The sequence below is a fragment of the Panthera uncia genome, chromosome X (assembly GCF_023721935.1).
Source record: "Panthera uncia isolate 11264 chromosome X, Puncia_PCG_1.0, whole genome shotgun sequence".
Lineage (NCBI taxonomy): Eukaryota > Metazoa > Chordata > Mammalia > Carnivora > Felidae > Panthera > Panthera uncia.
The window spans coordinates 28,775,572-28,847,660 of NC_064817.1; the positions used below are offsets into that span (position 1 = coordinate 28,775,572).

General features: G+C 37.5%; 1 protein-coding gene across 1 annotated transcript; it reads right to left on the reverse strand.

The window, feature by feature from the left end:
* Positions 1–11,580: 11,580 nt before the first annotated feature.
* TMEM47 (transmembrane protein 47) lies at positions 11,581–42,261 on the reverse strand. The gene is made up of 3 exons (XM_049643662.1): positions 41,945–42,261; positions 25,404–25,544; positions 11,581–14,963 (listed from the first exon to the last, which is right to left on the reverse strand). The coding sequence occupies exons 1-3, from the start codon at positions 42,168–42,170 to the stop codon at positions 14,785–14,787; spliced, it is 546 nt and encodes a 181-aa protein (XP_049499619.1). The 5' UTR covers positions 42,171–42,261; the 3' UTR covers positions 11,581–14,784.
* Between the last annotated feature and the right edge of the window lie 29,828 nt (positions 42,262–72,089).

The window sequence follows — 72,089 nt, forward strand, 5'->3', positions numbered from 1 at the left end:
TTTTAAAAAGTTGGGAAATTATGACTCTGTGTTATATATAAACTCATATCATAGTTGCAATATTTTATCTATCACCAAGCATCTCATAATGCAGCTGTAATGTAAGAGAAGACACCTGGATTTAGAGTCAGAAGACTACATTGAAATAAAAGACTAAAATTTACTAGCTGAGTAACCTTGAAAATTAATTAGGCTTCAATTTCTTCCACTGAAAATTGTAGATGGTAATTCTTTTTTTATGGGAAGTTGTAATGGTAATTTGAGGTTGAATCATATAAAATTGGTGATATTTGATCATTTTTATCTACAAAAATGATAATTTCATTTGGATCAACCTAGTAGTAAGAGTTACACATTTATTGAATCTTCTGTCTTATAGGCACTTTGCTGTGTTTGACATGTTATAGTAGATTATAATAACTTCATTTTTTTACCCCTCGCTCTATTCGGGCCCTTTACAATAATCCATTTTTAGTGTCCTCCCATCACTAGTGGGCTGATCTACCCTGTCGCTTGAGTCTGGGCTCAACAACTTGACTTATTTTTGTCAATGGAATGTTAGCATGGGTGAGTGAATGCAGAGGTTTGAAGTGAACTTCAGCAGTGGGGCTTGTCGTCTCTTGCCATGTGAATATGTCCAGGATAGACCACTAGAGAATAAGACACATCTAGACAGAGTTAAGGACTTCCAGTCATTCCAGCCTAGGCCATCCTAGATCAACTGACATACAGCCCACTCCCACACCTGTTCAGGAGACCAGGCATGATTAGTATAGCCAACCTCTAGCCAACCTCCAGCTATAAACTTTCAGTTATAAACCCCAGAAGATTTATATCAGTACACCTATTGTTGTGGCAATAACTAACAGATACAAATGATTCATTTTATTCACACAACAAATCTTTAGGCACTATTATCATCCTCAGTGGACAAAAGAAAACACTGTGACCCAGAGAAAAGTTCAGTAAACTGCCCAGGCTCAGAACACTGAACACAGTAAATAACAGAGGAGAGGTTTGAAATTAGGGAGTCTGGCTTCAGAAGCCATATCCTAACCAGTATACTGAATGGCTTTGTTCTTGTGAAGATGAAATGAGATTAGTTTTTTTCAAAGTGCTTTGTCAATGTTAAAGCACACTAAAAATATAAGTCATTATTATGAAGCTGCAACTCCTTTTCAAAGATGCTGTAAAATTTCAACTAAGTTTTTTCTTTGTCTCATAAAAAAAGAAACCCCAGGCAAGCACAAGATGATTTAAAATGCACTGTTCTTTCATATGCCAGTTACACAGGGAAAACTGATAAATGGTGAAATTTAGCATGCCACCTTCCTTCCGAATCGGTGATAGACCGCTGCTATTTGCTAGGCAACTACCAAGTAAACAGAAAAAAAAAGGTATGGTTTTCTTGGCAAGTGTCATTAAAAATAGATTAAGTTTACAGTAAATGCAATCTGTAGCATAGATCATACAAAAAACCTGAAGGGGAAATGAAGGCATTAATAACATATTTCTTAATTTTATGAAGCGTTACACACATCAGTCCACTGAACCAAAATAACCTAGGGAAATAACAGTGAAACAGGCATTTATTCCTCAGCTTCGAGGAGGCATGCAAATACAAATGGTGCAAAACAAGAAGCTGATTATTCCTGGAAATTAGAATAAACATAAAAAAGAAAAGTCTGGAGATGCTAATAGGCATTAAGTTTATGAGGTGTGACTTTATTTACATGGAAGATTCTCTATGGGCATGAGTTTTTAAAATTCCATTTGATTTTTCATTTCTATATATGTCAACCCCAAATTATTATTTTCTTCAAAAAATACAACTAGAATGTTATACTGGGTGAAATGAATAGTGGGGAGAACTGAAGAGAAATAGGAAGAGGGACATCTTGATTTGGGAGGCTTTTGTCTGCAAGAGTCTTTTTTTTTAATAAAACACAGAAATGACACTTTTAAAAAGAAGGAAAGAAAAAAGTGAACTTGGAAGAACAGAGAAGAAAAAAGGAAAAAGAACCAAAAAAATAGATTAAACATAACAGCAAAAGAGAGTTCTCCAGAAAGCATAACTAAGACTTAAATGATTTATACAAAGCCTATTGCTTTATCAACGTCTCCAAAAAAATCCTAGGCTTGATTTAGCCATTTCCTATTTTAACCATTTGTTTCTCTGATAATTGTCACCTATTTTTCTCTGTCCTCTGAAATAGGAAAGAGGAAAGAGGGAGAACACTCAGAAGAGTTTTGCTCTTGAGTGTCCTTCTCTGGTGTTGTTTTCAACACAAACTATTCAGTCATTCATTCATTCACTTCTACATTAACTAACAAACATCTACTGAGAGAAATGATAAGTCCTCATTAAGGGACAGACATATACAAAGTAGGCTGAGAGAAAGCTGACCCTGCTTAATATGGATTTGGATAGCACTTTTTCCCCCTAATCCCTACACCTTCGTGACCTCCCATTTCAAGTGAAGTTCTGAGTCTCCTCATAATATACTTGATCAGATGATGTCACTTTGTATAATTCCTGCTGAATTTTACCTTATTGTCATTGCTTCAGTGTCCTGGCCTGTCAATAATTTTCAATCCTGACAGTTTAAACATACAATGCTATATGCCAATTTTTATGTATTCTTAAAAGTCATTGACAAAATTTCCCACAGGCCAGATGACTAAAGAAGAAAAAAAGACTGAAAAAATTGGCACTCTATTACATGGCTGCTAGGCATATAAATTGATACTACTGCTTTGGAAAACTGCTTGATTATTAAGTTGAACATGTGAATCCTTAATAACCCATCAATTATATTCCAAATTATAAATACACAACAGAAGTGTGTGCACAGTTTATCAAGGGATCTGGACAAGAATAATCATACCGTCAATATTTGTAATAGTCCACCCTGAGAGCAAACTATATGTCCAGCCACAATAGACTGGATAAATAAATTGTGGCATCTTCATATAAAGGAATACTATAAGGCAGTGAGACGGGCAAGCTCACTGTACGTGCAAGATGGATAAATATCAAGGACGTATGTCGAACGAACTAAGACAGAAACAAAACAACTACTGTGTATGCCCATTTTCCTGAATTCAAAAAGCAGACTGAATAAAACTGTAATGTATCAGATGAATAGTTATGTAGTCAAGCTATTTAAAAAAAAAAGGAAACAAGGAAATGATTATCTCTAGGGTGAGGGAAAGTGGGAGGAAAGTGATGAGAGAAGCATGACAATTTCTGGCTTTTGATCTTGGTTATGGTTATATGGATGTTCACTCCGTGATAAATTACTGAGCTCTGCATATGTATTTGTACACTTTTGCATGTGTTTTCTTTCACAATAAAAACAGATTTTAAAACAACCAAACAATATTAATTAGAACATCATGTATGGAAGCACCCTTTACATGATTATCTTCTGTTTTATCTAAATTCCTTTAGCCTAAGCTACCATTAAACATTGTGCTTTTTTTTAAAATCGTTGCTTATAGAGACCATATCTTTCAAATAAACTACTTAAAGTCTTATCTAATACTTTCACCATTATTATTTTGTGAATAAGTGACATATTAGCTTGGAATTGCTAGGCTGGAAATATATCTTAGAAGATAGATAGATAAGTCTTCTAAAATTAAAGACACTGAAAAATAATAACTAGGATATATGACAACTCTTCTTAAATCTCCAATATTTTAATCATAAGTAAGAGCTAATTCTGAGGTGAAAGTCTTTTAATCACTTACAAATAAGTAATAACCATATTTCCTTAATCCTAAAACATATTTCCTCACACCTATGAAATCAGAGTGCATCTTATAATCAACTGCATCCTCAGTCTTTGTCAGCCTCGATCAAAATTAAGGTCTTCCAGAGAGAATTTTCATTTGCTTTTGCCAGCCAACTTGAGGCACTAACCCATCTGAGACCATTTTAAATTAAATTCTCTGCTTGAGGTTTCTTGGACCACACTGAAAGTGTGAATTCAGATCTCAAACTTGCGCGAGTAGTGAGCAGTTGTTCAAATTTGCCACCCAGTGATGAGGTTGAAATGTTATGGTTCTTTTGCTGTACCTTTCTCTGTGGCCATTCTATTGAAATGTTTAGTTTTATACCGAAGCTATAGCCTTTGGTGACCCAGTTTTAGTTGGAGAACTCCTGTTAGACCACCCTTCCACCCATTCCTGGTTTTTCCTTATTGGTACCTACAATCTTACAATCAGTGATGTCTTAGATTATACAAGATACAGGTCACAAGTAGAGATTTGCTTTGTTTTCCGCAAGAAAATATTTAGCCTACGACTGGACAGGAAAACTCAGACTGATTCTTACATATATCATTTTGTTTAACCATGTATTCATTTTGGTCAAAATCTTGCTATATACTCTATATTGTAAAGTATTAGGTTGTAAAGAAATCAGTGAACTTACTTTGAGAACTGCAAATATTCCACAATATACTGCAGAATTATTGTTTCTATGTGAAATGCTTTGTGTTCCCTACTTGAATCAAAAGACCTGTGAATTCTCAGATTATACCTTTAGTAATGTCCCATTGCCTTGTACAATATTGGGCCGATACTAAAAACACAATAAAACTTACCGAATATTTGAAGGACTAAAAACAAATATGCAGTTTGCGCCAAAGAAAACTTCTGTAAATAGGGTCATCTGTGTGTATGTGCACCCAAATGCAAAGGAAAGGTCAACATCTGGGCACAGAAGCAAACAGAGCTTCTTTGTTGGTCTTCATTATGAAAATATTTTGGCCTTGCCAGGATTAGATATTATTGAAGAGCGCTTGGGAGGGTATTGAGAATCCTATCTACAATGCTTGCTCCAACAGATTCAATTCACAGCATTAGCAGGTAATAAAAGAAGCCTCTGGACCATGTAAGGGATTGCCCAGGCATAGCTAGGTGTACTGGCCATTTTATGTATTAATGCCAATCTCAAATAAATCACTTTTCTGGTCTGCTGTGGGAGGAAAGGATATTTCTGTCAGTAAGTGAATGGAGGATTACTGACTTGCTGACCTTTCCTGACTGTGATAAAAGACGACTTCTTTCCTTTCAGCAATACTTTAAAAATTGAAATTGCTCTTTTAAATGTACGATGTGAGAATGAAGGAGGGAGCCCAGTATTATTCCATAAATAGATGGTGGCAGAGCGCACCCCTTGGGAAAGGAAGAAATTCTCATTAGGGCTATTTTTCTGAGAGTTGTCAGTATGCATGCGTTTGCATTTAAAGACTGGAAAAAGGAGGAAGCAAGTCCTGACCTGATGTATTTTTAAGACTCTATTCTTATTCCTGCAGCATTTAAATATAGTTTGTAAAATACAGCACTCCTAACTGCCTTGTGCTATGTTTGTTATGTGGATTCTTATGTCATTCTCCTGATGAAGGAGTCAGGAATGTAAAATGATTTTGCCTTGCATTATTAGATCCAAATAAAAATGGAAAATAACAAGGCATGCATTTTCCCTTGACCCAGGAAATGGGACAGTTGCCTGGTATTTCAAAAACAAATGGCTTTTGCTGTTCAGACCACAGGAAAAAAGACTGTGCTAAAGGATTGGACTTTTTGTTAAATGTGTTTGAGGATCTTTCGAAGGCTTGAGAAATTTAAACAAATGAGAAAATGATGATGTAGAGTATTTTGTGATATCAGATACTAAAACAACTAACATAGCCCACAGAAAGTCCTGCCATATCCCTGAAGTCTTCTATGAATTTAGCCTTAAGGGTCCCCTTTTGCATTAGTACCCTTTGTCAGTACCATTCTTTTGTCTCATGTTCTGCATGCATGTGGCTTCTCCAGATAATTTGAAGATACTGTTCATAGAAAGAAGGGATCATGTCTTAGACTGGTGAATGCTTCTGGTTCTGACTCAGTTCGTCTTAAGGGCATGAGGCCATCTGCTGTCATCCAGAGTCATAGAAAAAAATGTCCATCACAGCTGAAATTTACATCAATCAATAGAACTTAATTTTGAAATAAAATAGGGGAAAAAAAACTCTCGCAGTAGATAACTTAGTCCCTGAACGACAGCTGTGAAGATGAGAGATAATTTGCCTATAGTATTTTGCACCAAGAACTAAAATATCCTAGTATGCCATTTAAACACCTAAATATTTTGTATCTCATTGCATGAAGGAACAAGCCTCCTCTTGAAGGTGTTAGTTAGTATCTATATCATAGTGCATCTGATATTGAAATACATATTTCATCAGTGGATTTTCATGAACAAGAATATTCTTCTTCTTAAAATACACACACAGAGACAGGGATTTGCATTTAGGAGGACACAATAGCAAGAATGAGGGAGGTTTTACTCTCCATCCCTTGTTTAATCCTAGGTTGAGTTGGGAACACCAACGTGAGAGAGACTAGTCTTTGACCTTGGGTTTAGTTGTCTGTGCTTGTATATAACTGCTTTTTCATGTGTAGCCAAAGGGTGATCCAAGAATAACTGTAACCATTAAGATGACTTGCTTACGCAGCAATTAATGGGTTTGCTGAAACATGCTTGATTCTACTTGAGCTTGATTTACCTGAGCCCACAGCAGCACTATAGTGAAGGTAATGGAAACCTTGGTTGATGTTATTGTGTGTGCGGTATTACTCTGAAATCCTCAAGATAAGCCATAAGTGCAAAGAAATAGGCAAAGTCAGCAAGACTGACATTCTTGGAGAACACATGTGAATCTGGAGTTGTGAGGCGCAACAGCCCTTATGGGATAATGCTGATTACCAATACATTCTGGATGTAAGATGGAGGAGAAATTACCATGAGTGGCTTCAGAGATTCCAGGGCAGCTTTCATGCCATCTGATAATTATCGGTCTTTCGCTCTCAGCATATGACTTTGATCCTGGAAAAAATATATACTGAGAAGAGAGAGTTCACATTAAAATATTTTCCCTGAGCTACATCGTACTGTGAATAAGACATTGTACTGTGAATGAGACAACTGGAAGCAAATTTTGACAGGGAAATAGTGTTGGGCACCCTGGGTTGGGATGGGAAGTGCGTAAAGAAATCTTCATGTACTTCCCAATTCTTCTTTGGACATTTAGCACAACTCGAATATTGAACCCTCTAATAAAGGGTGCTTTGTCTAATAGAAGTTCTATTGTTTCCAACTAAAACTGATTTAATCAAAACAGGAAATTATTGGAAGGGCACAGGAGTATTTCATGGAACACAAGTCAGCTTGATCTCACTAGGAACTGGTACTCCTTCATATCTCTGGGTCTTACATGGTCCTTTTTGACTGTTTCTCTCTGTGTATCTATTTTGTTCCTTTATTCTCTGTAGTTTTTCTTTGCACCCCTGCACACACCCCGAAACCCCATGGCTTATGCATTTTATTACTAGCTACATGCAGAGACCAATTCCAAATTAATGGGCAAGAGAAACAGAGGAGTCTAGCTTAAGGCAGGAACCATCTCTGCTGTAATTACCTCTGACCAGGGGGCCAGGGTCATGTGGTGCAAATATGGCTGCCTCCCAAGTCCACTATTGGTCTCAGAAAAATCATTATGGGTGGAGCATAGATTCCAAAGCTAATCAATTACACCAAACTGTCAGGCTTCTACTCTCATATCTACACAGACTTATACCACACAGTTATGACTAAATGGTAAAACTTGGAAGATCAAACTGTTTGATCTCCTTTTCCTATAGATAATTTTCCCCAATACTTACTCTGACTATAACTTTGTATTTCCATTAAATTGTAAATCTAAAAATGTACCACTTCCCAAATAGATAATATGCAAACCATTCTAAGCATCTAAATGCATGAAATTTGTACATGTTTATACTAAGAAATCAAAACCAGGCTTAGTTTAGGAAAACAGCATGTTTTCCTAGCATATTACACATGTTTTTACCATCCAAACAGCACAATAGTCAAAGAAATCTGAGGCCAAACAGTGCTTTTGGTTTGAATGGGCATGAGAAGTCTTAATTGTTGCCTCAACTTCTAGAGCATTTCTAATTCAAAAATGTTATGCAATCACTGGCAGCAAGAGGTTGCTGTGTTTAGGATCATACTTGAGCTTCCTAAAGCTCAAATACCTGGCTAACTATATGCTAATGACTTTTGATACACATAGGGGAAAAAATAATTTTATACATGCCTGAAAAAAATGGGAGAAAGTAACTCACAGTATTCTATATTTTGAAAATTGGCTAGAAGGATATGTGCTAAATATTAAGGTTTGCACAGAAATATTCTGAGAATAGATTTCCCAAAATTCTGCTTCATTAAGCAGCATTTAAAACTATCAAGGTCTTCAGAAAATGTAACTGGAAATTTTATGTGAAATACATAAGGATTTCTATATTATGTCAAATTTATGCCAAAGTTGTTCCAACAGTGAACAGCATTCACAGTTGAATGAGAAACATAATTTTCATGATCATGAATGTTAAAAGTTTTATCATTTAGGGAAGCAAAATTTCCCACCCCAAAATGTGTCTTTTGGCATGTGGATTACTTTAGGCCCATTGTTTTTAAGAAATAGAAGGCTCAAGTTGTTTTCTTCTTTGACTCCCCCATAGCTGCCTAAAAGGATTTAGAGGATATGCTTCAGGAGAGAGCTGTCCCCATACATAACTACAGTATAATATGAACTAGGTGTGGTGGACAGGGAGGAACATAGCAAGTCCTGTTTGATCAGACTGTCCCATTGTTTCTGGATGGCTCAGCAAATATTTGTTTACCAAACATTTACTTTCTCATCTTCCTGTGAATTTCCTTCCTTCCCTTTGTATCCCCAGACCCCTACCCACTTTTCCTTAGCTCTCGACGGCATATAAGCCTCAATTGCCTGACTGCCTCTGGTGTCATAGTCTTTTAGAGTCCCCATATGTACGTAATGAAATTTGATTTTCTCCTGTTTATCTGTCTCATGTCAATTTAATTCTTAAGACCAGGCGGGGCGGTGGGGGTGGGGGTGGGGGAAACAAACCTTGAATGGTAGAGGAAAATTTTCCTTCCCAACAATTGCAATTTCTCACTTTGCTTCTTTCAGATACATCACTATGCAAATACTTAACACACTTGTAATAGCTAGATAATGTTTAAGAAGAATCACCTAAATATTAAAAATTGGAAAACTTGTTCTTGATGTCAGGAGTTGCCACACTACCAGTGAGCAGTGATATGGCCACAAAGGGGGACTTACTTTCCAAAAACACTTTGATATAGAAGTTTGTCTAGGAGAGGTTGCCAAGCATGAGCGCATTATGTCTTTTCAGTTAACATATGGTACCAAAGACCAGCAAAGTAGTGTTTCTTCTCCATTTAACCCTTAACAATTTAACTCCCCATTCATAATAATCTTAAGTCTGTTCAGACTTGAAACAGTATCTTTGAACTCTTCTTGTGAACCACATTTTCATAAAAAAAAATTAAATAGGCTGTGTGATATTTCTTATTTTACCTTTATAATGATAAATTCAAAGCAACCAAGGGGCACTCTTAAGTACCATCATCACATCTATGTAATGTGTAATTATATACGATATATAATTAGTATATATATGTTTAGATACTATTTTCTTCATTAATTCTTGTCACATGCAGAAATGGAAGTATTCAAGGTTTTTGCTGGTTTGATGACATGATTTTCCACGTACCTGTTCCAAGTTTCTTTTATAATCATTATTCCTATGAAGTCATTCAACTTGGAAATCATTGCTTGCCAAAACTGAGTTTCTCTGGTGAACCACTCAACACGGCTTTAGTTTTATAAAGAACACCATTCTTTGTGTGCTGTTAATCTTGGCTTAGAAACACCACATATTATTCTTCCCACTTGAACAGTTCAGCTCCTGTTCTCTTAGTTATACTTTGGAACCATTAGACTTACTGCTGGAATATAAATGTATGAGTCACCCAGCTGGTGACTCTTTGAAAACAGATTTTCCAAGTATAGATATATGGACTCTCTCTTCATAGCAACATTCAGTTGTTCAAAATCTGAGGACTTCCCAGTCTGAAGACCTGCCTCATGCAAGAAAAATTGTTGGCATTTTGTTAGGTGGCATTTTGTTACTTAGTGTGATTTTAACTTTGGCATTAAGTAGCTATGATACCATGTTCCAATAGTTGACATAGATGTTAAATTATTCAATAAGTTAGAGCTTCCTGTGAAAATGCTAAGCACATAATTCTAATTTTTATTTGCTCTTTTAATCTCATTTACGAATGCACTCCTGAAAAGCTGTTAGCAGAAGGTCATGAGAATTTGGTAAACCAGAAATCCAGGTATTTGGTGGATCATTCTACAGAATAGAAAATAATTTCACTACCAATTTATTTTCTAACCTGAATGACTTGAAAACCTTCAAAATGGGACACCGTGTTGACATAGGATGGGCCTGATTTAATAAAAGAAACTGCTAACAGGCTATATGGCCATTATGGCAAAGCAAATTGAAATTACTTTCCTGTTTCATGTACACAATGAAATCCCTGAAGGCAAAGGATATTCCCTTGTTAAATCAGAATGAAGTTATGTCTCCATGTCTTCCAAATTCAGAGAAAGTGGGTCATGGATAATTACCAGGCAGGACATGTTTGTAAACATGTTTTGCTCAGGAGAATTCTGTATACAAATGAAAATAATTTATATTGAAATTTTAATCCATCAAATAAATGATGCTACTCCATCAAATTAGAATAAGGCCATTGAAAGGAAAATTTCCAAGATGACAGAAAATTTGTGAAAATGTTAGAATTTATAGTTGTTAAATATGTGTAGTTTTGGAAGTTTGATATTAAATATAGCATAGGCTCGCAGATGATTTACAATATTTTTTGGCAGGAAAAAATACTGAGAGCCTTTCAAAATTTAAGGGTTCATATGACACATGAAAGGATATCCTAACAAAAATATGTAATTCATGTTCAAACTGATTTTATCAACACAAGAAAGTTTATTCAATTATATGTGGTTCTATTTCTATCCTCAAGAAAAATTTCTGGCAATCATACAAGTGAATTTTATCACTTAAATTTCTTTCCAAGCACACTCACCATTTATATGTAAAGCTGATGCAAAATTTTGACTTTATGAACTCCTTCACATACACATGTGCATGTGCACTGAAAATTCAAAGTGCTTCTCTAATTAAAAATTAGAAATAGTGCAGGAAAGGCTGTTTTAACATACCTTGCAAATGCTGAAAATGAAACAAAACCCAAAATAGAATTATCAACCCCTTGCTACTCCTGTTTCTAATTGTGTCAGTAGAGGTGGAAAAAGGATAGCCTACTCTGTTATCTCCTCCCAGTGCATTTCAAAACAAAGTTTCAAGTCAACATTCTTTCTTTTATTGTTCATATAACTCACCTGCAGAGGACAGAAAAGAATCTTGGGAGAGAATATGAAAACAGAACTAGTTTTAAAAAGTCTTACATAAATAAACATGTCATATTATGTTCTGTTTTTGAAAAAGTATATATTGTAAAGGAAAATGTGAACTGAAGACATGTAATTTAGGAACCTGTTAATAGGTCTACACAGTAGAGAAGACACAGGTCACACCACATCGGTGAAACCACTTTTATTTTTATTTTTTCCACATAGATAACTTCATGTCAGCTACAAAAACCATGAAATGAAGAACCATTCGTGAAACTGCAAACTCAAAACCACTGGAGTGATAAACAGGTTTCCCCCAGAGGACTGTTAGAAAAAATAACCAGAATACCATGGATTCATATTTAAGTAGTAAACATGTCATATATTTAAAAATAATAAATATAGAACAGCAGTAGAGAAACTATAGCATCAACAGCATGAAGTATAATTTTATTAAGACAGATGAAATTTCTAGGCACAGTTTTAGGCATTAAAGAGGACACAGAGGCATAGGTTAGTGTGCGCTGCTCTGTACAAAAATACAGTCTGAATAAATTACATTGCTAGCCATACAATTAGACGTCACTTACCAGTCAGTTCATTGCATGTTTAATAATATACAGGTACATGCTAATCCATATATATCATTTATATTTCAAACACATAGGTCTCTCTATATTTGTCTTTTAAAATTTACATGTTGAACTTACAAAAAGCTAAATAGTTGTGCAAGAAATCCAAATAACTAGCCCTGCTGAGTACTTTATGCTCTATGTGTGTATGTGTATATATCTAAGATAAACAATGGATTTGTAGTTAACAGTTTTGCTTGTAAGAAAACATCAAACAAACCTAAAGCTGCAACGACATAATGTAGGTGAAAATTCACTTGTGTTTATTCTGATAGACAAAACAGTATTTTGGATGATCAACACCTTTCATGTTGTACTGAGACTGTTAGCAATGAAATACTTTCAAATATTAGTGACGGTAGAAATATAGCATAGGGCTCTTCACTGGGAAGGGGGAAAAAGTCATGTAAGAAATCTACTTTTCAGTGAACTGCAAATACGTGTGCCTTAAGCCTATAACGTATTCTGTCATTTTCCAGCCTGTCATATTGACAGACAATGAAAACTTGCTAAGACTGGAGATGTGATATTGGTCTAACAGCACACTGCATCCTCTACTAGGACCAAGAAAAGTGCCTCATTGATGTCAGCACCAAAGTACTATTCTTCCATTATTCAGGAATAAAGAGACTCTCTCACAATAGAGAGGGTGTAGGAGACGAAATCCCCATTTGACAAATACCGTATTTCTCATGCTGCCCTGACAATACGCAATTAACTGCAAGACTGTCTGGCCCAGATTTTACTATTTCTCAAGAAAATTGCTTCAAAAGATTCTATAATACTAATATCTTTCTGCAAAATTTCTACCCATAGTTTCTCATGATTCTATAGAGAATCATATACTTTAATAAAGGTTTCTCTCTAGGATGCATTTAATTCCTTTTGTCTGTCATTGCTAAAATAAGATTAAGCCTGCTTCTTGATATTTACTTTGTGATTCTATAGAAAAGTCACAAGATAAGGTTTTTTTTTTAAGCATTTGAATAATAAAATAGTTTTTTTTTTTCTGTTGTTTTGGCAACAGTTCTTAAGACAAAGTGAAGGCAGAACTCTGCTTTGGGAGGTAAAGCAAATTATTAAATACTATTGATGTGGTCCTGCTCTTAACGGATTTTGCAATACAATAGAACATAAGTACGTTTTAAATGATTTTTCCAATGCTTCCTTCTGCAAAAGGGCCAAAACCAGAACATACTGTTTTAGTGTTTTTGTTAACAAAAATAACTATTTATAACTTTCATATTAGAACTGTATATTTGATATAAAAATATGTTTACAATTAAACTATCCAAATTTGTATATTCAACAGGATTAACACAAGTTTGCAGGGTGAGATTAGTTGCAAACTCATTCCCTATTACTGATATTTCCTTCCATTTGAACAGCCAACAAATGATTCCTTTGACATAAATCCATCATAATTGTGTACACAAATCAGTTAGCCCATTAGTTAACTCCAGAGGACCAGGTGATAACCAGATGAATTCTACTCCTCTACTGAGACATTTAGACATTTATAGAAATCTATCGCTATTCTTTTATTTTTTTAATAAAGACATTTAAAGTACTTGAAAAAAGCAGCCTTCTATTTTACTGAATTTTTAACAAAACGATCATTCTAATTGCTACTCTCTTTTGAACTACAGTGCTTACAGAAGAATCATGAATTTTCAGAGTAACACCATTTCAGTTTTTCTTCTTATACAATTCTATTAAAACTTTCCAGTGAAACAGTAGAGAACATAGAGCAAAAGCTTTAAGGTATATGTACTTTTGTACAGTAAGTAAGTGTGAATACCAATCTAAGCCTCTTAACGTGTACAAGGTTAGTGTTCAAATCACTTCACTAGAGCAAATATTACTTTTACGTGTAATAGGCAAATGCATGTATAGGGCCAGGGAACAACTTATTACCATTTATACTAATGGTTCACCTTTATAAAAATATTTAAGCTTGTTACATACGCACAATTATTTGCTGTCATGTTTGGTAAATGACATAAAGGGTACTTAGGACAAAAGCAACTCATGCATATTTCTTTCTAGTTGCCCCAGGGAAAGTAAAGACTCCCAATTTTCCTCATTCTAGATATGGCTGAGGCACAATTTCTAACCACATAATGAAAAGCACGTGTCTCCAAGTCTTGACTCCCTTCCCCGGGAGCTGCTGATTGCCAAAGCATTGCCTCCCATTAAAATAGAGTATTCTTAAAGGTGGAAGTTGTACCATTAACCAATTACATTCAGAACTCCCATTAAGTGCTGAAGGGCAGTTCACTTTTCAAAATCTCATTCAAGCAAATAACCAATGGCCAATGTAGTCATTGGGCAGGGTAAGCAGGTGATAAAGGACTCCAACAGTGGAATCCTTGTCAGAGCAAAGAACTTCTAAATGTTGCTTATGCCAGCTGTTCCCCTGCAGGCAATAGGAGATTCAGGCATTTCTCATTTCAACTAGCTTCTCACAATGGTTGCTGTCATACAGACCCTTCACTTGTCAAGAAAAATGACATGAACATATTGCAAGTTTGCAGCATTTGCCTATGTCTAATCAGCTCTCTTAATTTGTGCAGGTCCCTAAAATGAATGTAAAAGCTGGTTACGGTGTTGATAGCCAAAAGGCAAAAGATATTAAATCAACTGAGCAAACTGCTTGATGCTCCACAAGTGTTTTAGAAAATAGTGAGTTAGAAAAGATACAGACGTAATCCTTTTGTTGGATGGTTGGTTGTTTTGAAAATCTGAGAGTGTCGGTTCTAGTAGTAGTCTTCATAGTTCTTAGGGTTCAGGCAATAAAGGATGGCACCCCCAAACGAAAATATAGTTGCACCCCAGGCCAGGCCATAACCCCAATTGAACTCATGGTAAATTTTCAAGCTCACAGTTTCAATGAACTTGATTGGGTAAAGGACCAGGCTGCAAACCTGTAAAACAACTGAAAGGAAAGCAAATCAAAATTAGAAAAATGTTATTTGTAGAAAATAAAATGATATAACATATAAATATATATATGAGAATTACTTTCTAATCAAACATAAAAGCCAAAAAATTTGAAACACTGCTTATTTCCAGATGGCACACCTCAAAACATTAACAATTTTTTAACACTGTTTCACAATATAGTAGCAATTACTCTTAATAATTAGTACCTCAGTATAATGGTATTTGATGAAATAATTAGTGCAATATAATTATTTGAGCATACAAAGTAGTGATTCACACTTTACAAACATACATGTATAATTATCACTGTTATGGCATACAGTGGTCCCATACACTAAACTGTTCCACTATACAAAACCTGTAAATAGCTCCCCAAGAACAGTGACCCCAAATGCCAGCTAAAATGCCTGTGATTTATTTAAACTCTTGAGGAGTTGAGGAATTTGAACTCATTTGTACTGATGAAACTGGTCAACCTGTGATTCAAGACATGCTATTTCTTGCTGCTGATTCTCAATACCATGTAACTCAGCTGACCATTCCAGCAACTCCTACTGTGGATGTCTTTACTTATATTCCTCTGTTCAAAAACTATTTCCATCCTTTTCCTCTAATCTTTAAAAAGGGGCTCATTTTTCAAGAAGTGACATTTAATAATACGTTTGCATGAGATAGATGACATTTATATATTCATTATTTTTTTTTTCCAACGTTTTTTTTTTGTTTTTTTTTTGTTGTTTTTTTTTTTTTTTGGGACAGAGAGAGACAGAGCATGAACGGGGGAGGGGCAGAGAGAGAGGGAGACACAGAACCGGAAACAGGCTCCAGGCTCCGAGCCATCAGCCCACAGCCTGACGCGGGGCTCGAACTCACGGACCGCGAGATCGTGACCTGGCTGAAGTCGGACGCTTAACCGACTGCGCCACCCAGGCGCCCCTATTCATTCTTCACCTACTTTCAAAACAGAATGAAATCAATGAAGGCCTGGGAGATGATGGTACTGAAAACATAAACTAATGATGGCTACTACAGTAGAGCACAAAACTTAGCTCTTAGTTCTTAGCTAAATCTTAATTCTTAGTTGGCTGTCAGTCAGGGCTAAAGAGAAACTGTGATGAGTCATAACTAATAAAATAAAACAAACCAAATAATCCGGAAAGGCAAGGGTGTTTTTTAATATATCTAAAATTAAAGTGGTATTTATCCTGTGGCTATTTCTATATGGGAGACATGGGATTACACAAGAGATGATATCTTTCACTCAAAATCATAACTTCATGTGGGATCAAATATTATATAATTTCTATTGTATTTAAATCAACTTAACTATCATTTATGGGATGTGTCTGCCTCATTCTCTACCATATGACAGCTTCCACCCTCAAGTTACAATCTTTAAAAAAATCTGGGGTACTATGTGACAGGGCTTGGCAAACTACCAAATCTGGTTTGCTGTTTCTGAAAAAAACTTTTACCGGAACACAGCCAGGCTCATTCATTTATGTATTGTCCGCACTACAATAGCAGAGTTGAGTGGCTGCAATAGAAACCATGTGGCTCACAAAGCCCAAAGTACTTACTATCTTGCCCTTTATAAAACAAAGTTTGCCACCCTGCTACATAAAATAAATGTTTGGTTAAAATGATTATTATTTGAGTCACCTTAAAGATGCTGTAAATTCCAAAAGTACAACAAAAATGTGAACAATTGAGACAAGAATAAAATTTGATATAGTAAAAAAGATACACTTTATTAAATTTTTTAAAAAGCAATAGGATGGATAGTGTGTTTAATTAAGCTGGACTTCTGCGTTTTAAAGTCTATGCTCATCAGTTCTCAGTACCTATAAAAGATCTTTATTACCAATATGATTAATGTTCCTAGCAAGTCATTAATGGTCCTCTATTTCTAGTATAAAGCTGATGAACTCCAGAAAACCCCTGAGAGCATGATTCCACACAATCATTACTTTCTCTAAGGCTCTGACTAGGGGTCAAGTAACCTTTCTGGAGCTGGGTATAAGAATTTGAAACATTTTTGCCATGTAACTCAACACTGCTCCAGATCGGCAGTGGCCTACCACACTTCCACACCATGGAGAGTGGATGGACAAGTAGATCCGTATAAAAGGAGAATCTCTTGACATCCAAAATGGAAACCACACCTTGTTTATAGTTTAAAAATCTCAGAAAAGATTTTAAGTCCATGTTAGGACAACTGACAACCAATTATATAACCCACACTTCCTCTACTTACAGCCAGTAAGTGCTAAATATGTGTAAATATGTGCTAATTTTAAAAAATTCAGCAGGCTCTGTGTCTTTGTGAGGGAAAGAGTGCTTTCATGTTTTAAATGTCTTAAAAAGAACAAGAAGTCAATTCCTATCAACCATGAACTACAGAAAACAAATTCCAAAGTTACTAAGTTTTTTAAAAAAGGCATTTCTCCTCAGGTTTCTCTACTCTGGTTGCTAGTCAAAGGATGCCTGATCCTACCAGGATGTGACTGAAATATAAGTGAATTAGGAATAGTAATTCATTTACTCATTCAACAAATTCATTCATTCAATAAGAATGTTTGAATGTTTCTAAAGTGATACAGTTTAAGGCACTGAAAACAAAAGTTGCTACCCCCATTAGTTAAATAAGTACAGGATATGGCAGACATGATAATACAAGAAAGCAAAAAAACAAGATCGAGGGATACAGGCTGCTCTTTCAGATCAAAAGCTGAAGAAAGCCTCTTTAGGGAGGAGTCATTTGAACACAGTCCTGAATGAAGTTAGGGGTGCAGGCCACTATAGTGAGGAGTGAGCAATCCGGGTGGATGGCACAGGTAGCATAAAACCCGTGACGCAGGTGCATGCTGGTTGTAGTGGAGCATCAGTAAGGATGCTGTGGTCACAGGACAGAGAACACGGTGGCGACTGGTAGGAGAGGAGACGGAAAAGAGAGCCAGAGGCCCATTCAGGAATGGCCCTGTGAACTATGGGCAGGGGTATAGATTTTATTCTAAGTGTGATGGACAGCTGCTAAAGGAGTTTGAACTCAGAAGCAATAACTGATCTGAATTCTACTCTAGAAGGGCTCTATGGGTTCTTTTGTGACACAGCCAGTCTCTAGGGTGAGTTGTTTACCTAGACTGCTTTTAATATTCATTTCAATGTGTTTTATTTAGCAAGTATTTGGCCTCCATGGTATAATACAATGATATAATTTCCCTCCAGTGGAAAAGTGGAAATACAACTGCATTAGGCTCCAATGGCATATTCTCCTGAGCAGCTTTCTTAGAGATAAAACTTTATTGTGTTGTAGCCAGATGAAAATTACCCTAAGATGTTTTATGCCTCTGAATTATTTTTCTCTCTTTAGAATCACTGAAATGCATGTAATAGCAAAATTGAGAAAAAAAAACATATTTAAGCCTGCATTTGTAAATAACTTTCTCCATCTAATAAAAATACACATACACAGGTAAAAATGCCTCCTTGCCTTTTGTAGATGCTGTGGGAAAAAAAAAGAACACAAAAACAAAAAAAAACCTGAAGAGTTCAGGACTCAAGAAAATATCATCATACTGATATTTCTACTTTACCACCAATCAATGAAACATAATAGGCATTGTATGTGGTATTCTCTATGCTCTATGTCAGACGCAACATGAGTAAAGTTGTGGAGCATTTTAGAATTTGAAGGGAATGTGAAGTTCATTTTATACCTCTCTCCACTTGTTTGAAAAGAGGCAACAAAACTACTAAGCATGAAATTGGTGGCTAGAAGCATGACAAGAACTTAGAGGTACTAATTTTGTCTTATGTCTAGTTTTAAGGGGATATTTTTTAGTGTTTCAATATTGAAACAGAAAACATTCAGTATTGAAATATTCAACATTTTCTTATAATGGGATATTTCAACAAACATTTATCGGATGTTCAGTGTGTGTGTAGTAGGTGAAAGGGGTAAGACAGATAGGACATGGCCCTTGACCAGTCATATTTCATGCTCTATGGTGGAAACAGACACACAGGTAATTACAAACGAATGTATTCAACACTAATAGTAGAGGCATGTTCACTTATCCATTCATTCCACATTTACTGAACTCAATATTCCAGACACCATTTTTGCCTGGAGAAAGAAGGGAAAGCTTCTGAGAGGAAGCACCATTTGAACTGGATGGGACTTGGTCAGCAGACAAAGATGAAAAGACCTCTAGGAAAAAGCAGCAGCTTGTACAAAGCTTAGCAGTATAAGAGGATGTACCTATAGAAACGTCACAGGGTTGGAATAAAGGCTACATTCACATAGAAATGTTTGGTTCAGACTCTAAAAGGCTTAGTGTGTCATAAAAATAATAGATTGGATTCTATAGGGAGACATCTCAGAGATTATTTTTATTTTTTTCTAATAAAATATTTTTAAATTTTTTTTTCAATGTTTATTTTTGAGAGAGAGAGAGACAGAGAGAGAGAGAGAGAGAGAGTGAGTGGGGGAGGGGCAGAGAGAGAGAGGGAGACACAGAATGGGAAACAGGCTCCAGACTGAACTGTCAGCACAGAGCCTGATGTGGGGCTCAAACTCATGAACTGTGAGATCATGACCTGAGCTGAAGTCGGATGCTTAACCAACTGAGCCACCCAGGCACCCCTCTAATAAAGTATTTTTTAAATGTTTGTTTATTTCTGAGAAAGAGAGTCGGGGAGGGGCAGGGTGGGAAGAGGACAACAGAGAGCCCATGACAGGCTTGAACTCAAGAACCATGAGATCCTGACCTAAGCCTAAGTCATACACTTAAATGACTGAGCCATCCAGGCGCCCCTCAGAGGTTAATTGTAGATGCTGTCAGCACCCTACCCATAGACTTTCATCTTCATCACCCCAGTGCATGTCAGCCTGACTTCCAGCTGTGAGCACCACCTGCCCTTCTTGGCTTCACTTTTCCTCTGGCCACTAAAGCTACTTTGCCTGATTGTAGCCTGGTGCTCTGAGAAATTAATACTGCTGTCTCCCCAGCATCACCTTGGCCCTTACCAATGACTCTCAGAATATCGTTTCTAAATACCCCAGTTCCCTAGTCCTTCCAATGAAATAACTCTGAGGTGTGTGTTGTAAAATTGGTTTCCAGAATTTTTCCAAGAGAAGCTCCAGCTGTGTACGGCAACAACTGGTTTGATAATGTACTCTTTACTGGCTCCCTTCCCTTTGCTGTCTCACCTTCTGTTCCCTTCTTTTACCTCCCAGATTAAGTGTTTGTACTGTCTTCTTGTCTTAGGTTCTGCCTCTGGGGAAGCCAAAGGGAGAAGCAACAAGGCCAGATTTGTATTTGAGAACTACACCTCATGCGTTTGTGTGCAAGATAGACTATAAACTGAAGAAGACTGGAGAAGGAAGGCACTTAGGAGGCTGGTCAACGCATGGACACAGGTCAGAGAATGGGAAGAAAAGACGATAAAAGATAAACTCAGTAACTGGATTCTAGGAAAGGGAAATGAAGGAAAGTCATGTACACATTTTAAGTCGGATATTAAAATTTGAAAAATAAAGTAGGGTAAGTTCAAATTTGGGAACTGAGATGTTCTACATGAGGAAGAGTTATACCCTCAACTAAGGCAGCAATTGTGGTACATAAAAGAAACTATAGAATTAGAAGATAATTTAGAGACAGAATTGATAGGACTTACCAGCCAAGTCCCTAAATGCCGAACTTACAAAAAGAAAATGGCATTTTGGAGAATGAAACATTTGCCCATAAAGGGTTAATATGAAGTCTTCTCCTTTTCCTTTTGAAATTTCATCTGTAACTACTGAGAGTTGTAGTACATATGAAATTAATTACTGCACTGATACTATAAAATGTTCTAGCCAGAGAATAGTTTCATACTGATAAAGATCTGTGAGTAGAATTCCTTTTTAGTTTGAAATCTAAACTGGACACTGATTTTTCTGCCAAAATCTAGACTGAAAATACTTTCAGCCACCTCATACGTGTGACAGGATGGTGAGGAGGGCTGCAAAACACAAGCCTCTCATCAGATATAGCTCAGAGGTGGAAAGCAGTTACAGGACCCTGGGGAGGGGGGAAATCACTATTCTGTATAAACACTTAATTGCAGAAGGCTTTTTGCACATAAAACAGAAAGGAAATATCATTAATAAAATTAGTGGGGATTCCGTTATTTAAAATCTGAATTATAAGACTGAGAATTCGCAATTTGTACTAAAGGCCTTTGAAAAAATGGAAACAATCATCCTAAGTCCCCCTGGGGAATAAAAAAGATCTGCAAAACCAGACAATAAAAGAGGAGGACTCAGAATGAGGCAACTCCTTTAATTTCACTAAGTGTTTAGTGAGAACTAGATGCCAGTTATCATAATCCCATCATATCTCACTGATCATAGAAAGTTACACAATAAGAAACGGGCTACAGTCATCTGTATTGGAAACTTGCACACTTTCATGATGTGCTCTGATTGAGTCATGTTGCACTGATCAAGTTGTGGACTTTATGACATCTCCCATTGCTTACTCCCTTGGGTGTTGCCCCCCAAGAGATGGAGTAACAGGAATAACAGGATGGACTCCAACTGCAGTGCACAGTTGGCAGCTGCATTCAAAATTCAAGGCTGATTCTGCACTTCTTTTTCTATGTGTTATATGTAACCAAGTAAAGATGACTTGTGAACCCCCATGTGGACTTTCAACTGAGATAGATGCCCTGAACTGAAACCCTGGCTCTGCAACTTATCTATTGGATAACTCTGGGGAATTACTTGACCTTTCTGAACGTATTTCTTCATTGATAACATGGGGAAAAGAAATACCTCATCTTATAAGAGAGAGAGTATATACTGAATGTCTAGCAGTGCAACACATGGTAGGTGCTCAATTCATTAGTATTGCCAGCATTGTTATTACAAATATCTTATTCTGAAGTCTAGACTTCTAGGACCAGTGAGGGAGTTGTGGAACATGGGACAATGTTTTATTTTATTTTTTAATGTTTATTTATTTATTTTGAGAGCAGGGGGGAGGGGCAGAGAGAGAAAGAGAGGGAGAGAAATAATGCCAAGCAGGCTCTGAGAAGTCAGCACAGAGCCTGACAATGAGAGCCTGAGCAGAAATCAAGAGTCGGACACTTAACCAACTGAGCTACCCAGGCACCCCAGGACACTGTTTGAGATGGGCTCAGTGATGACTATCTCTCCGCAATTCTAGCAACTATCCAGGCAGGTAACGAGCCCACCCTAAATTAAGGACTTCAGAGAAAAAGGGACGATGAAAAACCTTTATGAGATTTAATCATCAGCTTTTAGTAAATACCCTTGGAGTACATAATCTAACACCAAAGTAGTACAGTTACATACTATAGGTGCTCAACATATATTTGTTAAATAAATGAATGAAAACATGAATAAAAGAAAAAATAATTTTTATAATTATTACTTTTTCGACCTCTTTTTGGTCTGAGCTTTGTGCTCACATAAATTTTACTGCTTCATAAACTGCAGAGAGAGAAATGGTTTAAGAAAAATTGGATTATAGTTAGCTTGTTTACATGCCTGTTTTCCCTGTCAAATTATAAGCCACACACCTTAGTCATCTTTCCATCATTGATTCAACTATCTATTGACCACCTCGTTGTACCAGGCAGAGCACACAGTACTGAATGAATTATATACTCCTGTGTAGAGATGTTTCCAAGTGGTAGTGCTATGCTTGTTTTGAGTTTATGTATTGCATGTTTCAGCAGAAGCAAAGATTATTTCTTTGCTGAGACAGATAACAAGATCTGTGTGTGGACACCAAGATAAGGCTTGGTATTATTTGGGGAAAAAAAAAAACATTTTGAGAAAAGAGGAGAAACACAGACCATTTTCAAGCAGACCAAGATGAGCAAAAAGGTAAAAGGGCCCCAAATAAATATTTACAAACAATCACTAAACGGAATTACAAGTGAGACAAGCCAACCAATAGAGTAAGTATGTTTACTATGAGGCAAGCAAAATCAACAGCCATGATTTTAACTAGCATTGTTTCAAGTAGGCAGAGTTCCCAAATTTGTTAATCTTCTACCCAAATCAATAATGGATTATTATGTGTAATGAGTATCTTTTCCAAAATCAGCTACTGGCAACTCTTTAATGGTTTCTCAGATGGCAGAGAGAAACCTTTTGTGACATGTTTCAAATCACCAGTAAGTTTTACCTTGCTTATGTCCAAAGTGAACACAAAACTAATGGTTATTTCAAAAAAGCTTCCATAAGCAGTGTCAAAAGAGAATGAGTAAAATTATACCTTAGCACATGTACATTTTTAAAATGTAGCAGTATGATGCTCACTTGAGCTCTCAGTGGGTAGAATATAAATATATGAATATTGCTGTAGGGATTCCTTTCATTATTTTATAATTTACTACTACTTGTAGTAGCTAGAGCTAAATAAAAATCTTTATTTTGACCAAGCCCAGTACCTAATAACTTATATTCATCTATAGTATACTTTCTGTTAAAACCAGTACTTATTTTCACATTTTCATAAATTTTGCTATACTTGGGAAACATACAGAGCTTCTTTAGAAAGAACTAGGAGGAAAAAAAAAAGAAAGAACTAGAAACTCCTAATTATTTTTCTAAGCATGTTTATAATAGGTGCTATAAACAATTGGATTTCTATGTAGATTCTGCATATGCTAGTAGGTGGTAAGTTAAAGTCTAAATGAGACAGTAACTAGGTAGCACAATAATATTCCATATTTATAAGAGAATGTCTAAAGTACCTCTATACCTTCCTAAAATCAGAAATATCTGAGTATTCTAAGAATTATTCAAAACATAATTCCAGTTTTAAAGAATGGTATATCATTTCAGAACAATTTATCAAGAAATTCTATTATGATTAATTATCTAATCACTATGTTAATAAATCCTAGCTGCAAAGACAAACTTATACTAAAATTAAAATATCTAAAGTTATTTCATTCTAAAAATAGAAATAGCCATGAGAAATCCATGAACCAAGAAATAAACTAAAGAATAGTGATGGAATCTTTAGGAGAATTTTCAGGTTTACCAAATGATTCACAATACAGTTCTTTATTACACAGGAGATCAACAAAATAATCATAGTATGGTCACTGCCTATGACTTCAGAATATTTTTTTCAGAATATTTTTTGTAATAGTGTTTTCTACTCTTATTAGAAAGTATCTGTGGTGATACTTAGCTAGTTTTATGGGTCTCTTAATACAGTGTACACTCTGTAATAGGTACCTAATAAACAGCTGAATGAACAAATCATTAGCGAATGAGCCATGTTTAAAATTCAGTAGCCTCCCAGCCCCGGCTCTGCTGGTAACTACTATGTAATCTTGAGCAAGTCACTTAAGAGATTTGAATTAGCAGTTTTTCCAGATTGCTTCAGGCCTTTGGACCTTTATTTTTATGACACCTACATTATGATCAGTCTTTGTGGGTATAAAAAATGAACACAAACAGCAGGGGGCAGCAGAATACTTCTGATCTTACATTTTTAGATCAAACTACCCTTCAAATACTGAGAAATTTCATCTGTTCCCATCTTTAAACAGCCTTTAAAAAAAAAAATCCATCTAATAGCCTAGATGGTTCTGTCAGTGTCTTCATTATTGACAGTCACGGGGGCTTATTTTGCAGTCTTCAAATCAGATGTGACTGACAGGGTAAACTGAAGGCACCACAGGAATATTTCAGTTTGAATCGAAGAGAACAATATATTCAAAGCTATTCTTACAAATGAAAATTAAAACACATAACAATGTGCTGGACTTTTAATCTTCTAAACCTCCTTTCTAAATAGTTCCTTGATTTCAGCAAAACTTCCATCTTACCTTGGTTGATATTTTTATCCAAGCTGTGCTTCACAGAATGATGGTTGTTAAGTTAATGAATATGGCATTGACCTCATACAACTGAATTATCTGATGGTTCGAGTTCTACATTATCATTTTTCATTACAGCCGTGTTTATTTCCAAATAGATTTATACCTTTAAGGCTATCCATATTGGAATGTTTTTCAGTTTCATGTCAGAAAACAATAATGTTGCCTTAAGATCACCAAGGGGGCGGTAAAAGGAGTGGAAAAAAACTGAATGTGAAGACTGTTCGTAAACACATCTGCTGCAATTCGTAAGGCAACAGCCCTGTCAAGAACTATTACTTATTCATGTTTTAGTTAGAAGTTTAGAAATTGCCACTATGCTCTGTGAAATGCTTATTTAACACACTGAAAACTAATAATATGATAAACCCTTAGCCAATTTACCTTAAAATATAACAAATGTCTCTCAATTTGTATGTAATGCAGCAACCACATACTGCTTTTGCATGAGAAGACAGGATGTTAGAAAGGTTCATGAAACTTTAATATCAGTTTGAAAGTAATATATATTTACCTGCTGCAAAGAGCATGACAGCAACAGGTCTGTAGAAGCGCCTTCGAGATCCCACGCAGATAGAAATCAAACCCACCAGGAATGCAATAAGAATGATGGCAGCACCGCCTAAGAGTAAAGCCAGGGTAGCAATCTGCCAATCTGGAAAGAAAAGAAGATACTGCTTTTAAGCAGTCAGTCCTCAAAGAATCAACACAACTATGTTCACCTTGCTGCATCTAAATACATGTGATCTTACTGTGTGCTAAGCGTCCTTTGGGAATTGAAATTTTTTTACAACAAAAATTACTATAAATGTCCTTCTTCAGAAAAGTCTATTATGCTAAGCTCAGCAGTGTTTTTAGAGCAGGGGTTTGCCATGCTTTCCAGACTCTATTAAGCCTTCATGGTAAATTTGGTATCCTTTCCATAACCTATTTTGATTACTGTTTTTTTCTATTGAGCTAAAGTTCACAAATCTTAAATATGAAAGTAGAGAATGTGATGAAATTTTAGATATATTCATATACTCATATAACCACCATCCAGATTAAGGTCTAGAACATTTCCATCACCGTGGTTCCTTCATGCCTCTCCCTCCTCCCCACTCAGTATCACCCTCCCACCCAGGCTAGTAATGGACAGTTATACCTCGGATTTATCTGTGCCTATTATGTAAATGGCATGAACTCTTTTGTGTCTGGCTTTTAAGTGTGTGATGTTTATTTTTTTAATGTTTATTTATTTATTTTGAGAGACAGCTGTGCTAGGGGCATAAGCGGGAGAGGGGCAGAGAGAAAGGGGGAGAGAATGAGAGAGAGAGAGAGAGAGAGAGAGAGAGAGAGAGAGAATCCCAAGCAGGCTCTGTGCTGTTAGTGGGGGGAGCTAACCTCTGGTAGGGCTCAATCTCAGGAACCATGCATGAGATCACGACCTGAACCGAAATCAAGAGTTGGATGCTCAACCGAATGAGCCACGCAAGTGTCCCTGGGATATTTGTTTTGTTTCTGGCTTACATGTCTCTGATATCCACCCATGTTGTAATACATTCTTTCACTCTTTTTTTTCTGTCCTTTTTTGTAAAGCCTGCCCTTTCTGTACAAAAACAACAAAAAACAAAAACAAAAAACAAACAAAAATCCCCACACACACCAAGTTTATATTTGCCTTCTCTTCCTCCCTTTCTCTAAAACAACTCCCCCAGCAAATTGGCAGCAGGAGAATTTGTCGGCTGTTTTTTCTGCCTCTCTTTCATTTCATTCTAATCTTACTGTGGTATTTACTGCAAGGATGGTTTGTGAAATTAAGTATTCCCAGGGAGCCAGAAGGTACTCTAAATAGCTGACATGCCCTCTTCTTCACTCATGCATGGAAACAGCAAGCATATATTGACCACTTACTATGTACAGGTCTCTGTACATGGATACTTTGTCTCCCATGTGCTGAGTGAAAAGTAAACCTTACTTAAATGCATGTGTCATTGCTTATAAAGATGTAAAAATAGCCTGACAGAAAATTGGCCCATTTCCCCTTCCACAGAAGAGTAGAATGTTCTCTAAGAAGAAGCAAAGTGAATATATGAAAGCACTACCCAGCTTAGGAAGCATCACAAAAAAATGATACTGTCCATAACATTCTTCAGCGGGGGTCCTTTGGAAGTCCCAGGCTGCCTCTTCTGGCCTTCACTTTAATATATGTGCAGAAAATGAAAACAAACTTTAATCCATAGTTAAGTTGCAATGTAGTCTATATAAAGTCAAGAATTCATGACATTTTGATGCTGCACTCTGAAATTATCCCTCGAGAAAGCTTCCAAAGTGCACACTTTACCACTGTAGGATAAGGGACGAGTGGAGGAACCTACAATTCCCTAGGATTTTCTCCTTTTATTTATACTTGTATTTCTCCACCTCAAGAGTCCTCTTCCACATCCTTTCCTTTTAATAAATTCTGGATTTATAACCAGCACTGAATTAGAACTCACCATGTATTCAGGAAACAAACAAACAAGGGGAAAAGAGAAAAAAAAAAATCCACACTTCTTAAAATATAAAGGTGAATCACAAGAAACTGGAGAGTATTTTTCAGCCATCTACTTGTAACAAAGGCATATAACTTCAAACAAAAGTATATCTGGCTTTCAACTAGAGTTTAAAAGGATAGCCATACTATGGCTTTTTTGTTCCATAACAGCATGTAGCTTTGAATTTAAAAAGCCAAAAGAATAAAAAATTTTTTAAAAAAAATTAAAAAGCCAAAAGAATAATCCTTACATTTGGAAGTCTCCAAATTTCTTTGAAAAAGTTTATACATAGGACAATTATTTTACACTTTAACATAATAGAAATTGTTCTGAAAACGTTTAAGTTGAAACTTCTGAAAAAGTAAAATTTTCATTATATCAAAGTGTTTGGGGCACAAAAAAAAATCCATCCGTTCATCCATCAGATTCTTTAAAAGGGCCTATGCTGAATATTTTCTAGTTGGACCATTATTTTCATAAAATGATCATTACTTTTAGCAACTTTCTCCAAATTACTTTAAGAACTTTTAAAGAGTTAATTTTAAGTCAAGATACAACTATTCACTCATTTAAAAAGTACCTTAAAAGATTGCTTTTTTCTGATAAGCTCTTTCACACAGCCCAATACATATGTATAAAATACCATCCATTTGACTGCTTCCACTTTTCACTCAAGATAAAAAAGGAATTGATCTTGATCACTTTCCTCTACTTTAAATATCCTCAAAGAATAGCTAAAATACAGGCATTTGCATTTTGTGAAAACAAACTAAGACAGAAAAAAATAGGCAAACTTTCCCTATAAAGGGCCAGACAGTATTTTCAGCTTTGCAGGTCAGGGTCTCTTACAACTATTCAACCTCTGCTGCGTGGTGTGAAAACAGCCAAAGATGATATGTAAATGGATGAGCATGGCTGTGTCCCAATAAAACTTTATCTACAAAAACAGGTGGTGGGCTTGCTTTGACCCTTCAGCTAAATTTTGCAGACCCATGGTCTGTACTTGACATATCATTTATAAATGTTGCAGGTTTTTCTAGGTAAAGGTCTTTCAGACAATAATAATTTCATTATGAAGTCAATTTGATAAGTGACTAATACAGGAGTGCAAAGTGATGCCTATGCAATTTAGCAAGAGAAAAATACAAAAAAAACCGTAGTCACAAAATGTCGAATATCCTGAAAATGGTAATACTTTATTTCATATGGGAAACCAATAAAATGCATCAGAAGCCACCAAGAGAATAACACTTATTAAAAGGGACTAGGACCTAATTAGGAAGGGGGGTTCTTATAGCACAGGAAATAGTTCTAAAAAGTAAGTAAATACAACCAGTTCTGATTTTCCTCTATGTCCTATATTTATTTTTAGTACTGACATTTGTGGCTAATGAGGAAGTCATCCTAGACATAAAGTCAAAAAGGCATATTACCAATATCACACTGTAATATTGCTACCCTTCCCTTTGGCCCATAACCACAGATAATGCCTGTTCAAGCAGAGAAGCCATTTTATTTTACAAAAGACTAGAATTGGGCCATGTCTGCCACCGCCCTGGCCAGAAAGCTGGGGCTTACACTGAAGTACCAGAGGCTATATCTCTGGTACACAGTGCCAAGTTTTGAGATTGTTGTCATTATATCCATTTGGAATGCTTCACTCAGGCAGGTTGCCCAGGACCAAAGCTTTAACTCGATGATCAGTTGAACATCAATCAGGAAGCTGAAAAAGTGATTCAATATGGCTGCCATAGTCAGTAAGACCTAGGGCACTTTTCACAGTTCATCACTAGGTACCCTGGAGCTGAGAACACTGTCTCTTTCTGTCAACAGCTAGAATCCATTGTCCACATATTAGGACCGGCCTACTTTACGGGTGAGCTACAGTCAGGGGCTATGTAGATCGGCCTGATACCATTTCTTCTTTGTTGCTGAATGACACTAGAATATGGGGGATTATAAAAAACTGAAAAATAGTTTTAGAGATACCTACTAATGGCCATTAAAATAATATACGTTGGGCTTCATGTGTACACATATATTTACTTATTTACCAAATGTAGATTTAACAAGATATATACTACAGAACTTGAACAATTTTATGGTAATAGTATAATAAGTGACCAGAAAACTTGTCTCTACACTAATGGTTTATCCATTAGAAGGTTTGCAGGCCACAAATACTTGCTATCCCATATAGTGTTTGCAAAACAAATTAAAACGTCATAAAATTGTCAATTTTCAGCCCCATTTCTTTAAAAAAAATCATCTATTTTAAGTTCTCATAATTGGTTAATTTCTATATCAATCTTAATTCCACAATTTTATAGCCCTCACAGCATTTAGTCAGGTGATGTGTTGAGACTACTTAGAGATTTATTACTCTGCATTAGTTTTACACATTTTTATAAATGATGAACTGACACTGTCGTGGAGCAGTGAACACAAACCAGCGCCACAGAACCGCAATGGCTGTTGGTGATATTTTACAAATTGCAGTGCTCTGCACAATTAAAACTGGTCATTGTTCACTGTCACGCCAGTTGATTTGAAATGTGAGTTTGGTTTCCAAGATCTCTGAGAACAAGTGGTAATGAGTTTTGATGACAAAATGTACCTCCTTGGTCTAGGAACCAGTGAGGACTCAAATGGGCTGAGATGTATCGAATCAAACCTAAAATGAGGCTGCCATGGTATAAGGGGGAGTATAGTAGTCCCCCTCATCTGCAGTTCCGCTTTCCATGGTTTCAGTTACCCGGGGTCAAAGGCAGTCCAGTCTGGAAGCAGAGGATCCTCCTCCTAAGGGATCATCAGAAGGTCAAAAGTAGCCTAAGGCTATGTTAGTGCCTGTATCATTCACCTCACTTCATTTCATCATGTAGGCATTTTATCATCTCATATCATCACAAGGATGAGTACAGCACAATACAATATTCTGAGAGAGAGCTCGCATTTACATAACTTTTATTATAGTATATTGTTATAACTCTTCAGTTTTATAATCTTAGTTATTGTTGCTAATCTCTTACTGTGTCTAACTTAAAAATTAAACTTTATCACAGGTATATGTAAATAGGAAAAAACACAGTATATCTAGGGTTCAGTACTACCCACAGTTTCAGGCATTCACTGGGGGTCTTGGAACATATCCCACACAGATAAGGGTGGTGGGGAACTACTATATTTTGGCCAAACTGACACAATGATACACAGAAGGTATTGGAAGTGCACCTATGAAAGCCAATGCTCAAGATAAGCATGTGCTTCTCTAATAGTGCTTTTTCCACCAGAAAAAAAAGGAAAAATATAATAGGAATGAATATATATAATGTTATACTTTCCCCTACAGTTACAGAATAAAAACTGGGCAGTCCTTATGCCATAACATCAAGTCCAGCATTAATATGCAACTCAGGAACTAAATTCAAGTCCTCTTTCAAGGTATTTTTATTAGCTGGCACCAGAGTTTCCAATGTCTATAAATGCTTTAGTATTCTGCAGAATTGTGCTGACTTACTTTACAGTCTAATACAGGAGACTGGTCTGAAATTGCTGCTGCATTATGAAAATTCTATGGGCCACATCATAATTGCCAAATTGGAGAATTCACATCCCTTTAGGGAATTTGTGGTCAAATCTACTTCCATTTTTCAGTAAAGGCAAAATCTTAATGAAATACACCTTCCATACTTTTGAACCAAGGTCAAAGGCACCACACCAGTGCCTAAAGCTTTCCTCCACCCACCTTATTTCAAAACCTTTACCTTGTCAAACACTGCCTAATTTATTTACCTCTGTAGGTATTGCTTATACACTGAAATTTGTTCTACCTTCTGTAAATCCCTGAGCACACAATTGTCACTTCTTCTAGGAAATTAGGTAAAATTTAAAAAGCAACGAAGAAACAGATTTTTAACCTTATAAATTCAACTCCCACTGTTCCCGTGGGTAGTATTTTCCTAAATGTATTTTAATGTTTTAATATAGGGGTATCACTGTTCAACAGTTCTCATCCCAAATTAAAATACTGATTGTTAAAAAAATAACTTTTATAATCACATTCAAATTTGCCAGTCACTTTTATTTTCACCTTTGAGTTTTCCAAAAAGAGTTACATTAATCAAAATGATATCAGTTCGTACAATCAAAATCATTTACCGTTCAACCTTGAAGAGAGAATGATCTTTCCCTATCATCTTGATACCACCTCACAGGTCATCCCTAAATCCTCCCTAATTCACCCACATTAGCTGTATTATTCAACTCAAACCTTCGGTTCATCCAGATAGTTTTTATTCACTTGTAGGACATATTTATAGCCAAACATTTAAAGTTCTTTTCATTACATTGGTGAGAGCTCAGAAAGCAAACTCACTATTGCCAATTCCATTTTATTATCAGGAACTGGAAATAATGGGATGGTTTATACTTATTTAAGAGGAAAAAAAGCTCCCATTACAGAATAACATGTCAAACCCAAATTCTCCAACATCTCCATTTCTTCACAGAAGGCCGTGTCTTTTTCCCGAATAGCTCATCTCATTAGAAATTATGGCATTTAATTATTTCCATCAATTGTACTTTAAGAATTTATTTTGAGATTAATGCTATATACTTCCGAGTTGGACAATAAGTCCATATCCTCATATATGAAAAATTGAATTGAAATGGTGCTGTTATTTTGTGGAAAAGGAAAATAACTATTGACTTAGCAGCCAAAATATTTCCAGAAGTATCAAATGATATACTTGAGTTTTTTAGTCTGCATGTGGCAAATGAAGTGGAAAACCAAAAGCATTACTGAGGGAGTTGAAACTTTGTTTTCTTGGCTAAATTGCATTCTGACCTAAATCCGTCAGTGTTGCATTAATTTCCTGCTACTCCATGAGACGTAGACACAAACAAAGGCGGGAAAAGAAGAATTCGGATTCTCATTTCAATAATTAAAATGACAATGTCTCTTCAAGTAAGTAATAGCAAATCTAACATTCTTCACGTGCAAACAGATGTTTAAAGCAAACAACTATGTGTCTTTTACAAAATGACAGTATAGACACTGCCATGTGCTGTGCAAAGTGAAATGGAATTTTAGAAAAGGACCTACTTGAGGTACGGTGTCAATCAAGTTGCAATGATACAAATTAGAGTCCTACTCTTCAGGACAATTTATAAATTAAAAAATGTGTCAAACTGCAGGGCGAACCTGATTTTAAGCACATAAACGACCCCTGGGTAACCGCGCAAATAAGTGATGCAACAACTTTAATGACCAAAGTGCAGGTCAATTTTGCCAAAATTCTATTAAACTCTGGTTGTCCAAAAGTGCCAGACAAGTTACAAATTTTCAATTTATGGCAGCTTCGTTCAAGTCTCTTGAATTATTTTGTGTTGATGTTAGAAGAATACACATCTCCTTTTCTTTAACAAATAAAGGGTCGTTTTAGCTGCTTCACAGAATTCTCTTAGAAAATTTAGTGAAAATGCAATTTATCATCTAAATACCATAACATATGGGGTCTTTTCCCCAAAATAAGACCATTATATACAGTGCTTAGCAAAAAGCCCTTCTTTTAAAGCATGTTTCAGAATTTAGATAAAAAAGAAAACAAAAAACAAAACTACACCATCACCACTAAGGACTGTTGTTTCTTACCATGTTAGAAAGCTTTCATTAACATTTGATGGTAACTAATATTATCTAACAGGTACTGGTATTTCTCAATAGTAATTCCTAATCATGGTATTTCCATAGAGTTGTGATGAGTTACAATGAACATTTTTCCTTCCCTACTCTTAGGAAAAAACCTATGAAGGTTGCAATTTTGCGATTTAGAAAACTTGGATAATTATCTGGAAAAGCAGGAAGAAGACCCACACACGGACGAGGACACGTGGGGAAGAGAGAGAGAGAGGAGAGAGAGAGAGAGAGCGAGAGAGAGAAAGAAGGAGAGCGAGAGAGAAAGAGAAAGAGAGAGAGAGAGAGAGAGAGAGAAAGAGAGAGAGAGAGTCTCTCTCTCTTTCTGAGAGAAAGAGAAAGAGAAAGAGAGAGAGTCTCTCTCTCTTTCTGAGAGAAAGAGAAAGAGAGAGAGAGAGTCTCTCTTTCTGAGAGAAAGAGAAAGAGAGAGAGAGAGTCTCTCTCTCTCTTTCTCTTTTTCTCTCTCTCTCTCTCTCTCCCTCCCCCACCCCCTCCCCAGCTCAAACTCCTGAACTGTGAGATCATGACCTGCACTGCAGTGGGACAGTAAACTGCTCGCTGCCTGCCAATCAGTACTCGATCTTCCTCTAATCAACTAAAAATCTGTGATGGGTTTAGAGTAGCTATTAATAGTCAAAAGGTAGATGGAAGACAACTAGACAGTCACCCATGATCAGTATTAAGATACCTTCTTAGTAAATATGGGAGGGATAAAACTAGTAAGTTAGTGGTTTCCTGTTACCAAACTTCTTTAGAGGAAATCTCTTCTATCCCTCTGCAGAAGTTGAACTAACATTTCCTCCTTTACATTAGTTTGTACATTTATATGAATTTGTTAATTTGTTTGAAGGAAAGTGTTTCATTCATCACTTCACCATCACTACCTGGCACAGCGCTAGCTAACTGGCTAACTGTACCAGGAAAATGCCTACTCCCTGCTATTAAGTCAATGACTATATTTTAACAAAGTTAACTTTGGGTTCGTGTGAGACCTTAAGAAAGAGGAAAGATCATTTCTCTCCTTAAGTCACCTAATGGTGCTAGGAATAGACACCAGGTTGCATTCACAAAGTATTATGGCAACATTTTGATCAACTTTTGGTTTAGGGACCTTAAAACATGAGAGCAATAAAACACCTTTTGATGGAAATTTGAGTTGTTTGTGGGTGTGCCTTTAAACACATTTAAGGATATGTCATGTCGCTCAGGGACCCCAACTTCTGTGTTTAAACATCTTCTTGCTAATAAACATATATTTTGAAAAGAGAATTGATAGGTGACGTGTTGAAACATGCCTCATTAAACTATCATTTAAAATCTCCCAGTTAATAAGCTAGTAGACAAAAATAATCTCCTAGGTTTTTTTTTGTTTGTTTTTGTTTGGTTTTTTATTTTTTTTTTTTTTTTTTGGTGCTCTGGGAGCCATGGAGGCCTCATTTTTATAGGTTTTCTGTTTTGTTTTCTTTTTTAATGGGAGTCTTTGGTGCCAAAAGAACGAAGACTACAACAGAATAGAAAAGTGATGGTGTACTAGTGTCTTAAAATCCCACACAAATATAGAAGCAAAAAAGGGTAAGGAATGGTGTCCTTGTCTAATTTTCAAGGGAGATGATCCAATACTTTGAAAAGACCGGTAAGATTTAGCTGTCAGTGCCTTTCACATATAAGGATGAAATTCTAAGGAAAAATCCATCTCTTTTGATAAGTAAATGTATCTTTTTAAAAATAAGGTCAGAATGCAGTAAAAACTTGATCTAGTGAAATTTATATTCATTTAATCAATTTAAGAAACTTACATGACTGCCTTCCACATATTTTTCAATTGTGATTCAAAGTAGAATTAAACAGATGTTTTAAAGTATTCTATCACAGGGGCGCCTGGGTGGCTCAGTTGGTTGAGCATCTGACCTCAGCTCAGGTCATGATCTCACAGTGGTGAATTCAAGCCCTATGTCAGGCTCTGTGCTGACAGTTCAGAGCCTGGAATCTGCTTCAGATTCTGTGTCTCCCTCTCTCTCTGTCCGCCACCCCCCCCCCCCACCGACTCATGCTCTGTCTCTCTCAAAATAAAAAAAATAATAAAAAATGAAAATAAAGTATCCTATCATGGAGAAATTTAAAGAAAAACAAGTTTTGGGGCGCCTGGGTGGCTCAGTCGGTTAAGCGGCCGACTTCAGCCCAGGTCATGATCTCGCGGTCCGTGAGTTCGAGCCCCGCGTCGGGCTCTGTGCTGACGGCTCAGAGCCTGGAGCCTGCTTCCGATTCTGTGTCTCCCTCTCTCTCTGCCCCTCCCCTGTTCATGCTCTGTCTCTCTCTGTCTCAAAAATAAATAAACGTTAAAAAAAAAATTAAAAAAATAAATAAAGAAAAACAAGTTTTGTTGATTTTTAAGGACTAGTCATGACAACAGTGTAAATTTAATGATAATTAACATCTAAAACTTAACAGACTTATCAACATGAGTCTATTTGAAGACCTTAAATTCTTTGTGAAATCAAATCTTGGATGATAAATAATCTTATAAAAAAGTAGACATCTAGGGGTGTCTGGGTAACTCAGTCGGTTGAGCGACCAACTCTTGATTTCGGCTCAGGTCATGATCTCACAGTTTGTGAGTTATAACCCCGTGTCAAGCTCTGTGCTGACAACTCAGAGCCTGGAGCCTGCTTCGGATTCTGTGTCTTCCTCTCTCTTTGTCCTTCCCCTGCTCACACTCTTGTCTCTCTCTCTCAAAAATAAATAAACATCAAAAAAATTTTTTTAAGAATTTTGAAATATTTTCTACCCCAAATGTGCTATGATTCTGCAATTCAGTATATGGGCAATTATCAGGAAAAGAATTATGTTATTAAAACAAGGGAAAAACAAGCAAACAAAAAACAATGCTGCAACTCCAATACCTTTCTAGCACTACAAAACATGGCTCCTGTCTTAAATTTTAACATTTTAGGGTCCACGTACAAAGCATGTATCTCATCAGACTCATACACAACTTTCTTTAAAAAAACTAGGGGCGCCTGGGTGGCTCAGTCGGTTAAGCGGCCGACTTCGCCTCAGGTCATGATCTCGCGCTCCGTGAGTTCGAGCCCCGCGTCAGGCTCTGTGCTGACAGCTCAGAGCCTGGAGCCTGTTTCAAAATCTGTGTCTCCCTCTCTCTGACCCTTCCCCGTTCATGCTCTGTCTCTCTCTGTCTCAAAAATAAATAAATGTTAAAAAAAAAATTAAAAAAAAAAAACCAACTAAAATCTTATCAACAATATGAAGTAGCAGATTAGGTCCAGATTCTTAATTGGTTTGGGGCTCGGTCATTTGAGACTATAAACCAAAGACTATAAACCACCTAGAGAGGGTAGAAGTTCTCTATTTGTAGACAGAAGGCTAGTCCCCGGGGAATCCAGTCTCCCAGCCATTTCCACCAAGGCTCCAAACCCAGTGAAACCATTTGGAAGAGGATCCTGCAGTTCCAGATGTTCCAGTCCCCAGCCATTCAAGTCACCCTCAGCTATGCCCCCAGATATCCCAGAGCCCAGATAAACCATCCTCATTATGTCCTATCTGAATTCTTGGCCCACAGAAGTCATGAGCATAATAAAATGATTGTTGTTTTATACTACTAACTTTGGGGGTGGTTTGTTTCCCAGCATTAATAACCGGTACTCTTTTGGAAAAAAATCTGTCTCTACCACTGATTGAAAAGTTGGTAAATTTATAAAAACCCAGAAAAAAACCTGTCTTTACCACTGACTGAAAACTTGGTAAACTTATAAAAACACCTGATCTCTTCAATAACATATAGGGATAACATTAGCTACCTTGCAAGTTTACAGTGACACTGGGAATAATTGAGATGTCTGCTGTGTAACGCTACTGACAAAATAGGTAGCTATTAGAAAAGAGTTGTGTGATCATGATCTACCAAGATCAATGTTAAATGCTTGGTAATCCATAGCAAAATTTAAAATCAAAACTAACAGCACACTTCATTATTCAATGCAAAGATAGTTTACCTTTTAAGTAGAGGGGCTCCTCAATTATCCAAAAAAAATCTGCAATATTTGGGTTTGTTTTTCTGAATACATAATAAGGAGGAAACACAACCCTAATGAGCAGGTACTTTTACCTATATAATCTTAATGACAAACCATTTGAGGACATTAAATTGTATGAATTCACATGACTGGTCAAGTGGCCAAGTTCAGGGCAGTTTGAATCCAAAGTTTTATGTATTGTCCACAACACTACTCTGCCCTCTCACAGGATTAAGTTATAATTTAGCATTGTTCACAGACAAGTTTACAGTGGTATTTAGGTGACGTATTCCAGGGAGTTATTTTGAAGCATCTACAATCCTTTTCACTAATATATCTAGTAGTACTGGATGTATCTATGGTCTTGCTAAGTGGTCTTACTATTAACAGAAACTTGAAAGAAATTCCTAAAATATATTTATGACAGCAGGAAAAATCTATTGCTTGAGATATGCCTTTGTTTGTTTTGGTTTTATTGTGAAATGGTTTATGAAAGGCAAGGCTTCTCACACACTCATCAAATCCCTTTGTTGACAAAGACTGATCTAAATGGTTCCCTGGAGATTACAATCATTCTATAAATGTGAGCAAAAGAGGAACTATATCTGCCCACAAATTAAAACGTCCTCTGTAAAAGTCAATCTTGGGAGCTTGAAAATCTTAGGAGACGTTAAAAGAAAATCATCATGAAGATCGTGAAAGAAGTAATACCTGGTTTTCTTCAGTTTATTGAGAAAGTTTTGGTGCTGAGTGCTACTCTTCATATACTTTTCCACCCATCTATCCTGTGCAGGTTAAATAAAACTGCATTTGTTCTACTTAAGTACTTTTTCGGAAAGCCAGAAGAATATCTAACCATCCTGACCTCCAGGCTTGAGGAGCTATTTGTAAACACTCATCAATATCAACTCATACCAAGCAACAAGCTGAACCTTTCCTGGAGTACATCACATTGTGAGGTTTCCCAATAAAATTTTCTTTCCCAATGAACGTATGGATTCAAAATATGCACGGATGATATACAACTGAATTCAGGATCACTATACCTCTGATTTTCTAAGATTTGCAGGTGTTTAGGTAGTTTGGTTTATTGTAAACTACGACCTAAGACGGGTTTTCTTATATTGCCTTTTAAAGTAGAATTTTATACTACAGTTTTAAGAAAATGAGCTACATATATAGCACTCTTAAGAAAACTTCTTGTCAACTAAAAATAATAATATTCACCTGTTATTAGCACACAGTGCACTGCCATTTCAAAACTGCCAGTGACTCATGCTACAAATGTAGCTATTTTTAGGACAGTGCACAATGATGTTAACAATATTCCTTGAAAAAGGCACTATTTGATCAAGTATTTCATGGATGAAAAAGCTGGATAGATTTTGTAGATGGAAAGATGGATAAATGCACTTGTTATATCCTAAAATCACTCTCAGTAAAACGTGTTCATTTGGCCATCTGCATGTCCTTGCTTTTTGCTTAGTCAATAAATCACACAGACATCAAAAAAAGCAATCTGCTTTATATGAAATAGCTATACATATTTATAAATTTTCAAGAAGAAACATAAAACCACCCTAGAGGTTACATAGTATGTGTGATGTGGAGTTTAGGGATCAGCACTCTGCAACCACTTGGATTTGCACTAAGAATTCTTTTGTAATGGCTGTGGCTGTGAAACCCTAACGACTGTATTCTAAAGCAAAGTTATCAAAACTAAATGTGACTAAGCAAAAGCCACAAATATGACTGCCATTTTAAAAAACACAGGATTAAAGATTTATTAAAAGGCTGCCAAAATCAGTAGTGGGGAAAACTATCTTTAGAAATTCTGTGGCCGGCATGTGAGTACTACCTATTCTAAACTTCCTAACAAGCATACTTTATTATTATTTGTTTCCACAGCGAATGACAGTCTATTAGCCTGTCCTCTCACCTGTCCTTTTGCAAAACTTATAGCTTTGGATGAACGCCTGGACTGTCCCCCATACACTGAACTGGAACACCAGAGAAAAGCATTACAGTTGACTGACACCGGATTACTGGTTCCTACTAGAAATGCTGACGCAGCCTTCAACAGACCAGCACACAAAAGGCATGTTTCTGCTTTCGCTTAAAACCATAAAACGGGTATAAGCAGCAAACAATGCATATTTGGTACTAAAATTAAAACGCAGCTTTAAAAATAACGGCTGAGGGGAAAGTTTCCCTAGGAACTGGGCCTAACTAGGACATATTGTCGTCAGTAGAAACATTCCTGAAATTTCCCTTCTGTAAATACAAGCTTGCCTCTTCATAGCAGTTTTAATTCTAATTAAGACAAAGGTTTTTAATTAAGCCCTGAAGATGCTGGTGAAGGGCCTTCGGTAAAACTGTCCTTGGTGGTTCCTCTCGAGGTAATTCATTTCAAGAGACAATGAAGTGGATCTCTTAAAATCTTCAGAGAAGACATTTCCCTCCCTGCTTTCTGCTACTCCACACAGCAAACAGACTAAGCTGCCTGCCCTTTGGAACAGGCAAGAAAATTGCTCCTTTCAATTCAAGCTTCCCTCTTCATTTCAAAACATTTGTGGATAGAACGTTCAAGTTCACAGAACATTTTAAGAAAGCACATTTTGTAAAGTGGGGAGATGGAGCAATTTTCCATATTTTGTTTCCTTTCCTCCTGCACCCCCCACCCACCACCTTGGAGAGGAAAAATGAACTGCTACTACATAAAGAAAGTCAAGAACTTGTTCCAGTTAGCTTCAGACAAAACCATCTCTATGCCTCCCACCTCATTTGCTCACCAACTATACTTTTTCTGGGATGAAAACTATTTTAAGCAAAATAAAACTGAAGCTGATTTTCAGGAACCCAGATAGAAATAAATGCTGTGGTGTGAGTTTCAGCAAGAGGGTAGAATAACGGGAGTGGCGGGGGGGGGGGGGGGGGGGGGGGGGGCGGACAGCAACGGTACCTGCCTCCAATTTCTACCTTGTAGACAGACCTCTTATCAGTACATTGGCATTAAGCTTGGGTCTCCCTATTTCCTTGCCCAGAGAGGAGAAAAAGCTGAGATAAGGGGTATGGAGGCAATTAAGCGAAGATTAGCAAACACTGCATACCGTTCAACAAACTAGAGCTGGCTTCTCCCCATTCCCTGCATTCCTGGCCAAGAGAAAAGCGTACAGGTCTGAAAAGAAAATAGGAGTAGAAGCTGGTTTCTCTAACCTATCTGAAAAGTCTTTATGCAATCAGGGGGCTATTATTTCAGGAGACAGGAGAAAGGGGCAAAAGATTCACGTTGCTAAGGAGACAAGCTGAAGCTGGCATTCCTACATAAATTTCCATTTCTATTGGAGAGGGCAAAGAAAAGATATTCTCTCCAAAGTTTATTTGGATCCCCTGGTTACTGGAGAAAGGCATTTTACCAATTTATTTTATCTTTAGTTGTAAACAACCAACCCTGAAAGAATTAGAAGACCTAAATGTTGACCTCCTGCTGCCAACCAGTCCCCTCCACAGTGAATTAAACAACAAAGACGAAACCCGTCAATGGAAATTTTGAAATCAAAGAAAAAGCCTTTTGTAAACAGAAAATTAAATTTATGGAAGCAACTTAACCAAGTGAACTAATCTTTCTTAAAACAAGAAACCAAAGACAAAAGTAAAACGGATTTGTGTGGCATTTGTGCTATTTCAACTTTCTTGGAACTTGAAACGTTTCCAGGAAAGCTTCATAAATAGTCCCAGAGAAGACAAACTGTCAGGAAGGAATTTAATCGGTTTCTTGGGGGGTGCCTGTGGGTAAGTGGGTAAAATCACGGGCAGGTCCTCTGCCTTTATTACTCTTTCTCAGCACTGACCCCAGCAGCTGAAGAATCAAGATTAGCAAGGAAAAGGGGTTTGCTGCAAGAAATCGGAAGTTGGAAGATTTCTGCTAAGGGCATAACCTGGGCTCAAGGGAAGGCAAGTGGGGGTCAAGGAGAGTAAATTCCCCCTGAGGCTGGGTAACCCCAGTGACTATCCTTTTTTCCACCCTGCACCTCATCCATTTGCAGTTTCCAGTACTAGCTCAATACGCCACAACTTTCCAGGCATCTGTGAGTAAGTAGCTCATGGAGAAGAGAAAGAAAGGTCTGGAGGAGAGAGGAGGTATTCGGAGAGGAAAAGAAGGGCAACTCACAACCAACGACGTGTCACCAAAAAAGGAAAGGAAATTACGCCTGTCTTCCAACTTTCCACATCCCTCAAAAATTTAAGGAAATAAAACCCAAACCGCAACTCCTTGGGGAAAACCCAGACAAAGTGGAGTAGAGCTGGCAGAAACGTGGGCACGAAGAGGTAAACTCGGGCAAATTCCTCCTTGAGAGTGGAGGGAGAATAGAGTGGGGAAGAGCGAGCAGAGAACCCACAGCGTCTCGGTGGAGTTGGGGCGTTTATGCTGGTCTTTTTTTTTTTTTTTTTTTTTAAAGAGAGTGTTGAAGGCGTTGCGTTTTTAACACAGCCACACGGTTCTCGCCTTAAATGATAACAATGACCCCAAATAGCATACGTGTTACTCCAGAGCCCGAGGAATGGCCACGGGAGGACGGAGAGGGCGTGGGACGTCGCATTGGGTCTGGCGGCCCGGACGGAGGAGAGGCGAGGGGTGGCCATCAGGGAGGCGGCTGCAGCCCCAGGGTCCCCGAAGGGGCAGGCTGGAGCGGGGCGGACAAGGGTAGGGGACCCAGAAGGTTGGGGAGGGGCGGAGAGGCGGTGGCCGTCCGGGCAGTGGGGCGCGGGTTGGTGCGGGGCGGGAGGCAGGGGTCGCGGCGCGCCGGGCCCTCACCGCTGCTGAGCGTGGACTCGCAGTGCCAGATGTCCAAGCTGGCGGGTTTCCGGCAGGACTCCCACAGGGACAGGTAGTACTGGTGGTCGGCCGTGACCCAGGCCGGGCTCAGCACGGCCCCCAGGTCCAGACACAGCGCCAGGAAGATGCACACCAGCCCGACCAGCTTCAGCGGGGTCAGCACCGACACGCGCACCTCCTCCATGCCGCTGCCCGCCGAAGCCATGCCCCGGGCGCCGCGGCCGCCCGCCCCGCCGGAGGCGAGGTCGCCAGGCGGGTCCGGAGAGCGGGGAGCCCGACCTCCTCTGGAGGGAAGCAGCGGAGCCGCCGCGCACCGGGAAGGTGGGTCTGCGGGGGCTGCCGGCCCGGGTGGGGGGGTCTTCGGCAGCGGCAGCTACGGCGATTCCGCCGCGGACCTTCGCCGCCAGCCCCGCGCCGCGCTCTGCCGGCGCCCGCTCCGCCCCGGCGCGGTTCGGCTCGCTCCGCCCCGGCCCCGCCCCAGGCTGAGGGAGGCGGTGACGAGCGAGGAGGGGCGGTGAGTCCGCACCCGGGCGGTGTCAAGCTCCGGCTCCAGGCTCCGGGCTCCAGGAGCCAGAGGCTCGCGAGCGCCCCGGCCCTGGGCAGTGCACGAAGCCGGTCCCACTTCTAAGAACCCCCTTGCGTGGCGCGCGCGGAACGAGTTGTCTCCTCCACGGTGTCCGGCACTCGCCGAGCCTGGTGCGAGCCCTTCACCTACGACCGGCTACGCGGGACAATTCCTTGCAGCAGCTTGGTCTCCGGCCCCGCCCCGGGCCGTTCTGGCTCCGGGGTCGCCTCACTTCCCCCCACCCCCCCTACGGTCACGTGGGTTTCCTTTTCTCAGGGAGCCTGGGTGGGTCCTTTTCTGGAAGGCGTCAGCTGTGAATCCATACGTTTCTTGGGCTGTGGCTGTTACAACAAAGAACGGTACTCTGTGTCTCTCTGATGTGAACTTCGTCCTCCCCCCATCCAATTTCTCCTCCCGGGGGATTTGAAGGAAGGAGGAGAAAAGTGACAAAAGACATTTTAGTTTTCTTTTCAAACCCAGGACGAACTCAGTCTTGGACCCAGGAACCCCGCAGTTTTTCCTATTTCCTAACTTTCCCACAGTCCTGCTGCCGCTTCTATTCTCTGGGCTCACGTCCTTTTGCGCCCCCTATGAAGGGCAATTGCTCTGGGAGCGCAGGCGCTAAAACGGGGATGAGAGCTGCAAATTGTGAAGTAAACCTTACTTGCTTTTCTGCTGCTCTGTTGTTTGATTGCGTGTTGACTAAAACCTTTTTTCATTCGGCTTTGCACTGTGCCAAGTTGGATCTGAATCCCTCCCAGGTCATTAACCTGTTCCTGTGCTCCGCAATACCCAGCCCAGGGCCTGACATAGGAAAAGTGGCATATCCTTAGGCAATCAATCTACATATATTTATTGAACACGTACTGTTCGAACTGAGGATTCAAGCCAATAAGACCTAGCCCCTGTTCTTAATGAGATTCACTCACTCGTTTGTTTGTTTTTCTATATGTGAGGAATAAACACCCCTACAAATTGACTTTCCAGTTCTGTAATTGACTAGTTCAGCTTGTGCTTGTGCTTGTGTGTGTTTATTGTATCTCTTTGACTACTTTCCATTTTTCCTATAAAAGAAGCAATTTATTGAATAGACCATTGGGGATGGGGATGTTCCCAGATCTTTCACCATCTGGAAAATTTGGTAGAAACCCAAAATAGTGGTTTACATCTAAACTAAAGAATGAAAGAAATGTCTTCTCTCTTTTACTGAAACACTGTCCTTGGCACTGAGGGATTTCATACTTATCTGTTGCTAACAATTTCTTTCCACATCTTTGTTGTAACCACATCTTTCCATAGGGCTGACTACATTTTGACCAAAGCAACATTTTGAATGTAAGAAACAATCGAGTTAGCATCAAATGATTTGAGAATAAGAATCAGCGCAATGTAAAATAAAAACCCATGTTTTTTTTTTTTACATCTGGAAATTAGAAAACTGGCAACTTTCCCTTACCTCTCATTTATGATATATAGTGCTCTTACAAAAGAATGCCTAGACCCCTCTGAGGTTCCTAACCTCTAACATCCAATAAACTTCTCAGTCTCCCAACCTCCCAAGCAGAAAGAAGCCTACACGCTTTTCTATGAAAATTAATGGAACACTGAAAAATTAAAAACCAGAATAATTAATAGGGATGACCAGTATAGTGATATTTTTCTTTTAGCTGGATTTATGTTCATAGGTTTATAATGTACATTTGAAAATAATACTTAAGAAAATCTCTTGACCATGCCTCAGAGTTATAAAGAAATCTTTTTTCTCCAAGTTCTATCACCTGCCCTTTAATAATTTTTATTTCCAGCCAGCCAATATTTTTCTTTATCTTTGTTTCCTCTAATTAGAGCTCCCTTCCTTCTCCACCTCTACCCTAGCTGCTCCACCTCTCCCCACCCCCAACACACACTCCTGTTGCTTCATTTTTCTGGCTTGTGCTCAATTGCTTACTGAATGAATCTCTTTCTTTGTACTACCTACAAAATTGTTTCTGTACTCCAAAATTAGAAAAATAAGACATTTTTAACCACAAAAACCCAAATTCTCCTAAAATACTCCATTCCTCTGTTAATCATTTTTACAATTTGCACAACATAATACAGATCTACCATCCTTAATTCTTCCTTTTAAAATATGCTTTCGCTCAGTCAGTTAACGGGCATGATCTTGCAGTTTGTGAGTTCCAGCCCCACGTCGGGCTCTGTGCTGACAGCTCAGAGCCTGGAGCCTGCTTCAGATTCTGTGGCTCCCTCTCTCTGTCCCTCCCCTGCTCACGCTCTGACTCTCTCTCTCTCTGAGGAATAAATAAACATTAAAAAATAAATAAAATAAAATATGAAAAGCTCTCAAGACAAAGTATTTTCTTGTTGTTGTTCTCATAAGTTTGTAGCATACTCATTTGGTGTAAAAAAACAGTTCCAGACTAATGTGAGGCTATTTATGGTTTTGGTTTATCCACATCTAGCATGAATAAATATGCAGCCATAGACCCTGTTGGGTATTGTCTAAATTTACAATATATGCACCATACCATCCTTTAAAGATCTGAAAAAGTCTGAATTCCTCAACACAGCTAGCCCCAAAAGTTTTATATAAAGGATGGTGGACTTACATTTACCCTAAAGATGGAAAAACTAGTGTGGAGGATTCCAACAATTAGTAAACACTGAATGAAAACTACAAAAAAAAAAAAAAATAGGTAGGGGTGCCTGGGTGGCTCAGTTGGTTAAGGTCTGAATCTTGATATTGGCTCAGGTCATGATCTCACGGTTCATGGGTTTGTGACCCACATGGGGCTCCATGCTGACAATTGACAGCACACAGCATGCTTAGAGTTCTCTTTCCTCTCTTTCTGCTCCTCTCCTGCATTCTCTCTCTCTCTCTCCTTCAAAATAAATAAACTTTAAAAAATTTTAAACTTATAAAAAATAGTTAATTAACTGGAAGTGGGCTGGGAAGTGTGTATGGGGGGCAGAAAGGGAGGTAGAAATGAAGATTGAAATAGACTTCTATCTGAGAAATGATGTGAGTCAACCTTGAACTGTGAAGAAAGAGTTCCTAGCTTAAAAGAATGGACTTGGAATCTCTTAGAAGCAATGCCTTTGTTGGCCTTGTACTAGATAGTGCCACATAAAGGCCAGAGGCCTCCTCTTTTAGGACACCTGTCACTGTGGTCCCCCTCTCCCTAGATCTCAGGCAGGGCAAAGGCTAGAGGCTCTAACTCCATCCCATGGTATAGGAGCTCCATGAAAATTGGTGCCACAGAACTCTGATATGTGACTCTGTGTGAGTTGTATAGCCAAAGAAACACAGGGAGGAGTCATTCTCTATACCCTGAAGTAAAAGAAAAGATAAGTCCCATGCTTGAATCAGGCCAGAAAAATGGGGCAGCAATGTGAAGGTAAAGTCTGATGGAAGAGATTGGGAAGTTCATCAGAAAAGTAGAAAAGAGTCATGGTGGGAGTAGAGTAGAGAGTATGGAAGAGATGGGGAAGAAGAGCACATTCTAGACTTTGAACATATATTAGACTTTGAACATGAGTAAATGTCATGTCTGCTCACAGTCTATCAGCAAAGGTACCATCTCTGCATTTGCTTAGCATGTGAAATGTACTGCTATTGATGTACAGCTACTAATGTTCTTTCAGCCCTGGGATGGCATCCAGATGCATACCGGTTAAACCTGTCTGCTCTAAGACACAGGAAGAGATAGAAAGCAGAGGAAAAGGGGTGCCTGGGTGGCTCAGTTAAACATCCAGACTTCAGTTCAGGTCATGACCTCATGATTTGTGGGTTTGAGCCTAGTAGGGCTCTGCCCTGACAGTGCGGAACTTGCTTGGGATTCTCTCTCTCTCTTTCTCTCTCTCTCTCTCTCTCTCTCAAAATAAATAAATAAATAAACTTAAAAAAAAGAAAAGGGAAAATTATGAAGCAATCATTAAAAGATTAGAAATATGCACCAACTGTTTTTCCAATGTCACACATAATAATGTTGGCAAAATATTCTAAAAATCAGAAACAAAGGATACTAGTGGTTTATTCTATTTACTATAATTCCATTCTCGACTTCCGTGCTAGAAGGGTTCTGATGTGAGTGAAACCATGATATAATGAGGCCTGCCTCCTATTTATGATAATTAATAAGGTAAAAGAGAGTCCCAGGTCATGGCATATTCAGTATTACATTATTGAGATTTCTTGTTGCATTGTGGCAACGTTCTTGGTTTAGAGTTATCACAAAAAACTGTGACTAATAATTGCTCTTTCTGCTTTTATGAAAAAAGGAACATTGATGAAAATAAAGAATTCCACATCCAAACAAACTAAATTCTATCATTTGCTAATGTCTTTCCTGATTTAAAAATGTATGATATTGTTGAATCAGTTAGATTTAAGTCAATAATAGAATATTCACCATTCACATTATGTGTTGACGTTTTGATTTCAAGTTAATTGTTGTTTCATAATAGTACCTATGACCATAATAATTTACTCACCCGCAAATAAAGGAAATAAATCTTGGAAGTAAAAACACAACAGGCAACTGGAATTGAAGGATGATTAGTTTTAAAATAAATGTTTGTTGTAATGAGAGAAGCATGAATCAGATGCCCAGGAGGTAGGAATACGCGGAAAGTTACAATATTCCCAGTGGGACTAATTCTAAATGCCTTTTCCATCTTTTTCAAGAGTCTATTTCCTTAATAGTAATCACTTATAGGCACAAAACTTCCTCCACATTTATATTTTATTTGTATTCACTTATAGCTTTGTGGATAAATGAGCAGGTATAAGCATTTCAAGCCCCTCATGACTGCATTTTTATATTTTTTGTTTCTTCCATTGTTTCCACAAGTTGAAGCTTTTGCTTTCCCTGAAGCAAGTACATGCCTACCAACATATTCTCATCCTGGTGGAATTTCACTTATCCTTGGCCACCACCAGCATGATACATCATTTCTACATCTGTCCTGGTGTGCCACATGCTTGAGGACTAAATTGAAAATGGAACCCTGGAAGCCTCAGAAGTAGGGAATACTGTGGTAGGATGATCAAGTTTAGCTTGTGCTTGGTGGAACTTCAAGGGAATGAGTGTTGAAATATGATTTAGGTGTTAGCTTAAACACAAGCCAAGCGAAGTTAGAGTAGAGAAGAAATCATTATCATCAGGAATCACCCTGGGAAATTGCTCACCCTTTCCGTTGCTCTCTTTGGAGCTTGTTAGCTAAGCTTCCTCTGTAACTTTAGATTTTAGTCTAAAGCCATCTTGGCATATTTCTTGGTGAGTTTTCATGGACACCTTTTACCCTTGGACATTTGAATGAAGACACTTGAGACTAGATGGAAAAATTCTAAGAAATGCCTACTTAGGAACCCCCCATCTTCCTAAATTGCACTGCAACAGTGTCAGTTTTTCATCTCAAATGATGATTTGCACTGTTGTATGATTTCTCATGTGTTTATTTTTTATAGTATAAACAATATCAAAATTGTTATTGCTGGGAGCCCTTCCAAAGTGTTCTCCTGATAGAGACTACATCTACACTGTAAGAAAGTTCTTTTTCATTAGAAAGTGTGGATCCCTCCTCCTCTCTGTGGCCTGAAGGACTCACATTCGCAACTGGGGGAAAAAAATGGACCCCAGATTCATAAATCTCAAGTACAGTGTTGCTCAAAGTGAATTGAAGGTAAGTCTGAAATTTAAAAAAAAAAAAAAGATTAGGTAGAAAGAGTACCTGGGGCAATTTATACTCATACTTCCAAGGAGAAGAATGCAGCTAAGCTATTTCTCTCTGGAATTTCCAAAAGGTGGTCTTAAATGTCAGCAATACGAGGGGATTGAGGCTGGTAGAAAACAGATCCTCTTAGAAATTATATTTCACTGTAGCTCTCACCTCTAGATTTCACCTTTTAAAATGTGTCTCTGAAATGACTGAGTAGTACTGCATGATTCGTCAGCAGTCTGTCAAAATTCAAAATGTCAGCTCATTCAGGTTCAAACAAATATGGGTGGAAATATCAGAACAATATGAAGATCATTGCTTTTTGTCATTCTGTGCTTCATTTTTTTTCAACTTTTCCTTAGCCTACCTGTTTCACTCCCGCCCCCCACATACACACACATACACTCCTTTTAAACGTTTTAGTCTTTAGTAAACAAGAATGGGAATTGCTTTTGATTTACCCAGGCCAAGGTTAAGATACTCACTCGGGAACCTAGTGACTCTATGGATTTGGGCATGCCATTTACTTCAACTACCTCTTTTATTTTTTTTTTTTAATTTTTTTTAACGTTTATTTATTTTTGAGACAGAGAGAGACAGAGCATGGACAGGGGAGGGGCAGAGAGAGAGGGAGACACAGAATCTGAAACAGGCTCCAGGCTCTGAGCTGTCAGCACAGAGCCCGACACGGGGCTCGAACTCACGGACCGCGAGATCGTGACCTCAGCCGAAGTCGGACGCTTAACCAACCAAGCCACCCAGACGCCCCTTCAACTACCTCTTTTATAAAATGGGGTGATACCTACATCATTGAGTTGTAATAATTAATGAGGTAATTTATATAACATACAATGTCTGCCATATGGTAAGCACTAATCATAATTATTATATTATTATAATCCAGATGTCAGCTAGGGCCTTCTGGTCCCTGGGAGATTTAGATAAACTTTGTTTGAATCTCCATTTTATGATCTTTTAGAGCCCCAAATCCTCTCCTAATTCCTTGCTTCTGTTCTCTGTATCTAGTTCTGCATCTAGTCAAAAGCACGATTCTACCCCCTAACCAAGCTCAGTGCAAGTGTCAACTTATTAACCAATTTCCAGGAAAAAGACAACAAATAGTACCACTGTATATAGTTTTGAGTTATTAAACTGTGGACTCCCTGAGAAGTCACAAGTAAGTGGTGCTCCACTATGAAGAGTAAAGCCTTCCACGTCTCGCTTGCCTCATCAGCTCCGCATCTGTCCCACATATCTGTCGGTCCCGTCCCTTACTCTTCTCCCTATATGCTCATTCACTATAGTCCGTCCCTAGTGCCTTCCATCCTTGCTATTCCAAGTGTGAGCCAAGGACGCCAGCAGTACTAGAAACGCACAGCTCGGGCCTCTCCCCAGACCTAAATCAGAATCTGTACTTTAACGGCATCTGTAGTGATTGTGTACAAATTACAGTTCGAGAAACATCTTATCTATATCATCTCAGTCCTCTTAGGGCTCAACTTCTATTACAAGTAGCGGTACCAAAGCAGCTGGTAAGCAAATAAAAATGCACTGCTTTATGCCCTACCCTCCAACACGTTGCTGCCCAGGAGATGGTGTTTCTTTCATGGGGACTTCTCAGCAGGCTCTAATTGTCACTGAGTTTTGTGCCACTGGCAATGATTAGTCAGTGTTGTCGACATTAACTGGCATCAGTGTATTCTAGACTCACTGGTTCTAAACCATGTTGTCTCACTTCTGAAAGCTGTAATTCTCAGTTCAGTCCCAAGATTCTTATCATGTGATAATTGACTGATGAAGATAAATGTTGATCCCTCTTCAAGTACACCTTAAAAAACAAGTTGAAAGATTGAGGAACACTGAGAGTGACCCCTGGCTTCTTGTGAATTCACTCTAAGATATTTATGCAGCTGCACAATATGTAAATAAACTCCTAGGAATCTAGAAGTAAAAGGCAAAAGTTCAATTATCCAAGTCATCTGAAAGTACATCAACGAACAAAGTACAAAAGGGCAGCTAATCCCCACTGATAAAGACAATCACATACAGATAGTCACAGGCCTGGAAATGATATCTGTAGGTAAAGTAAGAGGATGAAGCTGCATTGTTGTGGTTTTAAACTCTGGTCACTTTGACATTTGCTCTCCAAGTCCTTTTAAATTCCTTTTCTTTAGCCAACCCAGTTATTAGATTTTATATAGCCTTCTTAATTGACAAATCGACAAACAAGAAAATGGTGTGCAAGTGAACAGTGTTGAGCACAGAAACTGCCTGTAGAAGCAAAATTAAGCTAAAGATGGCATTTGAGGAACTTGACCCAGGGACATGATGTAGAGAGAGAGTGGATACAGGATTTTCAGTTTGGTTGAAAGAACTAATGTGTCAGGCAAGTAAAATTTACTTAAGAAATTATAGAAGCTCAGTTACATATGGATAGTTGGAGGTTTAAGAGAAAAAAAACCCCGCAAACAAATGAAATTTATTGATTACTAGAGTTGCCAATTAAGACTGAAGGACAGGCTGGTAACCCTCGTAGGGACCCATGTTTCATAGCTGGCGTAGACTCAGGGTGATTGACACCACCATTCCATGTTTTGACACCATTGCCCGCCAGTGAACTAAGTGAAGCTGTGATTTCTGATAACCCTTTATTATTATTTCTGGACAAGGTATCACCAATTTTGGTAAAGCAGATTCCTAAGCACATTCAAAGAAGCACGTTTCCAATATATTCCGTTCCTCAATATCTATTGCAAGTTTTCTCAAAATGTTTTGAATCTTTTTACCAATTCGCTATCACTTTCATTTCAATCTCTGGACACATCTTTGGTCATACATTTTAATACTTTGTGTGCGCCCAGGAGGGAGAGTACATATTTTGTGTCTGTTGTACGTGCTTTGGTGTTTCGATTTTTTTAACATGTTTTTCATTGACTGAATTGATGTGTGCATTTCTCTCTTAGAGAAACAAGGTTCCTTTCAGGAGAAAAACCAAATCTGGTTTTCATTCTTTGCTCGAGTTTCTGAGTGCAGAATTAAGTAATATAAGAAAAAATAAATATATTAAAGTTGTGCTTTGGAGTCAGCAAAACTAAAATGGAAATTATTTTAAAAGATTTGGTTTTAATTATTGATAGACCTGCTTCAAAATACTTTCAGTTATTCCATGCTTCTTAATTTCTTTTCATTTAGCATATCCTTTTGTATTCATGGTGTTGTCCTAATGATTTTCAAATTTTACTTTCATTCTCTAAGTCCAATGAAATAAAAAGAAAAAGAGAGAAATAAAAACAATCAAAAGATATTTCTTGGGGCATCTGGGTGGCTCAGTCAGTTAACATTCCAACTTCAGCTCAGGTCATGAGCTCACAGTTCGTGGGTTCAAGCCCTGCATTGGGCTCTGTGCTGATGGCTCAAAGCCTGGAGCCTGCTTCGGATTCTGTGTCTCCCTCTCTGTCTGCCCCTCCCTTGCTCATACTCTGTCTCTTTCTCTCTCAAAAATAAACATTAAAAAAAAAGACATTTCTAAAGTATGCTTGCATGACTTGCTTTTTCCCATTTTAAAAATATTACTCCTCTTTATTCCTTTTTCTGCTGTTGTCATATTTAGTCTCTCACATGATCCACTTTCTGACTTTTTTTTAGAATAAGCAAGCAGTGAATCACATTGTCTGAAAACATACACACACGCACACACAGCATGCACAGCCCATACTGTATTATTTGTATGACATCCAATCCTCGTTAATATCCTTGTCTCTCCCCAGGAAATACGTAGAACCATCTTTCCCTGAAGTATAGTCAAATTTCACTTGGATATGAGCAATTTCACCAAACTGAAAACTCTGCATATTTGGGGATAATGTTCCTACTGCTGTTTTATGAATGTGGGGCTGTTTTTGCCATTACCAAGCCAAAATCATGCTATCCAACAAGTCATCAAAACCAAATTTAGGACACAAGGTCTGACCAACTAACTGTTTTAAAGGAACGACTAAGCAAAACATTAAAAATCAGGGGTGTCCTGCAAAACCCAAACTTGGGATTGCTGAATCTGTAGTGCAAAACATTTGTTCTGTCCTTGATCTCTGTTCTCGGTCAGACTTTATTGTTTAAGCCAAGCATTTGAGTGGTTTTCTCACCACTTCATTTTTCCTTCACTCTTCCAAATGGTTTTCCAACCATGCCCAAGCTTCTCATCCTATCAGCTAATGCTGTAGTGTTTAGTCTTGTAAGGTGCTTCTTGCGTTCCTATCATCCCTTCTGGGAGCTATCAGAAGTGTAAAATAGTAGATCGCGTGCATAAATGATAATAATTATGGTGGCAATCATTAATTGTGCTTTAAACCAAAAGATATCAGAAGTTGAGAAATTAGTCTAGATTGAGTTCAAATTGAGTATACTCTGAATAATTTATTTGACAATGACTCCTTGAGAAGAAAAAGTATGGAAACGCATTATATAGGGGAAAAATGTGAAGCCTCTTTGGAAACAGCCAAGATATGAGGATATTGAAGAGTGAGGAGTTGGAAATGATTCCACCATGTATGGGTAACAGGTCTGTTTGACAAAACCTGATTCAAAAGGCAATTTACAGAAAGAATGGTGGTTGCCAGGGGCTAGGGGGAAGGGAGGAATAGGGAGTTATTGTTTAATGGGTTTGGAGTGTCAGTTTTACAAAATGAAAAGAGTTTTGGAGATCAATAGTAGTGACAGTAAGCACAATATTATGAATGCATTTAATTCCACTGAACTGTACACTTAAAAATGGTATATGTATTTCACAATAAAAAATTGGAAGAAAAAAGCAACTTAATTTTTTTCTTCCTCCAAGGTCTCTTTAAACATTTTTAGTGTGGCGTAATCTTCCTCTACTCATTGAGATCTCCTACAGAGCTCATGGGTGTCTGGTCTCTCAGGTAAAAAGGAGTCCCTTGGTCACATTAGGTGGCAAATACGATCTTGGTTCAGCAGTTATAATGTCCAACCTCAATATAATAACCCAAACTCCAAACTTTAGTTAGCACTAAAACCTCTTTGCAGCTCAGGCTTAATTCAGGTTAGATACGTAAGGCTACTCTTCTTTGTTTTTCTCTAAGGAATGCTGCTTCTATTACAGGTCTATTTTTATGCCGTTGATCAGGTTGAGGGGTTTAAGAGATAGGGAATGGGTCTTACTTTATATTCTTTGTAAATTCAGGAATTGGAAGAGGGAGTCTCTGTCACCCACACTCTGGCATCCCAATATCTGTTCTGTTTGGTACCTTATTTAAATATGAGGCAAATTCCATTATAAGACCCTGTCACAATGTACTGTCATGTTTGGCCAGAAGGTTGGGAAAGAGAAAGGATACTGTGGCTATCATTCAGATGGCTGGTCCAGGACAGTCAGAGATTTAAATGTTGTGACACGTGTACTAATGGCCCAGTGTGTAAGAGATCTAAGTCTCTCCAAATCAGATTTCATTGCACATCATTTTGTTAATATTACTATTAGCTAGGATTTATTGAGTGCCTACCAACTGCTAGCATTTTTGAAGTGTTTTGCACATGCTTTTTTACTTACTAAGTGAATACGACCACACAAAGAGATAGGTGCCAGCATGGCTTTTCAGGTGAGTTGACCGAATTGCACAAAGTTTGAGTCACCTACCTAAGGCCACACAATTAAGTAGTAAAGCTGATATTTCTATTTTATGGCATCTGAAATTGATAGAACATCAAGATTGCTTCATTATTCCCAACTAATGTTTTCATTTTGTTTTGTTTTTGTTTTTGTTTTTGTTTTTTACAAAGAGGCCTAAAGCTATGTTATGCCCAGGGAACTAGAATTGAAAAGCACTACTGATTGCCTTCTGTTTTATTCCTGCTAGTAGAATTCAGTTCAGAACTGACCCTCCCTTCGCCCCTTTCCTTCCCCTGGCATTACTAACTGCCTTTCTTTCCACCTTGAGACTTAGTCTTTCAGACTAAGCAGTATTTATAAAAAACACCCACCTAGCTCACTTTGTGTAAAGCATTATCTGAATACAAATACAAACCAAAAATTTGTGAGACTACTATATTAACCAAAGATGAATGAAAGCATCTTAAATGAAAGATAATAAATGGAGGGAAACCTGTGTCTCCTAGTTCAGATATTTTTTATGGTGTCATACTTTATATATCATTTAACATATCATGATCTCATGTAAGAAATCTGTTTCTGCTAAACCAACAAATCAAATTAACTAACACTCTCTACTATCTTTGTAAAGCAAGCCAACTGATGCCCAAGGCATACTCAAGACTCAGGGCAAGTGGGCTACTCTATTGTAGTCCTACTCACCATGGAGATGAAAGTTTACCAAGAACTATTTGTGCTTATTATGAGACCAGTTTATAGTGCTTGTGCATGTTGTGGTAATTGTTGAATTAACTGTAGAAGAAGCAATGATAAAAATGGAAAATAATCAGACAAAAATCTAGATGCAGTCCAAATCCAGAATGACTCTAAGTTCTAAGGTCCCTTCATACTTAAAAAAACAAAACAAAACAAAACAAAACAAAACAAAACAAAACACACCCAAACAACAAGATAGTTATTTCTTCATGAAAGATATTAAGAGAGGTTCATCAGTGCATTCTTACTCAAAGGAAATATCTTGGGCCTATATCACAAAATTGGTAAGTAGGTGCTCAGTCTTTGAGGAGGTCCCATTTTACTTTGAAGAACAAGGACTGAGACTGTGAATGTGACATTAAGAACTACCACCACCCCAGACACGCACACGCAGTGGTAAAGTTGGATCCCTAGACCAGAGTATCCCTGTGTCCCATTAAGGATCCAAACCACCAAGAGCTTCATTTCAGCAGCGGACGAGCCACCATCAGAGAACTAGAGTCCAGCTGTGACTCCACAGGGCAACAATACAATGATGGTAGAACCAGATTCTGTGGTTCTCTCTATGGATAGATTTGGGGAGAATAACAGATTCTTTGGACCAAGTAAATTCCTTTTTTCTTGGTTAATGCTAGCTAAAGCCCTGAAAAGGGAGAAGCTGGACATACTGCTAATAAGGACATGTGAAATTTTAAGCAATTTGAAAAATAAAAGAGAGATGACCTTGTTTACATCCCAACCTGTTGAAAAAGGTCATAAACATTAAGTTCCATCTTAGGAAATGTTGTTAGATTGAATATAAAATGATCTAGTTACCTTTCCAAGACAAGAAATAAATTGAATTACTATTCATTTATTTGCAAGTGTAAAAAACTACACATTTAGAGAAACTATGACTTGTATAAAAAGGCATTATAATATCTGTATTTAATTTAAGGTTATTTTCTCGCTTTTGATTCATCCAACAATTTCACTTACAGGTACATGTGCCGGAAAAATTCTTTGCAGTTTTTGATATTAACTTTACTGTTTTGATGTTGCAATGGAACCAGTATCTGCACTCCGCTCCATCCAGGTTAGTTGCTTTTTGCATCACAGAAATCGTGTGAATTTGCCATTAAAAGAAGCAAGCCAAAGCTGGTAGATGGACCCTTTCCTCACTCATGAGAGAGCAGGGCAGATTTTGGCTATGGACCAGAGCATTACTTGTTCCTGGGTAGTGCAGCAAGTACAGATAATGAAAGAATGTAAGAAGCTGTAGCCTGAGGCGAAGCTACAAGAAACCACGTAAACAGATTTTCAACCCTACGGTGCCAGACCAAGAAGTAAAATTTAGGAATATGGCAGCCAGATGGAACCTGAGGGAATGACAGGACATGTAGGAGCTTGCAAACACTGAAAAATTCTCTGAGAAGAAGCATTATCTGCCACACATCTTTAGAAGACATCCAGGGTCTTACACTGTTTATAACAGGGAGCATTCACAAGTTTTCACGTGGCCTGAAGCGCAGTGGGGAATTTATCAGCTAAAGACATATTTTTCAGTTATCACTGGGTTTGTGTACACTTTTTCTAACTTGTTGAAAACACCACCGGACATGCACGAGGTGAGGATGGGTATTATAGTGTCATGTAATTAGGTCCTTAGAGGAGGTTATGTCCTAATCACCATAAATATTGTAAATAAGTTCCTCTACTCTAGGGAAACAAGTCTATGGAAGCATCTGACAGATTCTGCCTCTGAGCAAATTGTCAACCCTGATGCCATTTTTCTTCACAATCATGTTTTTTTCACGTCCAACTATTATTTTTATTATACTAACAAGCCAATAATGAGTACATTAGAATATGGCAGTATGTGTCAATAAGACACTGCAGACGATACCATGTACAGAATACTTTTAATCACTTCTTGTGACTTAGAATGTGCAGAGAGGAAGAGAAACATAACGTTAATTTATTTTAAGGGTAATTATTGGAAATAGAACGATAAGTGGTAAAAAGATGTATTTGTATTTCAGGTCCTAATATAACAACAATTTTTAAGAAATGCCTCTGTAAATATTTGTATTTAGCCAAATACTATGAGAACTTTGAAATTTTTCATTCATTATTCAGTTTTACATATAACTCTGTTTATTTTAATTTTTAACTGAAGTATAATTGACATAATGTTATATTAGTTTCAGGTGTACAACAGAGTGACTTGGCAATTATATACGTTACTCATTGCTCACCACGGTAAGTGTAGCCACCATCTGTCCCTATACAACATTATTACAATATAATTGACTATATTCCCTATGCTGTACTTTTCATCTCTTTGCCTTATTTATTTTATAACTGTAAGTTTGTACCTATGATCAGATTTTTTATTATGCATATATACAAAAGGGAGGCATATCAGTTTAACCACTAACATTTAAATGAGTGGTCATGTATCAATACCTAATTTAAAACAGATTATTAACACCTGAGAGTCCCCTGTATGTTCCTCCTTGATCTCCCTTTCCTTTCTTCAATCTAGGTGTACTCACAGTCCAAAAAATTTATATTATTTTCTCTTACTCTTATTTTATATTTTTACCACATAATGTAGTATTTAGGTTTATCTGTTTTAATGTGATATGAATAAAATCTTACAGCATGGCTGAATTTCTTTTCTGAATTTCACAAATGCTGATGCATGTGGTTGCTGGGTTTTTTTTCCATTGTTTCTGCTGTATAATATTCCAGTGCTCATTCATACAATGAAAGAATATTTGTTGATTCTCCTGTGGAAGCCCATAACAACTGATTCCATTTTTGCCTCTAAGAGCAATGCTGTTCAGAACATTCTGGTAAACATTGCTTAGTGCATATATGCAAGTATTATGCACTAATGAGTGAAATTGTGGGTTATCAAGTATGCTCTTGTTTACTTTTCTTGGACAATACCTAACTGTTTTCCAGTTTGAATTTCCAGCAGCAGTACATGAATGTTGGAGGAGATCATCTGGGGACATGACCATAGGTTGACTTGTGATCTGGATTAGGGCAGAGACTCCTCATCTTCCCTTTCCCTGCTTTTGGAATGTATATTCCGCCCACCATTCCCACACTACGAGCTGTTCTAAGGATGTAGCCTTGAGAGAGTAAGGTGTTGTTAAGAACTTCTGGATGGTATATATGACCAAACCCTGTTAAACCCTATGTGTAAACTTTAAGATTCTCACAGGCAGTTGTGAAGATCTACTTGTCTTGCAGCCACCCAAGGCAAGTTTTGTAAGTTCCCTTGCTTATTAAACCTGCTGCTTACCATTCTGGAGTGGCCTGCCTTTCTCTGGTCTCTCCTCACCCTTTGTGCACAAGGGCCAGTTTGTGAACCAACAAATGTAATTTCTATTGCTCCCCTTTATGAACTTTTGGGATTTCTGAAGAGCCTTAGGAGAAACATCTCAGAACTGTGTACCTGGAAGAAGAAGGAGGGAAACACTGATTAAAATGTGGGCTCTTTTATCCTGTGGGCTGAGATGGACTCATGGGGTATTAACTACACTGTATTTTTAGGTTTCACATGCATAAATACAAATAGGTTCATGCAGGTAACTCTTGCCAGTATGGTTCCAGGAGGGGAGAGGTGTGGGATGCAGCCCCAGGGGAAGAAGCTCCTGAAGGTAACTCTTTTTTTTTTTTTTTTTGAGTATATTTATTTGTTTTGAAAGAGAGAGGATAGAGAGAGAGAATATGAGCAGGGGAGGGGCAGAGAGAGAGGGTGAGAGAGAATCTCAAGCAGTCTCCCAGAGTGCTGAGCTGGAGGCAGGGCCCGATCTCATGAGCCCTGAGATCATGACCTGAGCTGATCATGAGTCAGATGCTTAACCAATGAGCCACCTAGGCACCGTCCTGAAGGTAACTCTTGAACAAAGTTATTAAAGGCAGCATGGAAATGGTTGCTGTAGCAGGAAATGAAGTCAGAGTTTATATATGAGAGTGGCGCAAGAAGTTTTATAGTTTTTGTAGTTTTTTGGTTTTGTAGGTGTCCTTTATCAAGTTAATAGCTCCTTTTTTATTTTTGTCAGCTTTAACGAAGTAAAATAAAGTTCACCAATTTTAATTATGCAATTCAATGAGTTTTGACTAATGTGTATAGTTGTATAATCTCTACCGTCATCATGATATACAGCGCTTCCATCATGCCGGTAAGTTCCCTCATGTTCATTTGCAGTCACTCCCCTCTCACCCCACCCCACTCCCATCCCACCATCTAGGTCTTGGCAACTGATGATCTGCCTTCCATAATTAATGATAGAGGTTAATAATTCCCTTTTATTTCTAGTTCTCTAAAAATTATTATTAGGAAAAAATGTTGAATTGTATCAAATGTGTCTTGTTGATGTATTTAATGATCATGTATCTTTCCCTCCTGTAGTCTCCTAATGTATGAATTTTATTGATACTTTTATTTATTTTACTTTATTTGTATTTATTAATTTTATTTATTGTTTAATATTATTTATTGTCAAGCTGGCTAACATACAGTGTATACAGTGTGCTCTTGGTTTTTGTGGTAGATTCCCGTGATTCATTGCTTACACACAACACCCAGTGCTCATCCCAATAAATGCCCTCCTCAGTGCCCATCACCCATTTTCCCCTCTCCCCCATCCCCCATCAACCCTTAGTTTGTTCTCTGTATTTAAGAGTCTCTTATGGTTTGCCTTCCTCCCTCCTGTTTGTAACTATTTTTTCCCCTTCCCTTCCCCCATGATCTTCTGTTAAGTTTCAAAATAATTCCTGGGATAATACCAATTTGGCAATGACGATTTTATTTTACAACAAGACTACATTGAAGTGGTTGGTAGTTTGTTTGTTAGTAGTCCATCTGTATTCATGAAATGTTTCTAAAACTTTCCAAACTATAGTCTTTGAAAGGAAATCATTATATAGTTCACAAATAAGGAGTGGAGACTCACGCCCTTTCTTCTTGAAGGAGAAGTATTTACATAAATTATTTAGAATTCTTCTGCACGGGAGACTTGTTTCTTATCCCTTAATTATTTTTTTATTTAATCATTTATTTATATCACTATGGACTCATGGATATTTATTATACTTCAGGTTACAATTCAATACTATGTGATTTATTTTGTTACTCAGATGTTGGCTCTTATGTTCCTTTGACATATGCAAATCATTGTGCTATTTTGTTTTGTTTTGTTTTTTCAAATTCTTCCTTTCGGTCACTGCAGGATGCTCCAAGTTCATTGTGTGTGTTTTCAGCCCCAGTCCTAGAATCAATCAGCCATTTCTCCAAGGAGTCCAGTCCTATAACTTTTTTTTTTTTTAACGTTTATTCATTTTTGAGAGACAGAGAGAGGTAGAGCACGAGCGGGGAAGGGGCAGAGGGAGGGAGACACAGAATCTGAAGCAGGCTCCAGGCTCTGAGCTGTCAGCACAGAGTCCGACGCGGAGCTTGAATCCACCAACTGTGGATCATGGGCTTAACCAACTAAGCCACCCAGGCACCCCGCCCATTATATTTAGATATAATAATACTCTATATGTCCGTTTCTTTTGGTGTTTGTCCTAACTATTTATATATGCGTACTTTATTTAGTTTTTTTTCACATTTTCCAATGCTTTTTCTCCATGAATTTCTTTCTGAAGAGTTCTTTTGCATACATCTTTAATTTACTTCTTCTCTCTTCAGCTAATTTGCTATTTAGTCCACTCTCAAAATTCTAACTTTAATTATTATGGTTTTTATTTCTAAAAATTGTTTTGATTTCATTTCAGAAGTGCATTTTTATTTTTTTTATTGTTTTTTTTTTTTATTTTCTTGTTAGGGGAGATTGTATTCCCTTGCATTCAAGGTGAATATCAAGACAGGTATGTTTTCTTGTTGTCCCCTTGGTGTGCCAGCTTTATTTCTCATTACCATACATGGAAGGTCTATCCCTTCTGGACCCTAGCTTTAATCTGGGAGTTGTATTAGACTTGGGCAAGTCTTAGGCTCCTGCTCCTGTCCCTGTACCCTTCATAGCAGCAGAGAATGCTCTGCTCAAGGTCACCAAGATTTATACATGCCCTGAAGATATATATATACATTTATTTCTCTTTTACATTCTGGGATTTTTGTTTTCATTTTATTTTTTGTGATTTGTCCTTTCTTTATTTCTTGCCAGATCAGTGGTAACATTTAAAAACAAGTTTACATTTTATGTAACTTTTTATTATTTTCCTTAGAGGGGATGTTCAATGTCTCAAGTAACTGCATTCTGCTTGAAATAGAAACCACTGCACACACTCTCTCCCTCCCTTCATATGTATTATTTTCCTCTTTTATGTGTTTCAATTATGTAAATATGAAGCATATTGTTTCACTTTGACCCTTTCCAAAACCATTATGTTCTGTGTAGAAAGAGGTAACTGTGATAGTAAATTAATTTTGATAATTTGATCATTGTTGGTAAAAATTGATGACAAACCATATTTTAGTATGTCACAGGGACATATCCAATTATATTATCACCCAAGCCTACTAGAAATCAGTAAAATATAAACCATAGTTATTAGTATAAAATGGGGACAGTCCATTTTCCAAATGGGTAGTCCGAAAGCTAGAGGTAAAAACCACTCAATTTAATCTCTATTTTAATGTTGTATTTCTTCACACCTTCTCCAGTAATACTAGAAACTTGTACAGGTGCTATGATATGACAGAGAGATGAATAAAACACAATCTTTGAACTTCTTTCTGATTTCTCCCTAGTCATTGATTTCCATTCTGACATCCATGGAATGTATACCTAAAAGCTTATGGGGATTTGATCATAAATAATCATAATCTTTTATAAAATACTGATAACATAAGCTCCTTCACAAGAGAAATATATTTGCTCTTAAGAGCTTGGATCAAAAAAGCAAGACATCATCTCTATATTCAAGAAGCTCACTGGGTGGTATTTGAGCCTGACCTGCAAAAATATAAATTTTGTTGGTACAATTAATAGAGTTTTATAAAAAGCATTATGAGATCACACAGGAAGACCTCCGATCCAGGGCTGAGGTGTTGAACCATAATGGACTTTGTAAAATGGAAGATTTGGTACGGGAGAAATAGCTCATGCTCACCAATTATTTCATCTATATTTTACAACTTGCTGTGCAGTTAGGTTAGGTCATGTGATGAGTTCTGGCCAGTGAACAATGAGCAAAAGTGGCACAAGTCACTTAGCCAAGGCAGTTGAGAGTGGGAGTGCATCCTCCATTCTGTTGTGCCTACTGACATGACTTAGGATACTACTGTGTGTTCTAGATGCTATGGCAACAATATGGAGAAGAGCTGACCAGTCTTCATTAGACTTCACAGAAATGAGAAAACACATCGTTTGTGTTTAGTTATGAGATGTTCTGGCTATAGCTTCAGGTAACATTAATTACCTAGATTAATATAGTAAACTCTTAGCTTGAGATCCACCCAAAACAGACCCCAGGGGTGGGATTTGAAAACAGGTAGTTTATTTGGGAGATGACACCGGTAAACACCAGTGAAGAAATAAGATGGTGGAGAGATGATGGTGAATAAAAAGATTATTTTCAAGCAGTTGCTGTGGGGAACTTGAGCTTTATTGTGCTGAGGGACAGTGTAGAATATAGACTTCAGAGTTATTCCTAAGTGATTCCTGAGGGATGAGGGAGTGGCAGTTTTTATACACCAGCTCCTGTTGGTCATTGATGGGGTTTTTTTTCCTGGGAAGTGTTGATTCTCCAGCACTTTTTGCCTGACAGACAGGTGAGAAAATGGGTCTTTGTGGCTAGAGAATGCTACCCATCAAAGAAATGCAGATGGGCACAGCATGGTTTCACTTGTATAAAGGCACAATACAACATGATATATCCTGGGAACTATAAATAGTTGATGGCTATTGAAGTGTAATGTGAAAGACTGTATGAGTATAAGATGGGGCTGAAGAGATAATATGACATCTAGTTATGGGGGCTCTTGTTGGCCATATTAGGACCTTTTCTCTTTTGTCAGTGGCAGGAAGCTGTGGATGGGTAATAGGTGTAGGAGTGATGTGGTCAGATTTGTACTCTAGAGGTTATTTGGAGGATGGAATTGAAGTGGACCAATTCAGTGATTGTTATAGCTCTCCAGTGATGAGACCACAGGATCCGAAATATGACAGTGATGATAGAAACAATACTGAAAAAAGCTAATATTTAGCAGGCAGTATATGCCACACACATTATTGGTTTTTTACATACTAAGTCATTTAATACAACAACCGTATCAATATGAAGTATTATTATACACATTTTAGGAAATTGTGGCCAAAAAAGTTTAAGAACATACTTTGCTGAATACCAGAGTTAAGAAACAGATGAACTTGGACACAAATCCAGGATATGTTGTTCCAGAGTCTACACTCTTAACAAGTTCCACACCAGCTCTTGGTCAAAAAGAATGGATTCGTTAACATTATTTGGTAAAATGAGCAAACCATGGTGATTTCTAATGGAGAAGAATGTGTGAAGGATAACTCCAACATTTTTACCATGGGTAAAAGGTAAGATGTGTCTTTATAAGAAATATTTTTAAAACAAGAGAAAATTCTTTATTGCCTAAAATGCTACTAACAGGTATTTATTTTAATAATAGCACAAAAAAGTGTCTGAAGTTTAGTTTATCCTTACAGTTATAATAGAAGAAATGAACCCTGAATTGCACTAATTTCTTCCAAGAAACTGGCAGACAAATTTGTGGTCAAAAAGCTAAAATATGAAATAGCTCAATAGGAACGAGTATCATATTTTGTTTACTGGCAGTTTGGCATAGGGTCTTCTGGTGTAGGAATACTGGGCCCTTCCAGCAGGAGAGGCTTATTTTTGTCATGATGTGAAAAGCAAACCTATGCATGAATAAATAGTACCCTTATTTATGGTGGTCATTTTACATAGACTTACAGTTTTAAACATTTCTCTTAGAGACAAAGATGTGCCATGCTTTAAGTGTTCTTTCTCTAACAATGGCTGAAATTATATGGAGAATGAGCTCAAATGTTCCTTTTGGTGGTACTGATGGCCAAATAATCACCATGAGTGTTGTTGTGGTTCTACCGTATACACTGAAGGTGATAGTCATTACCTCTTCATTTGAAAGTATATTTCCTGAGGGGTGCCTGGAGGTGGATCAGTCTGTTAAGCATCAGACTTCGGCTCAGGTCATGATCTTGCGGTAGGGGAGATTTGAGCCCCGGGGTCAGGCTCTGTGCTGACAGCTAAGAGCCTGTAGTCTGCTTTGGATTCTGTGTCTCCCTCTCTCTCTGCCCCTCCCCTGCTTATACTCTGTCTCTCTCTTAAAAATAAACATAAAATTTTTTTTTTAAAGTGAAAGTACATTTCCTGAGATCAATGCTTTAAGAACATATTTCACAGACTATGTGAGTGCTATAGGTGAAACTTATCAAATATTATTAGAAACTGTATTCTCTTTTAAGAGGATGGTTAGAATTGACAATATTCTTGTTGAGCTGATCTAGGTATAGTGATTTTTTTAATTGTGATTTAAAAATACATAACATGAAATTTACCATCTTAACCAGCTTTTGAGTAGAACTTAGTAGTAGTAAGTATATTCACATTGTTGTGAATCAGATCTCCAGAACTTTTTCGTCTTGCAAATCTGAAACTCTGTACCAGTTAAACAATAATTCCTCCTTATTGTCCCCCTTCCCTCAGTCCCTGGTAACCACCCCTTTACTTTTTGTTTCTATGAATTTGACGACTTTAGATACTTCATATAAGTGAAATCATACATTATTTATGTTTTTGTAGCTGAATTGATTCACCTAGTATTATGTCCTCAAAGTTATCCATGTTGTAGCAATGTGACAAGATTTTCTTCCTTTTTAAGACTGAATAATATTTCATTGTATGTGTATACTGCATTTTATTTATTTATTCATTTGTCCATGGACACTTAGGTTGCTCCCACCTCTCAGCTATTGTGAATAATGTTGCAATGAGCATGCAGGTGCAAATATCCTTTTGATACCCTGCTACCAATTTTCTGGATATGGGATTGCTGGATCGTAGGGTATTTCTATTTTTTTTTTTTTTTGAGGAATCGCCATACTGTCTTTCATAGTAGCTGCACCATTTTAGGGTCCCACAACAATGCACAGGGGTTCCAATTTCTTCACTTCCTTGATAATAATTGTTATTTTCTATTTTTTTGATAGAAGTGAGTGTGAGGTGATAGCTCATTGTGGTTTCAAATTGCATTTCTTTGATGATTAGTGATGTTCGACAACTCTTCATATGCTTGTTAGTCATTTATATATCATCTTAGGAGAAATGTCTGTTAAAGTCCTTTGTCCATTTATTAATTGGCTTATTTTATTTTTTTTGTCAGGTAGTGGGAGTTTTTTAAGATATATATTCTGGGCATCAATCCCGTATCAGATATATGGTTTGTAATTATTTTCTCCCATTTTGGTAGGTTCCCTACTTACTGTTGAGTGTTTCTTTTGAGGTACAAGCGTTTTTAAGTTTGATGTGGTCCTATATGTCTGTTTTTTTGCTTTTGTGGTTTGTGTTCTTGGTGCCGTATCCGAGAAATTGTTGCAAGTCTAACCTCATGAAGCTTTTCTCCTACATTTTCTCCTAGGAGTTTTATAGCTGTAAGTCTTACATCCAGTTCTTTAGTCCATTTTGATTCACTTTTTGTATATGGTGTAAGATAAAGATCAATTTTCCTTTTTTTTTTCTCTTGTGGATATCCAGTTTTGCCACCACCATTTGTTGAAGAGTGTCTTTTCCCCATTGTGTGGTCTTGGCACCCTTGCTGAAGATCAGATGATCATACAGATTAAGGTTTATTTCTGGGATCCCTGTTCTATTCCACTGGTGTATTTGTCTGCCTTTTTTTTTTTTTTTTTTTTTTGCCAGTACCACACTTGTTTTTTTTTTTTTTTTTTTTTTTTATTACTATAGCTTTGTAATATGTTTTGAAATCAGGAAGTGTGTTGCTTCTATTTTTTTTTCTTCTTCCTTAATATTGTTTTGACTGTCTAGGGTCCTTTGAGATTACATATGAATTTTAGGATTTTTTTCTATATCTGCAAAAAATTCTGTTGAGATTTTAATAGAGATTGTATTGAATCTATAAATCATTTTGGATAATATGGACATCTTAACAATATTATAGCTTTCAGTCCATGAACACAGGATATCTTTCCATTTATTTTTGTCTTCTTTAACTCCTTTTAGCAGTGTTTTATAGTTTTTAGTGTGCAAGCTTTTCATCTCCTTGGTTAAGTTTGTTCCCAAGTATCTTATTATTTTACATGCTATTGTAAATTAAATTGTTTTCTTAATTTCCTTTTCAAATTGCTCTCTGCTAGTGTATAGAAAAGCAACTCATTTGTTTGTGTTGATTTTGTATCCTGCAACCTTGCTGGATTCATTTATTAGTTCTAATAGTTGTTTTGCTAGAAACTTTACAGTTTTCATGGAACCATACGGTTTTCATATCATCTGTGAAAAAGAGATATAATAGTTTTGAAATGCGTGTTGAGGACCTGACACCACAGCATTGGCTGTAAGATTTTATCTTGATCAATTGACAATGGATTTTTTTCTATTGTTCTTTCCAGCGAAAGAAGTACATTGAGCTTCAATTTCAATGAGTCAGAAGAACTTACATCAGACTGTATCCAAATAGATATGATGTGTCATTTTTATGCACTGATTCTAACTACTGACATTTCTATTTATGGATGCTTTTGCATCCATAAATAGAAGTGAAGTTTAAGTTCTGTATACCCCAAAGATTATTTTTTATAGCACTATACGTAGACAAGTGTGTAGTATGAAGAGAAATGTCATCACTGCCTCAGAAAGGTATCTTTTAAGGACTTTACAAACGAGATTAATAGTCAACCAAGAGCTATGTCATCTCATATTTGAAAGAAAAGCTTTGTCAATACCAATTCTTTCATCCACACAATACTGTCACAGAAATGGCTATTGCCATTTCCTTTTACTAAGTTAATTCAAAATATTTATTAAATTTTAATTATTCATTTAAGATTATTTTATATTTCCTATTCTTTTTACTTATAAAACAATTAGAACCTTTCCCAGCTTGTGAATCTTTTTGAAACTTCCACCAATAGGAATTTGAGTCACTGGTTTCATGGAAGTCTTAGGAAACCATTATTATCTATCTGGAAAAGGATCTACTGACTACAGAAATAAATACATAAGTAACAATTTACAGATTGTGAGCCAACCATCCATTGAACGCCACAAACATCCAGCAAAGAAACACCTGGTTGAGACACACATCAGGGAAATAGGAAGCAGGTGCCACACTCTCGGGATTCACTTGGAGTAAAGCAATCTCTGGTTCCATCGAGGCAGAAAGAGCGTGTTCATTCTTGTAGCCATTATTGTTCTGTCCCCTAAACATGCAGAGTTACATTTATAATTTATTTATAAATGGATTAAAAATATCTCCACATTTCTGAACTGACACATTTTGAATGCCTATCAGCCTTTCAAATTTGCTAAAATTGTTGCCTATTTACTTACTGGCTCACTGATTGCTTGTGAAACTTTACTTTTTTCCAGTCATTTAAGCTAGTTTAGTTTGGAAACTCATAACAAAAATTAGGGAATATTCACTGAATTATAGGATTTGAATTAAAAATGACCATTTCAAGCTATGACTCTTCCACTAATTACCTGTAAAATGTTTTGTTAGAGAGTTAACCTCACAGTTTTGTTTCTTACCTGCAAAGTAGGGTTGCTGTGATTACTAAGTGCACGTGATCCAAGGTATAATTGCTGGATTTATGTTAGCTGCTATTTTATGCTAAAATACCTGAGAAATACCAAGTTATAATAACTGAATTTGAAGGGTTCCTTACTGATCACCTATCCCAATTCTACATGTATCTGGTGAGGAAATTGAGTGAATTGTTGGTGATTACAAAATTAGTGGCAGAATGAAGGTTTGGATCTAGATTTCTTAATTGATGCTCTAATTTCTATGAACATTTCTTAATTTTAGTTCTTAAAAAGAATCTTTCTTAGTGAAAAAAGGCAAAGAAACAGTTAAAAGCAGTTTCTGACTACTCATGGCAATTTCTAGTCATAATAGCACTTTTGTGAATAAATAATCCAATAGATAAATATTATAGTAACTCTGGATGTTAGATTTAGAGCAAGTGGCCAGATAGTTCATTTCAATGTAAACATATTTTTCTTGTCTATTTCAAGACTTTTCAAAGTCTAAAAGAAATCACTTTCTTCTCTGATTTAGGAGGAGAAAACTCAAAACAGCAAAAGTGCAACTGTTGAGGGTGGGAAGGGCCGGGTTGCAATAAGGCTGAAATCACCACCTCCCAAAATTTTATCTTGTAACCAAGAGGAAATTATTAAGATCCATCCCAATTTTTGTATGGAGAAAGTAAACTCAAACAGAATAAAGAGAGAGAATTTCAAATTATTTTGAAAAGTAATGCTTTGTGTATTGCTATAGCAAGTATACACTTGCTATGTTGATTAAAAATTCAATCTTAGCTAGTTGTCATTCACAACAGTGAGCATATTACCCATGCTGAGTTCATTTACCTTTAGTGTTATGCTAGGAGGGGCGTGCCATCCCACTTTTGGTTGAGGAAATGGAGGCTCAAAGTAGTTGTTTATTTACATTACAGAAGCAAAGTTTTATTCTGGTTTCCTTTAAAAAATATATAGGGTTATAATTCCACGAGGTCACATGCCTCATTTAGGCCACAGGACCGTCCAGCAGAAGTGTCACGCTCACTCCCACTGGCTGAGCCATGGATTAGTGCAAAACTAGGGTTGATGTACAGCCAGTAAGAACCGATTCAGCTGAAATGATTGTTAACATTTGGCAATACTTCTGCACCACTCGGTGAATGCTGCTGCCACGAACTTCCATGTGCATCCTCCACCTGCTTTGTAGCAGTCTGCCTGACACCTCCTTACCTGAGAAGTTTTAGATTTCCCTACAGTCCAGTAGGCAGGAAGTATCGCTGGAACAGCATAAGGTTACTGCAGACTGCCCAGGGCTTTGCCCAGCAGCAAAGTGAGGGACACTGAACTAACTGCCTCCTGCTTTCTCAGTCCCTTGGCCCAAACCCTCCTGGAAGCCAGAGAACGAGGGAGTCTGGGATATGCAGTCTGTAGAGGCCAGCCTCCTGGGAACACAGAAGCAAGTAGAATACAGGTGAGAATGGACCTGGTGGGCAAATGGAATATAAGCAGCACGGTCGGGGAATGAGAGGTCATTACAGAAATCAAAATGAGCTCTAAAGCAGTAAATAAATCTGCAGTTTTGGCACAGCTGAGTTTATGGCCCTATGTTCATGGCTGATATAGGAATCCTAAATTAAGAGAAAGAAAGCAGAGGATTGGGTTTCAGCTCATTCAAGGGCTAGTAGGTTTATGCTGCAGTTATTTCCTCTTCTGATCTAGAGGATTCTGAAATAACCCCTCTAGAATCTACGTGGATGCAGGGCCCTGAATTTGCCTATCATTCTCCAGCTGTTGGAAAACATCAGCTCTTACCTCAAATTTACTAATAGTCTCATTGTTGAAGTGGGGATATCTGATGAAGAGTTTGACTTATGATAATAATCCTTGGAGTTAGGTTGTGGGACTGCTGGCTTTCCAGAACCCTGGAAGGCTAAGGCATGGATATTTTTTTTAGGAAGACCTCACTTTCTCCTGATGAATAAGTAATATGAATATGCTCTTACTCAGTTTTGTTCAAGAGACAAAACATCTAGTATTTATAGACATCTGTTAAATAGAAACATATAGATTCTTAGGTTAAGTCTTCTAGGAGGACGATGTAAGCGTGATTATAAAAGAGCAATAATATAAAAGCCTGAGTAAAAAGGGGCAGGAATTTGAATGTTTTGCAATTCTGATAGAAATTTACTTGTATGAGAGTTATTACAGGAAGCTGTGTATGATGGAGGAACCCAGACTCTAGTGAAAAGCCATGTAAATGTGTAATTTACACAGCCTAAATGAACTCTGTTATCACTGCACTTCCATTACATTCTATATAGTTGGTTAATGAATTGGGAAATTACGTTATTCCCATGTATGAGTTTTCTGGGCTGCTATAACAAAATCCCACAGACTGGGTGGCTGAAACAACAGAAATATATTTTTTTCACAGTTCTGGAGTGTAGAACGATTTAAGGTGTAGATACATCTGGTTTCTTCTGAGACGTCTCTCCTTTGTTTGCAGATGGCCGTCTTCTTGCTGTGCCCTCACATGGTTGTCCTTCTGTCTATGTTGTTTGTGCCCTAATTTCCTTTTCTTTTTGTGATACCGGTTATACTGGATTAGGGCCCACCCTAACAACCACACTTTAACTTAATTACCTTTTAAAGACCCTGTCTCCAAATATAGTCACATTCTGAGTTACTGGGGTTAGGGCCTCAACATAGGAATTTGGGAGGGACACAATTTAGTCCTCAACACTCTATGAGGTCTCCTATCACTGACCTGTAACCCACTTGATGTGCTGTATTTAAATATGTACTGCATTCAATATGTGTTGACACATTTTAGTTAGGTGTCTATTCAATATCCATTTGTCTCTTCCCTTTCTTCAGACTACCAAGATATTCCGTTTGGTATCCACCTGTTTATGGTGGTAAGTTAGCATATTCCATTCTCTTTGGCCAGTCACTGGTGCAGTGCTGGACATATGATATATGCTAGCCCATTTACAATAAATCTGTAGGTTTGTTTCTTTTACTGTGGCAGGTATTTTTTCCTCTGAATACAGACAAGAAATCATGTAACCTTTGGAGTTGTTGGCAGCCATCTTGTGACCATGGAGGGGAAACAGGTCTAAGATGATGATATAGAAGGAGAGAGATGAAAAGGATCAAGACTCTTGCAGACCCCATTGATCTACTGAATCAAACCATTCTTGAAATTCACCCCACACCTGGACTTTCTTGCGATGTAAACCAATAAGTTACCTTTATTGTTCGTGCCATATTCAGCTTGTCTTTTTGCAGCTGAATGCATTCTGATGCAAAGCAGTGATGTTTTGTGTTTTTCTACCTTTCAGAGATAACTTCCATCAAATCAGTAAATATTTATTGTTCATCTACTATGTATGTGCCAGTTACTTTACTATGTGCAGGAGAGATACTGTTATTTGCATTAGATAACTTTTGCTTTCTTAGCTTACACTCTACAGGAGACAGCTTTTCATTAAATAATCACACAAATAAATGTACAAATGTAACCTTTGATGAACGCAATAAAAGACATATACCCAAGGTTATAAAAGACTATAAAAGGAGGGACTCACTTAGTATTTGCTCCAGTTAAGGCTTCCCTAAGGAGGGGAAATTTACCCCAGAATTTGGAAGAAAATTACCAGTTAATTAGGTGACAGAAAGTAACAACATGGAGGAAGTATCTGAATAGAAAGGAAGATGGTACAGCATTTAAGGAATGAAATGAATGTTAGTGTAGGTGACCCACACAGATGAAGGGGAGGGGTATGGCATGGTGTTCTTTTAAAACAATACTTGCCACAGGATCTGAGGTCTGGGGCTTCTCTCATGCCATTTCACAACAAATTAGGTGCCATTAGTTCACGGTGTTCCTTACCTCCATGGTGAGATAACAGAAACTCCTCATTGTAAATTTTATGCGGAAAACAACTTGCATATTTCTTTCTACATTTTACCTGGAAGATCTGGCATAGTCAATATATGTAGGGTATCTGTGTGTGCATGCATGTTTGTGTGTATGTGTATTATATGTATTTATAGATATGTGTGTTCATGAATGTGTCTATTTTTGAATGTGTGTGCATGTGTCTCTTTATGAATGCCTGTGTGCCTATATGCATATTTATGAATGTATGTGTATGTGTTGGATATGTGTATATATTTATGAATGTGTGTGTGAGTGTGTATGTATAGCAAAGGCACTAGGTAGAGGCTTGGCTCTGTCCATGCCATGGGGCCAGGTCTAGGCAAACATATATAGTTACTTTCAGAATCCATTATTATAAAGGGATTTTCCTCTAAGATTGTCAAAAGGTTATCTTAGGACAAATGGAACATTTACCAAATTCTTTAAAGGTTATTGCAAACATCAGCATCACTTCTTTCTGGCTCCTTTTCTCTGGACTCCCAAAAGAACATTTTAGGACTGTCTATCTTTCTGCCAAGAGTCCAGTTCCAAGAGCAGAGAGAAGTCATGGTTTGAACAAAAAACAAACTCTGAACTGACCCTTTGAGTATGACACTTAATTTCTTAATTTCTTCTCTCAAAGAAATCGATTTATAAACTAAGTTGTCCTTATAGAACACACCTGCAATGTTTGCCTCCAGGTTCACTATGCAGTAGGATGTCAGGAGCACAGTCTGATGGATGTAGTGGA

Coding starts and splice junctions, on each gene's coding strand:
- TMEM47 (XM_049643662.1), bottom strand. CDS start 42,170: ATGGCTTCGGCGGGCAGCGGCATGGAGGAGGTGCGCGTGTCGGTGCTG. Junction 25,545..41,944: donor CGAGTCCACGCTCAGCAGCG/GTGAGGGCCCGG, acceptor TTTTCTTTCCAG/ATTGGCAGATTGCTACCCTG. Junction 14,964..25,403: donor TGTCATGCTCTTTGCAGCAG/GTAAATATATAT, acceptor CTTTCCTTTCAG/TTGTTTTACAGGTTTGCAGC.